General features: G+C 46.4%; 12 non-coding genes across 12 annotated transcripts; 6 read left to right on the top strand and 6 right to left on the bottom strand.

The window, feature by feature from the left end:
* Positions 1-432: 432 nt before the first annotated feature.
* On the bottom strand, positions 433-514 carry trnas-acu. The gene has a single exon. It is a non-coding gene; the product is annotated as a tRNA-Ser (tRNA).
* Positions 515-7,559: 7,045 nt separating this feature from the next.
* trnas-cga lies at positions 7,560-7,641 on the bottom strand. The gene has a single exon. It is a non-coding gene; the product is annotated as a tRNA-Ser (tRNA).
* A 6,119-nt stretch (positions 7,642-13,760) lies between these two features.
* Positions 13,761-13,852, top strand: trnar-ucu. Its single transcript is given in 2 exon segments — positions 13,761-13,797; positions 13,817-13,852. It is a non-coding gene; the product is annotated as a tRNA-Arg (tRNA).
* A 9,127-nt stretch (positions 13,853-22,979) lies between these two features.
* trnas-aga lies at positions 22,980-23,061 on the bottom strand. Its single transcript has one exon. It is a non-coding gene; the product is annotated as a tRNA-Ser (tRNA).
* A 1,377-nt stretch (positions 23,062-24,438) lies between these two features.
* Positions 24,439-24,520, bottom strand: trnas-aga. The gene has a single exon. It is a non-coding gene; the product is annotated as a tRNA-Ser (tRNA).
* A 4,714-nt stretch (positions 24,521-29,234) lies between these two features.
* Positions 29,235-29,316, bottom strand: trnas-aga. Its single transcript has one exon. It is a non-coding gene; the product is annotated as a tRNA-Ser (tRNA).
* Positions 29,317-35,585: 6,269 nt separating this feature from the next.
* Positions 35,586-35,669, top strand: trnal-cag. The gene has a single exon. It is a non-coding gene; the product is annotated as a tRNA-Leu (tRNA).
* Positions 35,670-42,783: 7,114 nt separating this feature from the next.
* trnap-agg lies at positions 42,784-42,874 on the top strand. The gene is given in 2 exon segments: positions 42,784-42,819; positions 42,839-42,874. It is a non-coding gene; the product is annotated as a tRNA-Pro (tRNA).
* A 5,047-nt stretch (positions 42,875-47,921) lies between these two features.
* trnak-cuu lies at positions 47,922-47,994 on the bottom strand. Its single transcript has one exon. It is a non-coding gene; the product is annotated as a tRNA-Lys (tRNA).
* A 1,058-nt stretch (positions 47,995-49,052) lies between these two features.
* trnar-ucg lies at positions 49,053-49,141 on the top strand. Its single transcript is given in 2 exon segments — positions 49,053-49,089; positions 49,106-49,141. It is a non-coding gene; the product is annotated as a tRNA-Arg (tRNA).
* A 7,353-nt stretch (positions 49,142-56,494) lies between these two features.
* On the top strand, positions 56,495-56,577 carry trnal-cag. Its single transcript has one exon. It is a non-coding gene; the product is annotated as a tRNA-Leu (tRNA).
* A 1,703-nt stretch (positions 56,578-58,280) lies between these two features.
* On the top strand, positions 58,281-58,363 carry trnal-uaa. The gene has a single exon. It is a non-coding gene; the product is annotated as a tRNA-Leu (tRNA).
* Positions 58,364-72,089: the final 13,726 nt, after the last annotated feature.

The raw sequence follows: 72,089 nt of genomic DNA, 5'->3' as shown, positions 1-72,089 counted from the left end.
AACAACCGACACGTTTTTGCCGAGGATGGGATTGGAATCCACGTGCGCAGAGCACAATGGATTATTGTGCATCTCCTGAACCACATGGTTCACCTCCTTTACTTTAATAGAACTTGAATGTCCGATCCGCTCACAGACAAGTAGCCGAAGAACAACTCCAGTGTGCAAACAGGAGGAGGTTCATCCAGGAGAGGTGTCTGAAGAGAATTTTGGGAGAAGTGAAACCGGTAACCAGGACTGTCCTGTGTGTAGCTGAAGATGAACTGGTGGCAATGAGCGGTTAGGCACCAAACACGTCTGCATCCGTTCGTCCCTCCTGGAACCCAACCCAATGCAATCTGTCCTGGCAACTTGGAATATTTATCACATCAGTGATTGCAGATCCATCTTGGAAAAATGAGCCACACTAGCGAGAACAATTGGATGAAAAATCGATGAGGGTGGGATTCGAACACATACGTGCAGAGCACAATAGATTAGTAGTCCATCGCCTTAACCACTCGGCCACCTCGTCCCACATTCTTACACATCAATACGGCTAATTGCGGTTAGCATCCATGAACTGATGGAAATTATCTGCCTCTTTCTATTCACCATGGTGCCAAAGTCTAGAAATGCAGTGATGGTGGTATAGTGGTGAGCATAGCTGCCTTCCAAGCAGTTGATCTGGGCTTGATTCCCGGCCATCGCAGTAACAGTTGTATTGGATGTTTTTGCGCGACATGGTGAGTTTCAAACTGTGTAAGGCTCACCAACAGCTTTTCACCTCACAATTTATGTGCAATTATCAATTTGAGATGTATCAGATGTCAAAAGGTATGGAGAAAGTACACCTGGAGTTGATTCTTCCTCTTGTAGGGTATTCTGAAACCAGAGGTCATGCTCTTAGAATATGAGATTGCGTATTTAAAAAAGATTTCAGGAAAAACTACTTCATCCAAAGGGTTGTGATTCTGTGGACTTCGCTTCCCCAGCGTGCGCTGAATGCAGGAAGAGTGAGTGAATTTAAGGAGGAGTTAGAGAATATTTTATTGGAAAGGAGTTGAAGGGATATGGAGAACGGACAGACCGGTGGAGCTGAGGCCAGGATGGGATCAGCATGGAAGGTGCGCAGAGCACAATGGATTATTATGCATCTCCTGAACCAAATGGTACAACTCCTTTATTTCAATAGAACTTTAATATACGATCTTCTCACAGACAAGTAGCCGAAGAACACCTCCAGTGTACAAACAGGAGGCGGTTCATTCAAGAGACGTGGCTGAAGAGAATTAAGGGAGAAGTGAAATCGGTAACCTTGACTGACCTGTGGGTAGCTGAAGAAGAACTCCGGAGGCTAAATAGCCTACACCCGCTCCTGCTCCTCGTATATTAAAGTTCTATTGAAGTAAAGGAGTTGTACCATTTTGGTTCAGGAGATGCATAATAATCCTGTCTTAGGTGCTCTGGATGATATCACAATCGACCTCTTCAGCTGTAACATTGTTCGGCAGCAGATGGGGAACATATCAGCCATGATAGAATGGCGGAGCAGACTGGATGGGTCTAATGGCTTAATTCTGCTCCTATATTTTCTGAACATATCTTTCCACGACATCGTGAGTTTCAGAAGGAGGGAAAGGAACGTTTTCTATCTCAGAATTTATTTTTAATTTAGGTATAAAGCAAAAGTTCCACATTGCCTGTCACCCGCTGCCCAGCGGCATTGTGGAACACAAGAATCGGTCACTAAAGGCCACACTGAGAAAAATGGTGCTGCAGCACAACATGGGCAGCACGGTAGAATAGTGGTTAGCATAAATGCTTCACAGTTCCAGGGTCCCAGGTTCGATTCCCGGCTGGGTCACTGTCTGTGTGGAGTCTGCACGTCCTCCCCCTGTGTGCGTGGGTTTCCTCCGGGTGCTCCGGTTTCCTCCCACAGTCCAAAGATGTGCGGGTTAGGTGGATTGGCCATGCTAAATTGCCTGTAGTGTCCAAATAAAAGTAAGGTTAAGGGGGGGGGGGGGTTGTTGGATTATGGGTATAGGGTGGATACGTGGGTTTGAGTGGGGTGATCATGGCTCGGCACAACATTGAGGGCCGAAGGGCCTGTTCTGTACTGTTCTATGTTCTATGACATGGGACGCAGCGCTCCAATTCGCACTGATGTTTGTTCGGAAGACAGTGTCTATTTCAACTGGTTATACCTACCAAACCTTCATGACAGGACGACCCATGAAGGGTACTGAGTATTTATTTGGACTTGATTTGGCCAGCCCTGCAGTCACCGCCCCGACACATGAGAAAGCAGTCCAGCACATGGGAGACTGTAAAATATTAAAGCAGAACAATTCGCTGCAGCTGCTGTTCGTCTAGGCGCTAAACAATAGCAGAGTAAGGCCTGCTTTGATAATGACAGTACACCCGACAGAGTACACAGTCAGACAGCAAATAATGAACACCAGCTCATTTCTCTCCCCTAAGTTTGCAGGACGCTATTCAAACTCGGACAATGTAAGCTAATCAGTTTATAACATCACGTATAGAACATAGAACGATACAGCGCAGTACAGGCCCTTCGGCCCTCGATGTTGCACCGACATGGAAAAAATCTAAAGGCCATCTAACCTACACTATGCCCTTATCATCCATATGCTTATCCAAAAAATTTTAAATGCCCTCAATGTTGGCGTGTTCACTACTGTTGAGAACGGAACGGAAAATCAGGATGGTTCCATGTAATTCAGCTTAAGGTTAATGGAACGCAGTGCAGCCACTCGCACCACCTCTCGTTCGCGTTTGCACACAATGAAGACCCGCCCACTGATAACCCAATCCCCCACTCCCCCAGCAGCAACACGTCCAGAGACACAACCTTGACCCGCGCCTAGAATCAAATTTCACCCTGAAGCTTGATTCTGCTGCTAGTGACAGCGACAAGGCAACTGAAGCCCCTGGGAAATCTGAACAATGGACACACAGACCAGGCCCCAGTCGCTACAGCCCCAGAGACACCGACAGAATATGTTTAGCCCCTTTGTGACCATTTAGTTGCCCACATCGGAAACAGACCCACCACCCGACGATAGCGACAACCCCCCTTACCCAGACTGCCAGACGGAAAATGAAAAACTGGCACCACGATAATTCCTGTCATCTGACACGGAATGGTGAAATGGGCCCAACATCTGCACACGCCGCGTTAGCACAAAAACTCTACACGCGAGTTTGGCACCCGGTAGATGGTGATGACTCCGAGTCTGACTCCCGCCATGGTAACCCCTTTCAAACCCTTTTTGGAATGGAATCTTGAGGTGTCCAGATGATTAGTGACAGGAACCGATTGGGATTTACGGTGTCCTATAATCTGATGGAACCTGCCCGCTTTTCTTCTTTAGTTTGTTTTTAAATATTGTACGTTCTTTCTTGTACGATTTTGTGTGTCAGACTCAGGAATAATTTCCTGATACAGTAGTAATTTCTGACGCACATGGCAGATAAGGAAACAAGTTTGATCGAGCCCATATATTTCCAAATTCTTACCGCTCTTGGAAGGTCACTCAGGCAGTGGAGTATATGGCGCTTATCCCCGCCCTGCCTGAGGACCCCCTATACATCTGGTCAGCCAAGCTGGGGTAGTGGAGTAACGGCACTGGTCACCATCCTGCCCGGGGATTCCACCCATTCTTACCCTGCCACGGATCATACACACCCCATTCGGAGAATTGTTTGCGAAACTCTTTGCTGTTCTTTTTCATTCCTGTGGTTTAAAGAATGCATTTTGCCACAACTTTGCCTCTTTCCGCCAACCCTTCGGGTGCTATCCCCCCACCTACTATTTACATGTCAGAATCACTTGGTTAGAAACGAGTTTGCAGAGGACGGAGAAATTGTCCACCCACTCAGCCCATCTAACACAGGCTGCGAGAGTGCTCGCACCGTGACAGAATTTTTCATTTCGGATGTCTTGTCTCCGCAAATTGTTGGTTTAAAAAAAATGAAGGAGGCTGATATGGTGACGATTCTAACAGGAAATTGACGTTAAGGAGAAACAGACAGACAAACGAGATGTTAAGCAACAAGATAATAACAGATATTATGCTTCCTCCCCGAGGAAGATACAAAGATACTTTCAGACGGAGAAAAGCCTGAACAAGATGAAGACCACCCTGATGATCAAGATCATGACCGTCGCTGAAACAGTACAGTTGCACATGTTACCTATCTCTACCTCCCTCACCACACAGGCCCCGAACACGAATACCCAAAACAACAACCCCAGCCCGGACACTACACAACACATAGACCCAGCCACCGATACCCCCACATGGTGTGAGAATCTCATTAAATGTTACTCCCTGTGATACACAGCAGAGGCTTTCCCAGTGGGAGTCATACTGTGCAGTGTCATCCAGACAATCAGATTGGGGAAATGGAGAAGGAGAGCCTCCCGCCCTCCAGTACACACCTTTGGAGCCCCTTTCCTCGGACTTCAGCAAACCCCACAAACTTTCTGAACCTTTTTCTTTAATAAATTCCGCGGTTGGGCGGCACGGTGGCACAGTGGTTAGCATTGCTGCCTACAGCACTGAGGACCCGGGTTTGAATCCTGGCCCTTGGTCACTGTCCATGAGGAGTTTGCACATTCTCCCCGTGTCTGCGTGGGTTTCACCCCCACAACCCAAAGATGTGCAGGACAGGATAGGTAGATTTGCTACGCTAAATTGCCCCTTAATTGGAAAAAATAATTGGGTACTCTAAATTTAAAAAAAAACACATTTTGTTTTAAATTCCGTGGTTGTTGTTTCATTATTAAAGCTTATTTTCTGTTCATGAATGTTCGCGATAAGAGAAAATGTGATGCTGCTATTGGGTTTTTGTATTGTAAGATAAGTTCTTTGATGGTTAAGAAGCAGCATGAGTGTAGTGTAGTTAGAGACAGTTAGAGGTCCCCTTTTTTGTTATTTACAAGGAGAATGGAAGACAGGATTGAATGTTAAATGGCCCCTTCGGAATTTTTAGTTATGTGTTGTATTATGGAAATTTGGGTAAATGCTTATGTCCCGTATCACAGAGTAGGGTAGAACCTGTCCTTGATTGAGGGTACCCGGCATTTCAGAGAACAGAAGACCCAGTATTGTGATCCGTCACGGTGCGCGTTGAGGATCAAGAGGACGGAGTGTAGCCATCTGGGAAGGTCTCTTACAACTAGGGACAGAGAAACTCCCAAAGCCTAGCGGGTAAAACGGAGAAGGCAAGACTCAGACAGCCTCAGAGCCTGAAATAGATTTGCAAAGAAGAATTCCAGACGGTATCGAAACTCCGACCAATTAGCATTTTGATGGGGCCGATTAACATTTGATGGCCCATCTTCATCAAAACAAAGGACTAGTACTCGAGCGAACGGTACAGTCCCAGACATTTCGGCGCCACTCCCTGTTCAGGGGAAGCGTAAACAACGGGATCACCCAATTAGTGGGGTCCGAAATTGGCCGCCCAAAAGAGCGCGAAAAACCCCAAGTATAAGAAGAAGAGTTCGCCATATGTTCGTCCTCTCTTGGACTTGGCGCCCCGGCCACGACCATTTCCAAGTGCAGCAACACCAGAAGCAATTCCAAGTTCAACGCTCGCTGCCAGACGGATGAGCCCAGCAGAGCAGCAGTTACTTCTCCAGACTCGATTGCTCCAGAATCGGACTGCGGCCACTGCTGCTCTCACCTAAGGCGGGTGCCTGAAGTTATGTGCAGGTTGTCTTAGTCGATAGGTGAGTTAACTAGCAGTGTTTGTGTTGCATGACTAATTGTGTGTAAATAAAGTAGATTGATCTTGAACTAACTAACTCGTGTTTGGCTCTTTGATCGACAGCCGGTTGTACCTTTTGGTGCTATCATTTGATACGTGACGACTCTGAATATTAGAACATAGATATCAAAAGAAAGGAGGGTAAACTCACTGATTGCCATAATTGGAACAGAGCCATAGAAAAAGACAGTTAAAGAAAAAGCAACACCTTTCATTCTGTTTTCAATCACGACAAAATACATTGATACACAAAGCAGCTCAACACAAACTGATTGAGAGATAACAGAAATAAACACACAATTATTCAGCACTATCACGCTGATACACACAAAATTCAATTGCAAACATCGCAATAGTAATCATGAATATTGTTTTATTTTGAGCATGATATAATCCAATACCTGCAACAGCTCCGTTGAAGATGCCATCGGAGTGCGTTCTTCTCCGGGAGGAACCCGAATGTTTTATATTCTTCTGGCATTTGTCGCATCCATTCTGCAATTTAGATTTGCGGAGATTTAAATAGGAACATGTGAATTCCATCGGCTAGAACGAAATAAACTGATATGTGTCTGTAAAATACAGGCTGGAAATGCAATGAATAGTAGATTCAGAGGCAGTCAGTAAAGATGTGCGATGCTACACTACAGCCTTACATTGCAGGACCAGTGGGAAATTGGAGTATTTTGCAGATGGTGAGAAACGATAGACCTTGGAGGAGCAAGGCGATTGGAGACACTGGGTACGGAATCATTCACCGTCAGTGGAATTATCTGATAACTAGTTTCTAGCTCTCAACTTCTAGGTTGTCATATCAGAGGAGACATTCATTCCTCCAGTTCGTTATCAGGGCAACTCTCTAGAATGAGTTGCTGCAATTAATGGAAACATAGATTGCCTGGAGGGCAGAGTGGGGCCATCACGTCTTCACGGACCCTCCGAACGAACATCATACCGAGGCCCTGTCCATTCCCTGCCCATAACTCCATGTCATGTCTGGAAAGTAAAGGCCAAGTATACATGGCCCATCCAACTATCCTGCAGATGGTTGGAGTGTGGGAGGCAGTCGGTGCAGTGCCGAGGTCCCACTGCCTGCTCTCCCCTCGTTCTATTCTTCCATTAGCCTATGATTTGAGCAATAAAGTGATATCCAGTCATTTTGCTCATTTGTCGGCGAGATCAGCGGCCACTAAGAACCGCAGAGAAAACTTGCCGTTCGACACATTTTCACGAAAGTTCGTTTGACATTTTTTTGTTTGACACCACCTCACAGCTTTCCGTGTTGGGCATAACTTACAACAAAGAAACTTACGCGCGAATTTCGAAATTGCACGAGTAAAGGAAGACACGTCGCCAGCAGGATTCGAACCTGCGCGGGGAAAACCCAATGGATTTCTGCTTCATCGCCTGAACCGGTATGTTCTGGAGCAGCGCTGGGTTCCCGGTCGTTAAACAGCGTTCGATTGCCTACCATAGTTGTGTCGATTTATTTGGAAATTTATGCGGGCTGGCCTGTTTCAAAATAAGAGAATAAAAAGATCCAAGAAATGACAGGCAAAAATAAATTTGAAGCTTTGTTATCATCGATTTTCACAATACTGCTGCCCGGTGAAGTTACTGAATGAAATTCAGAGCGAAAGCAGAATGAGGATCAGAGGAAGGTTCTTCTGTCATGACAGACATTTAATTAGAATACATTGAATGAACAAAAACTTCTAATTGACATCGTGCTCTGCAAGCAGTTTGCTCTCAACGGAGTAAAGATTTAGGATCACAGCCGCTGCGAGTAGGGTTCGAACCTACGCGGGGAAACCCCATCGGATTTCGAGTCCAACGCCTTAACCACTCGGCCATCGCAGCTGACAGCTCGTTTGGAGAAAGCATTGTAAAATCAAACGCTCCAGGTATTGCAGTAACGCGATGAAAAGTGTCCCAGTATTTATCTGAGAACGGGAGAATTCACGTGGAAAAAAGACCGTGAGATTTGGAGCAACGCCTTGAGCTGCACGTAAATCTCATCTTCCAAAACCCACTGTTCTACTTTGTGTCACAATATCAGTTGCAGTGGAAATATGCGATAAATTCATGTTTTTTGAACGGACTAGTACAGAACTTCCCAGTCTGAATCAAAATTAAAGTAATTATATCATAGAAGCATAGACCACAGGAAGGGACCTGCGCAGACCGAGTGGTCACGTGATGACTGGGTTGTCAGGAAGTTCCACCAGATTCTGTGTGAAGTGACCGCGGCAGGTCTGGAACCTGGACTCAACGTTAGATTCCCCGAAGTCAGACGCCCTTTCCATCCGCTGCAAAGAGGAAGCTGATGGTTGCACCATGTTAATAATCACTGTGAATATATTCATTTCAGTTCTGTTTTTGATGATACCCGGTTTTCCAGATCGCAGAAAATACACGGAAAGCTCCAGTTGCCGGACATGGACATTTTCGATGTCGGAAAAGTCCTTCACACTGAATGCCGTGAAGATTCATGGAGCATCATCCTCAAATTTAGCTGCTCACGGACATGTGTCACATCCTCTGCCTGCTCCGCGATCACATGCAGTCAGTGATCCTCACAAAGTGAATCAACACAAACCCCGCTCATTAAAAACTGCAGACAGACAAAGGGTGCGTCATTGCACCAATTCTCTTTTCCATATTCCTCTCTTATCTTCTTTATATTCCTCTCTTCAATATTGTACCTGTCATCCAGCAACTTCCCGACAGGCCTGGAGATAATCAAAGGAAGGACAGGAAATTGATCAAACTACAACCGTTTTCATTACAAAGTCAAACACTATCTTCAGACATTGAGCTCTAGGCTGCAGCCAAAGTTTGTATGGGTGTAAAATCAGAATCTCAGAATCAAGCAGATTCAGCATGGCTTTATGAAGGGGACGTCATGGACGACAAATTAATTAGAATTATTTGCGGCGGTACTGATCAGGATAAATAAAGGAGACCCAAAATGTTTAATACACTTGGATATCCAAAAACGCTCGTTTTTGATGTCGATAAGATGCCGCACATAAGTTAACTTAAGAAGATAAGAGCCCATGGTTTTCTGGCTGATATATTAGGACGTTCTCCTTGGATTTTATTTTGTTTATTGTCACGTGTACCAAGGTACAGTGAAATGTATTCTTCTGCAAGCAGCTCAACAGATCATTAAGTAAATGAAAATAAAGGGAAATAAAAGAAAATACATAATAGGGCAGCACAAGGTACACAATATAACTACTTTCACCGGCATCGGGTGAAGCAGGCAAGGGTGTAGTGTTAATGACGTCAGTCCATAAGTAGGTCGTTTAGGAGTCTGTTCGTGCGTGTACTCAAACTTCTGTTTCTCCTGCCCGATGGAAGAAGTTGGACCAGTGAGTAAGCCGGTTGTGAGGCGTCTTTGATTATGCTGCCCGCTTTCCCCAGAGAGCGGGAGGTGAAGTTGGTGTCAATGGAGGCAGGTTCGTGTGATGAAATGGGCGGTATTCACGACTCTCTGAAATTTCTTGCGGTCTTGGGCCGAGCAGTTGCCATACTAGGTTCTGATGCAGCCAGATAGAATGCTTTCTATGGTGCATCTGTAAAAGTTGGTAAGAGTTCATGTGGACATACCGAATTTCCTTAGTTTCCTGAGAACTGGATAATATCCCAAACTCATATCCTGCTATTGTCACATTGGTCCACCACCTTTTTCTCGTCACAAAACATCAGGAATATCAGACGAAGTCTTCTGACCTTTGATTCTCTCTTCAACCAACATCTTGTCCCTGATAAAATCCAGCTTGGGAAGAGGGGCTCGACATTCCGAGTTCCTCTGCAGACAGCCTCTTGCTGCTGATGAATCAAAAGAGGCCTAAAACCTGAAAGACGGCCTCTCTCACAGCCCTGTGAGCATGGCTCCGTTAGACCGCGCAGACAGTACCTGCAGAGTAGATAAAAAAGGAGAGAAGTGTGAGCAATTTCCGGTAAAAATTCTGTGATCAAAGAAAACAAAGAAAAGTTCAGCACAGGAACAGGCCCTTCGGCCCTCCAAGCCTGTGCCGACCATGCTGCCCGTCTAAACTAAAATCTTCTGCACTTCCTGGCTCCATATCTCTCTATTCCCATCCTATTCATGTATCTCGAAAACAAGGACTCCTACATCAGACTCCTATTTATTGACTACAGCTCCGCCTTCAACACCATAATCCCAGCCAAGCTCATATCAAAGCTCCAAAACCTAGGACTTGGCTCTCCACTCTGCAACTGGATCCTTGACTTTCTGAACAACAGACCCAAGTCAGTAAGAATGAACACCAACACCTCCTCCACAATAGTCCTCAATACCGGTGCCCCGCAAGGCTGTGTACTTAGCCCCCTACTCTACTCCCTGTACACACACGACTGCATGGCAAAACTTGATTCCAACTCCACCTACAGGTTTGCTGACGATACGACCATAGTGGGCCGGATCCCGAATAACGACGAGTCCGAATACAGGAGGGAGATAGAGAACCTAGTGGAGTGGTGTAACGACAACAATCTCTCCCTCAATGCCAGCAAAACTAAATAGCTGGTAATCGATTTCAGGAAGCAAACTACTATACACACCCCTGTCAGCATCAACGGAGCCGAGGTGGAGATGGTGAGCAGTTTCAAATTCCTCGGGGTGCACATCACCAAAAATCTATCCTGGTCCACTCACGTCGACGCTATCAGCAAGAAAATACAACAGCACCTATACTTCCTCAGGAAACTAAGGAAATTTGGCATGTCCACATTAACCCTTACCAACTTTTACAGATGCACTATAGAAAGCATCCTATCGGGCTGCATCACAGCCTGGTATGGCAACTGCTCGGCCCAGGACTGCAAGGAACTTCAGAGAGTCGTGAATACTGCCCAGTCTATCACACGAACCTGCCTCCCATCCATTGATTCCATCTACACCTCCCGCTGCCGGGGGAAAGCGGGTAGCATAATCAAGGATCCCTCCCACCCGGCTTACTCACTTTTCCAACTTCTTCCATCGGTAAGGGGATTCAGAAGTCTGAGAACACGCACGAACAGACTCAAAAACAGCTTCTTCCCCACTGTCACCAGACTCCTAAATTACCCTCTTATTGACTGACCTCATTGACACTACACCCTGTATGCTTCAACCGATGCCAATGCTTATGTAGTTACATTGTATATCTTGTGTTGCCCTATTATGTATTCTCATGTATTTTCTTGAAATTTATTTAATTCCCTTTTCTTCCATGTAATGAATGATCTGTTGAGTTGCTTGCAGAAAAATACTTTTCAGTGTAACTCGGTACACGTGACAATAAACTAATCCAATCCAATCCAATCCTCCAGCAGAGAGTTCCAGGCACCCACTGCGCTCTATGCAAAAAGCTTGCCTCGTACATCTCCTCTGAACCTTGTCCCTCGCACCTTAAACCTATGCCCCCTCGGAATTGACCCCTCTACCCTGGGAAGAGGCCTCTGACTATCCAAAAGCCTCTGATTATCCAAACGCCTCTGTATAAACAGAGGATTCAAAATACAACATTATTAAAAACACAGAACACAGGGCAGCACGGCGGCGCAGTGGTTAGCACTGCCGCCTCATGGCACAGTCGTCCCACTTTCGATCCCGGCCCTGGGTCCCTGTCCGTGTGGAGTTTGCACATTCTCCCCGTGCTTGTATCCGTCTCCTCCCCACATCCAAAGATGTGCAGGGTAGGCGGATTGGCCACGCTAAATTGCCCCTTAATTGGATAAATAAATTGGGTACTCAAAATTTATAATTAAAAAAACACTGAATAGATCCTCAGAGAGCAGGACTCAAATCAAAGGGGAAAATCCGGTCGATTTCTAGTCGAAAGATTTAACAACTGGATAACGTTAGCTGACATCAGTCATTGTATTAAAATCCCTGTAGATATTCCACAGGAAAGGGAAGGCGAATTTGCAAAAGACAGACATCCCCCTTTATGGAGGGTGTTCTCATTTTCACAGATGGTCAAAGGGAATAAGGCTCGGCTGAGATTTCAATCCAGATTTTTCTTTGGGGAACAGACACTTTCACGGACTGAACTACAGAGTGTGGGGATGTTCAGCGAATCACAGCGGAATGCTGGAAATACTGTACGGGACTGCAGAATCTGTGAAAAGAGAAATAGTTAACCATTGAGTTCCTGCCCTTTCACTGAAACGACCTGTTCATCTCTCCATAGAAGCTACCGGAACAGCTGAATAATTCCAGCATTTTTTATCTTTATTTCGGGTTTGCAGCATCCGCAGTATTTTGCTTTTGGGCAAAAGGACAATGAGTTGCCTTTCCTGCTCTGAGGGTTATTGCAGGTCTCTCTTGATGTGATTATCGCTGATTATCCATCTCTGGGTTTTTTATGAATCTCCGACTTTGCCGCTATTTGGGAGTGAGCGCGAGACATTCAGATGGATTGACATGATTTCCTTGTAAACCTTTTAAATCTCCGTCTTTTGCCGAATTTGGACAGGCTCCTCAATGAGGGAATCACACACATCACTCAGTGAAAGTCCTCCGGGAAACATTGAACGGTTTATCGTGAGCTGGTTCCATTTACTGCATTCAGAAGCAGCATTCCTGTCAGTGAGCAGGTCACACTCACTGCTGCCGCCTGCTGCCTGTGACCAGCAACAAAACCAATTGCAGAGACAGAGTCAGATCATCATCACGGAACAAATAGTAAGAATAATAACCGCTTATTGTCACAAGTAGACTTCATTGAAGTTACTGTGAAGTCGCCACATTCCGGCGCCTGTTCGGGGAGGCCGGTATGGAAATTGAACTCGCGCTGCTGGCGTGGTTCTGCATTACAAACCAGCTGTTTCGACCACTGTGCTAACCCAGTCCCTCAACACAAATACCGAGAGACAGGATCAGAGGGAAGGTTGTTTTTCTGCAGTGTGGACTTCACTACAGAACAATGAGAAAAGCAGGACATGAGAGTTGAATGTGGTAAAGAGACGTTTCTTCACACAAAAGGGAACGGAAATTAGGAACTCGGCGCCCAACAAGCCAGTGAAACTGAGAGTCAACAATATATTTTTGAATATTTAATTTATTTTAAACCAGCTCTGGTCTGATTGTTTCTGAAATCGTTTGAGGGAGCTGGAGTTATGATGCACTTGAGCCCTGAATCAATGTTAATGAAGAGCGGAACAGTCAGGAGGCGCTGAATGGCCAGCACAGTTTGTTCGTTCCTGTGAATACAACAGAATATCAAGAGAAACAGCTGTAAACACACATTGCATTTCATTCATTGACTCATAGAACCATACAGCACAGAAATTGCCCTTCGGCCCGTCACGTCTATACTGTTCAAAACAACCACCTAACCGTTCTCTTCCCATTTTCCAGCACTTGGCCCATAGCATTGTGTGCCCTGGGATGGCAAGTGCACATCTAAATATTTCTTAAATATTATGAGTCTCTGCTCCACCAGCCTTTCAGGCAGCGGGAAAGCAGGTTTTCACAATAAAGTATTTCACAACAAATAACTCTGCAATCAGAATCTGAAAAGGGAGAGATGACCCCTCGGTCATCTTGTCCTCTGTGTCCCTATTAATAATGCCGAGGATACCGTCTGCTTTATTAACATCTCTTCCAACCTGTCCTGCCTGCTTCAATGATTCATACACATGTCCATCCATTTCCCGCTGATCCTGGACAGACTTTTGGAATTATGTCCTTTATTTTATATTGCCTACTTGTGTTCTTCCTGCAGAAATGAATCACTTCCTTTCTTGTCTACAACATGTTCTTCCATTGCACCAACAAGTCTATGTCCTTTCAGAGCTCGACTCGAATTTCTGGAACTCTTTTCACAACCACAAAACATTTCACAGACAATAATGTACTCTTGAAATGTATTCTTTGAAATGTGCAAATTGCTGAACTTTCGAACTGCCTGTTCGACAACATCGGAAATTCCCATGTGGGGATGGGCGCTCACTGCGAGTGTGGCTCTGTGGCGCAACGGATAGCGCGTTGGACTTCTAGTCGCTGTCGTGATGAGGCATTCAAAGGTTGTGGGTTCGAGTCCCATCAGAGTCACATTTTGAATAATGTTAGACGAAATCAGAAAAAGGTTGATCAATGTTCTCAGATTTGGGAAACTGCCGCCCGGAACCTCCTTCCAGAAAAGGTGCCTCCCGTCACCCATCTGAACAACGTCACAGAAGAAAACACATCACCTTCACAGACCGACCATTCAGCAGGAAAGTAAAATATCTGAACTTTGCTGACCAGAGTCAGGCTGCTCCAACGTGTGTTCTGGTTTAAAGAAAAAATGAGGCAGTGAATAGTTGTCTGCATACCGCAGGGCAGCAATGTCGCAGCTCCTGGTTTGAGGAGCCGCAGCGGGAGCGCGCTGGGCCATAACTCAGAGGTCGAGGAATCGAGGCCATTCTCTGTATTTATATTCTCGTTCACAGAAAAGGTAAACATAATCACGCTTGCGCTGCGCCACTCTGCGCCCACGTTCCTGTTTGCTTTGCAGCAAATACCTATCAGAGTCTTGCTTGCAGTCTCATCCCGACATTAGTCCCGGGAATGAAGGAGACAGCATGACACATTGTAAAGGTCACAAACAGGGAACCACAGAGAACATGATGTAAAATCTCAGCATGTCCGGCAGCAACTGTGTGGAGAGAAAAGAGCTATCGTTTCGAGTCCAGGTGACCCGTTGTCAAAGCTGGGCTCGAAGCTCGTTCCAGTAGTACCCCACAGACGGACAAAATACATATACAACGTTTTCCAGTAACACCTGGAAACACCTTATTTCCTTATTGGGGGCCAGTAAGGAAATAAAGCGTTATCGAGTAATAAATCACAATAGAAACCGAGTTCTCACCTTCCCCTCATGTACGGATGTGAACAATCCAACCAGCCACATTTTTTACAACAAGAGAAGACGATTTTTCCCCGGAGTCCAGGAATCAATATTTATTCCTCAGCCAGAGTCACTGTGCAGATTACGCAGTCATTAACTGGGCTTTTGTCTGTGGGGTCTTGCTGTGCGATTTTTAGCAGGAATCGCATGTCCTGAAGCCACCGCTTCCCCACTGAATGGGAGGTATTGTATCTTCCTGGGGTTGAACATTTTGCTGGAGAAATGTATTCTCGTGGAGGAAAATTCAATGTCTGGAGTGTTATTCGAACCCACGATTCCAGAAAGGACTTCAACCGCAACGCAGCGCCTTAGGTCGCTCAGCCATCCTGACACGTTGGGGCGAAAACTACGCTCCGCGCACTAATCGATTTAAATTCTGTCTTTATCATCATTTGATTTGAAACTAGATGTGCCTTTACTATTTTTGAACCACAGCCAAAGTCATGTATCTGAGTGCCATCCTTCTCCAAGCCGCAGGGGCTAAAGGAGCTTTTTATTGCTGCGTTGATTAGTTTGCTGCAATCAACAAGAACCAATTGCCGCCCGACCTGATCCTCATAAGAATGTATTGAGAGTCTAAAATCTGAGCAACATGCGGTATCCAATTGGAGAGTTGCAACCTGGCGACTGGAATCTCTCTCCACAGATGCTTCCTTGTTCCTTTCACAGACAAGCAGCCGAAGAAACCCTCCAGTGTCCAAACTGGATGAAGTGGGCTGGTTTAGCACACTGGGCTAAATTGCTGTCTTTAAAAGCCAACCAAGCAGGCCAGCAGCACGGTTATATTCCCGTACCAGCCTCCCCGGACAGGCGCCGGAAGGTGGCGACTAGGGGCTTTTCAAAGTAACTTCATTGAAGCCTACTCGTGACACTAAGCGATTTGCATTTCATTTGATCCAGTACAAGTGGCGGTAGAGCATCCTGGGAGAAATGAACTGCGTCACCTCGACTGTACTGTGGCTAGGCTGAAGAAACAGGTGGCAAAGGGCGGATCAGACTGAAAGCAAAACTGATGCTAATAAGGAAAAAGGCAGATGTGCTGCTGGGTGATAGCGACTTGTTTGCTTTTGGTGTGATTGAGAACATGAATAGCAGAGGATGGTTCTGGGTAATGGGCCCAGCACGCTTCCGCTGCGCCACTCTGCTCCTGGTTCACTTTCCGGGGTCGGACTTGAGGCAAAGTTGAAGAAATCAGTAACAGGTTGATCAATATTCCCAGAGAGGTGAAACTGCCGCTCCGAACTTCCTTCTGTGAAGGTGATTCCAGTCACTCCCCACTTTCCCATCAGAACAACGTCACAGAAGAAATAACATCGCCTTCACAGAACAACCATTCAGCACGGAAGTAAAATATCTGAACTATGCAGACCAGAATCAGTCTGCTCAAACGTGTGTTCTTGCTGAAAGAACAAATGAGAAAGTGAAAAGTTGTCTGGCTACCGCAGGGCAGTAATGTCGCAGCTCCTGGTTTAAGGAGCAGAGTGCCGCAGCGGAAGCGTGCTGGGCCGTTACACCGAGGTCGAGGAATCGAGGCTCTTCTCGGCTATTTACATTCTCCCTCACACCAAAAGCAAACATAACGCTTTGCATTGTGGCAAATACCTATCAGAATCTTTCTTGCAGTCTCATCCCGACATTAGTCCCTGGAATGAAGGAGACAACATGACACATCAAAACATTTTAAAGATCACAAATAGAGAACCATTGAGAAAATGCTATAAAGTCTCAGCAGGTGTGACAGCATATGTAGGGAGAGAAAAGAGCTAAGGTTTCGCGTCCAGGTGACCCTTTGCCATAGCTGGACAAGGAATCTTATCCAGTAGTACCCCACAGAGGGGCAATATGGATACATAAAGATATCCAGGAATATCTCACAGGGGGCCAATAAGGAAATAAAGCTATGTCGAGCAACAAATCACAACAGAAACCGAGTTCCAAACTTACACTCTCGGACGGATGTGAACAATCCAACCAGCCAGATTATTTACAACAAGTCCTCAATACCGGTACCCAACATGGCCGCGTACTTAGCCCCCTACTCTACTCCATGTACACACACGACTGCGTGGCAAAACTTGGTTCCAACTCCATCTACATGTTTGCTGACGATACGACCATAGTGGGCCGGATCTCGAATAACGACGAGTCAGAAAAGAGGAGGGAGATAGATAACCTAGTGGAGTGGTGTAACGATAACAATCTCTCCCTCAATGCCAGCAAAACTAAAGAGCTTTTCATCGACTTCAGGAAGCAAAGTACTGTACGCACCCCTGCAGCATCAACGGGGCCAATGTGGAGATGGTTAGCAGTTTCAAATTCCTAGGGGTGCACATCACCAAAAATCTGTCCTGGTGCACTCACGTCGGTGCTATCACCAACAAAGCACAACAGCGCCTATACTTCCTCAGGTAACTAAGGAAATTCGGAATGACCACATTAACCCTTACCAACTTTTACAGATGCAATGTAGAAAGCATCCTATTGGGCTGCATTGCAGACTGGTATGGCAACTGCTCGGCCCAGGACCGCAAGGAACTTCAGAGAGTCGTGAATACCGCCCAGTCCATCACACTAACCTGCCTCCCATCCATGGACTCTATCTACACCCCCCACTGCTGGAGGGAAGCGTGCAGCATAATCAAGGATCCCTCCCACCCGGCTATCTCACTTTTCCAACTTCTTCCATCGGGCAGGAGATACAGAACTCTGAGAACACGCACGAACAGACTCAAAAACAGGTTCTTCCCCACAGTCAGTAGACTCCTAAATGACCCTCTTATTGACTGACCTCATTAACACTGGCTTCATCCGATGCCAATGCATATGTAGTTACATTGTTTATCTCGTGCTCCCCTATTATGTATTTTCTTGAATTTTGTGTAATTCCCTTTTCTTCCATGTACTGAATGATCTGTTGAGCTGCTTGCAGAAAAATACTTTTCACTGTACCTCGGTACACGTGACAATATCCCCATAACCCAGAAACCCCACACACCACTAAGGGCAATTTATCATGGCCATTCCACCTAACCTGCACATCTTTGTACTGATTGAGAAAACCGGAGCACCCGGAGGAAACCCACACACTGAAAGGATGTGCAGACTCCGTTCAGACAGCGACCGAAGCCGGAATCGAACCTGGGAACTTGGAGCTGTGAAGCATTTGTGCTATCGACAATGCTACCGTGCTGCCCCAGAGTTCCTGAAGCAGATTAGCGAGTCATTAACTGGGCCATTGTCTGTGGGGTTTTGATGTGCGTATTTAAGCAGGAATCTCATGTCCTGAGACCAACGCTTTGCCATTGAGAGGGAGATATTGGATCTTCCTCAGGTTGAAAATATTGCTGGAGAAATTTAACCTCGTGGAGCAAGAACTAATATCAGGAGTGGAATTCGAATCCACGTCTCCAGACGAGACTGCAACCTGAACGCAGCGCCTTTGTCCGCTAGGCCATCCTGATGCGTTGTAGTTGAAGTTAATATCCGTGCAGAAATCGACTTTAATTCTATCTTCATCGTCATTTCATTTCAAACAAGATACGCGTTTCCTACTTTTGAACTCCAGCCGCAGTCGTGTATCTGAGTGCCGTCCTTGTCCAAGCCGCTGGGGGTTATGGAGCTTCTCATTGCTGCATTGAGCAGTTTGCTCCAATCAACAAGGACCGAATTCCCGCTCGACCTTTTCCTCACACGAAGATATTGAGAGTCTAAGATATGAGCGACGTTAAGGTTCCAATTGGAGATTTGCATTCTGGCGACTAGAATCTCTCTCCAAATTTTCTCCCGCTGTTGCTTTCACAGACAAATAGCCGAAGAACCCCTCCAGTGTCCAAACAGGAGAACATTCATCCAGTAGAAGCGGCAGAAGCGTGTTCCGGGACAAGTCAACTTAGTCACCCCCACTGTCCTATGGGGAGCTGATGAACAGGTGTCAAAGTGCAGATGAGACTGAAAGAAAAACTTTGATACTAATAATGAAAAAGGCAGATGTGCTGATGGGTGATAGCGGCGTGTTTGGTTTTGGTGTGAGTGTTAAAATAAATAGCAGAGGGTGCTACTGGGTTAAGCGCCCAGAACGCTTCCGCTTCCGCTGCGCCACTCTGCTCGTGGTTGACTGTATTCGGCGTCGGACTTGAGGCAAAGTTTGAAGAAATCAGCAACAGATTGATCAATGTTCCCAGAGAGGTGAAACTGCCGCCCCAAACGTCCTTCTCTGAAGGTGATGCCAGTCACTTCACGAAGCGTGGTACATTGGCGAGACTATGCAGATGCTGCAACAACCAATGAACGGGTATCGCGCGACAATCACAAGGCAGGAATGTTCCCTTCCAGTCTGGGAACTTCAGCTGTCAGGGGCATTCAGCCTCTGATCTCCGGGTGAGTATTCTCCAAAGTGGCCTTCAGGACGCGCGACAACGCAGAATCGCCCAGCAGAAACTGATACCTAAGTTCCGCACACATGAGTGATGCCTCACCCCGGACCTGGGATTCAAGTCGCATTGCATTCATCCCCCACTATCAGGCCTGGGCTTGCAACATCCTACCAACTGTCCTGGCTTGAGAGAATTCACATCTCTTTAACCAGGGGTTACACCCATCTCTGGATCTGTAAAGATTTAATCACCTGCTAATGTTCGCATTCTAAGCATTGTCTGACATCTTTGAATTTGTCTATATATATGTTTCTGGAACATACCTCTTCATTCACCTGAGGAAGGAGCAGTGCTCCGAAAGCTAGTGTTTGAAACAAACATGTTGGAATTTAACCTGGTGTTGTAAGACGTCTCATTGTATGAGGCCAGAAGGCAAAAGGGCAGAAGGAGTTCAGACCAACGTGTTTTCTCCGCCATTTAATAACACAGACTAGAATTTACATTGCATAATGAGGACATCCGGCCTATCGAGTCTGCACCGTCCCTTGGAAAACCCACACAGCTGCTGTATTCCCATTACCCTGCAACCCCACCCAACCTGCACGTCTTCGGACTGTGGCATTAAACCCACGAAGTGACAAGGACAACGTGCAGGCGGTGACCCAAACCGGGAATCGAATCTAGGACCCTGTACCTGCGAAGCGATAGTGCTAACCAACGTGCTGCCAATGAGAACGACTGAGCTAGGTGTGAAAACCTCAACTCCACTTTGCTCCCTTATCATCCTAACCCTTGATTCCCTTACTGACTAAAAATCAGTCTTTCGCAGCATTGAACGTACTTAACAACACAGCCTGAACAGCCCGCTGCAGTAAAGAATTCTACTGAATATTGTTGATTTCGAGCATGATGTAATCCAATACCTGCAACAACTACGTTGAAAATGTGCGTTCTTCTCCGAGATTATCATGAAGAGTTTGCATTCTTCTATCATTTGTCGCATCCATTCTGCAATTTAGATTTGTGGAGATATGAAAAAAGAATATGTGAATTCCATCGGTTAGAAATAAATAAATTGACATGTGCATGCAGAATACAGACTGGGAATACAGTGCAGAGTGGATGCAGAGGCAGTCAGTAAAGATGTGCGCACAGCCCGTGGAGGAGCAACGGGATTGGAGACCCTTGGGACGGAGTCATTCGCTATCAGTGGAAATATCCGATAACTAGTTTATAGCTCTCCACTTCGAGGCTGTCATATCAGAGGAGACATCCACACCTCCAGCTCAATATCGGGGGAAATCTCTCTAACGTGCTGCGTAAATTAATGGTAACATAGATTCCCTACCGGGCAGAATGAGGGCATTCAATCCATCAAGTCTGCACCGAACCTCCGAAGGAGCACCACACCTGTCCTATGCATGGCCGACCCCATAACTCTAACTAATGTTTGGAAAATAAGGGGCAATTAAACATGGCCCATCCACCCAACCTGCAGATGGTTGGACTGTGGGAGGAATCCGTTGCAGTACCGAGGCCCCACTGCCGGATCGCTTCCCATTCTATTGATCCATTAGCCTCTGATTTGAGCACCAAAGTAATATCCAGGCATGTAACACATTACTTGGCTGCTGGGCACAACTCCAGGCACAGGTTTTCTGTCATCTTTTCACAGCTTTCCTGTGAGCTTTTCAGAGACAACTCCACTGTTCACTTTCTGACTCACATCTTGCGGCAGTTTCGTCAAACCAGCCCCTCCACCCGCCCACCAGGGTCTCAGGTAATTTAAGTGTTTCTCTGGAATTCGCAAGAAGAGGATCACAGTGTCTGTGAGGGCATATATGGGTTTAATCCACACTCACATACAGACTGATAATGAGGGAATGACACACAAACACAATGTGCTGTTCAGGTGAATTTTCTTGACTTGAGGTTTACATGAGAAACATCTTGCACTAAATCATTCTGTGAGTCTTTCTGGTGGATGAACTGATGATGCTCGGAGTTCTCAGGGTTTACTCATTGATCCTTATAACAGTTGATACAGTTTTAATTTTGACTTGTTCTCGTGCAGAGGATGGTAATACATGTCCGTGAGCAGCCACATTTGTGATTGATGCTCCAAAAACCTTCACGGCTCACGGAGTGAAGAATATTATCTTCATGGGAAATGACCAAGTTCGGCAGGTGGAGCTCTCTCTTGTATTTTCTGGGATCTGGGTGACAGCGGATCATGAAAACTGAAAAAGAGTTGCCGCCGTTGGCCGCGCGGCCGAATCGATAAGGTTTCTGACTTCGATGATATCAGTAGGTTGCAAATTCGCGTCTTGCTTTATACCGAAATCCAGTGGATCTTGCTGAAGTTTTCCCTCGTCAGCTCAATATTCCGCCTTTCCTTCCAAACATTGCACGGCTTTTCTCAGAATGTATTTCCTTGTTATTTAGTTCTATAATTCTCTTTCCTCTTCGTACTTTGTTTGCCTCCGAACAAATTCACAATATATGTTTAATCCGGATAAAGTATTGATGCTCCCAACTAGAACAAAATGCTTTGTCTCAATCGATTCAATAAAATCCTGTGGAGGGAATTCCTTTCTCCTCAGGAATGAGCTGAATGAGCTGAATTACCTGTTTGTTTGTTCACGGGGATGAAAGCTTGTCACCGCTTGGCTTCATTCTTGCTTTTTGATTGTGATTTTACATGCAGATGTTATTTTTTAAATAGTTTCAAATCTTTCTCTCGTGGCAGCGGCCTGTGGAGCAAATGGCTGTGGCCCCAGCAGACTATTCAATCCCTGACTAACTGATTGGTAAATGTTTCACATACATATTTCTCGCTACGATTTTCGAGATTGCCAAACATGATTGTATTTTTCATCTGTTCTTTGGTTTGTCAAGTTAAACACGTGTCTGCTGAGTTTTATCTTCTTCACCGGAATGCAAATATTTTCTTGTTTTTAAAAAATTACTTCTGGGGTCCACTTTCTCCGCCCCCATTTCAGAAACAAACAATCCAAACTTCTGGCTGCCATGGGAACCCGCTAAGGTTAGTAACGTAACAACATGTAATTTTATTGACTTGTCAGAGACACCACAGTAAATACGCCTCTCCTTCCCGAAATGCACCCAACTGTACGCAATGTGGTGGTCAGACTCAAGTGAGTCATGCGGTGAAGTTCCTGTGCCGTTTTGCCCACTCCTGACAACATGTAGATCCGCTGATTTCTTAAAACCTGGCGACCAATGACTTGTGAGAAACAACAATGGGGGGCACAGCAGCACAGTGGTTAGCACTGTTGCTTCACAGCGCTAGGGTCCCGAGTTTCATTCCCCGCTGGGTCACTGTGAGGAGTCTGCACGTTCTCCCCGTGTCTGCGTGGGTTTCCGCCGTGTGCTCAGGATCCCTCCCACAATCCCCGAAAGTCGTGCTATTATATGAATTGGACATTCAGAAATCTCCCTCATTGAACCCGAACAGGCGCCGGAGTGTGGCGACTCGGATTATTCCCACTAACTTTGTTACAGTGTTAATGTTATCCTACTTGTGACATCAAGAAAAAGTATTATTATCTATTCCCTAGTTCAGCAGCTATTCAAGGCTTATTCTCTGTCCGCTATCTGCGGAGCATTTCAGCGATGCCAACACTTGAGAAGAATCGGGTGCAATACCGAGGTCACACTGCCGGCTGCCTTTCTATTCTATTCACCCATTAGTTTCCGATTTCACCAATAAGGTGTCATCCAGGCATTTTGCTCATTTGTCGGCGGGATCAGCGGCCGTGAAGAACCGGAGTGAGGCATTGCTGTCAGACATTTTACCATGAACATTTTTTTCAACAGGTTTCACAGCACTTCGTGTCAAGCACAACGCATAACAAAAAAAACTTGCGGGAATTTGGACGAGAAAAGAACGATACGTAGTCAGCAGGGTTCGAACCTGCGCGGGGAAACCCCAATGGATTTCTAGTCCATCGCCTTAACCACTCGGCCATGACTACATGCGCCACCACTGTAAAATTACACTTACTGCTGATAAAATAATCCTCAAAAATGTACTGCCGCAATTTTGAGTTCTTGTGCTGCATATTAAAGTGTGTCAGCATTCTGATGTTTATCTGACTCGGCATTAACATTGAATCGTATTTAATCGGGCAGGGTTTTACTCAGCCTTTCCTTCTGCTTTTCAATCAGGTCAAAATACATTTATACACAAAGGAGATCAATGCAAATAGATTGCGAGATGGCAGAGATAAACCCTGCCCGATTAAATACGATTCAATGTTAATGCCGAGTCAGATAAACATCAGAATGCTGCCACACTTTAATATTCAACACTATCACGCAAATACGCACAAAATTCAATTGCAAACATCGCAATAGGAATCATAAATGTTGTTTTATTTAGAGCATGATATAATCCAATACCTGCAATAGTCATGTTGAAGATGCCATCGGAGTGCCTTCTTCTGCGGAAGGAACACGAAGAGTTTATATTGTTCTATCGTTAGCCCGCATCCATTCTGCAATATAGATTTGACGAGCTATAAAGAAAGAATATGAGAATTGCAACCGGTAGAATGAAATAAACTGATATGTGCATGTAGAATACCGTCTGAGAATGCGATAAACAGTAGATACAGAGGCAGTCAGGAAAGATGGACGGAGTTACACAAAAACCTTACGTTGCAAACACCTGTGGTAAATTGGTGTATTTTGCAGAAGGTGGGAAACGATGGACGGTGGAGGAGCAAGGCGATTGGAGATACTCGATACGGAGTCATTCACCGTCAGTGGAAATATCCGATAACTAGTTGCTAGTTCTCATCATATGGCTGTCATATCAGAGGAGACATCAATTCCTCCAGCTCAATGTCTGGACAAATTCCTCCAATGCGCTGCTGGAATTAATGGAAACATAGATTCCCTTCCGTGAAGAATGAGGGCATTCAGTCCATCATGTCTGCATTGACCCTCCGAAGGAGCCCCATATCTGGGCCCTATCCATGCCCGACCCCATATCTCTAGCTAATGCTTGGAAATTAAGGGTAAAGTAAACATGGTCAAACCACCTAACCTGCAGATGGTTGGACTGTGCGAAGAATCGTGTGCAATACCGAAGTCCCCCTGCCGGCTGGCGTCCTATTCGATTAATCCATTAGTTTCCGATTTCACCAATAAGGTGACATCCAGGCATTTTGCTCATTTGGAGACCGTGCTCATTTGCTCAGCTGCCGTGAAGAACCGGAGGGAGGCATTGCTGTCAGACATTTTTTCCATGAACATTTTTTCAACAGGTTTCACAGCAATTCGTGGAATGCACAACTCAAACAAAGAAACTTGCGTGAATTTGGAATTTGCACGAGAAAAGAAAGACACGTAATCAGCAGGATTCGAACCTGGGCGGGGAAACCCCAATGGATTTCTAGTCCATCGCCTTAACCACTCGGCCATGACTACATGTGCTGCTTTATGCAAAATGACACTTACTGCTGGTAAAACAATCCTCAAAAAAGTACTGCCTCAATTTTGAGTTCTGGTGCTGCATTTTAAAGTGGGTCAGCGTTCTGATGGATATATGACTCGGCATTAACATTGAATTGTATTTAATCGGGCAGGGGTTTACTCAGCCTTTCCTGCTGTCTTTCAATCACGTCAAAATACTTTTATTCACAAAGGAGATCAATGCAAATAGATTGCGAGATGACATAGGTAATCACACAATTATTCAGCACTATCACGCAAATACGCACAACATTAAATTGCAAACATCGCAATAGGAATCATAAATGTTGTTTTATTTAGAGCATAATATCATCCAATACCTGCAACAGTTATGTTGTAGATGCCATCGGAGTGCCTTCTTCTGTCGGAAGAACACGAAGAGTTTATATTGTTCTATCATTTGCCCGCATCCTTTCTGCAATATAGATTTGACGAGCTATAAAGAAAGAACATGAGAATTGCAACGGGTAGAATGAAATAAACTGATATGTGTATGTAGAATACAGTCTGATAATGCGATAAACAGTAGATGCAGAGGCAGTCAGGAAAGATGTACGGAGTTTCACAAAAGCCTTACGTTGCAACCACAAGTGGGGAAATTGGTGTATTTTTCAGATGGTGAGAAACGATGGACCATAGAGGAGCAAGGCAATTGGAGATGCTCGATACGGAGTCATACACCGTCAGTGGAAATATCCGACAACTAGTTTCTAGTTCCCATCAGCCCGGCTGTCATATCAGAGCAGACATTCATTCCTCCAGCTCAATGTCTGGACAAATTCCTCCAATGCGCTGCTGGAATTAATGGAGACATAGATTCCATGCAGGGATGGTGCAGGAGGGAGGGTTTCAGATTGCTGGACAATTGGGGCTCATTCTGGGGTAGGTGGGACCTCTACAAACGGGATGGTTTACACCTGGACCAGAGGGATACTAATATCATGGGCGGGGGGGGGGGGGGGGGGGGGGGGGGTAGGGGGGTTGCCGATGCTCTTCGGGAGGGTTTAAACTAGTTCAGCAGGGAATTGGGAACCTGAATTGTAGCTCCAGTATACAAGAAGCTGAGAGTACTGAGGTCATGAGTAATGTTTCAAAGTTGCAAGAGTGTACCGGCAGGAAGGAAGGTGTTTTAAATTGTGTCTACTTCAATGCCAGGAGCATCCGGAATAAGGTGGGTGAGCTTGGTTAATACCTGGGTCTCCGATGTTGTGGCCATTTCGGAGACATGGATAGAGCAGGGACTGGAATGGTTGTTGCCGGTACCGGGGTTTAGATATTTCAGTAAGCTCAGGGAAGGTGATAAGAGAGGGGAGGGGTGGCATTGTTAGTCAAGGACAGTATTACGGTGGCTGAGAGGACATTTGATGAGGACTCGAATACTGAGGTAGTATGGGGTGAGTTAAGAAACATGAAAGGAGAGGTCACCCTGTTAGGGCTTTTCTATAGGCCTCCGAAAAGTTCCAGAGATGTAGAGGAAAGGATTGCAAAGATGATTGTGGATAGGAGCGGAAGTAACAGGGTATTTGTTATGGGGACTTTAACTTTCCAAATATTGACTGGAAACACAATAGTTCGAGGACTTTATATGGGTCCGCTTTTGTCCAATCTGTGCAGGAGGGTTCCTGCTGCAGTACGTAGATAGCGCAAAGAGAGGCGATGCCGTATTGGATTTGGTACTGGGTAATGAACCAGGGCAGATGTTAGATTTGGAGGTAGGTGAGCACTTTGGTGATAGTGACCATAATTCGATTACGTTTACCTTAGCGATGGAAAGAGATAGGTATATACCGCAGGGCAAGAGTTATAGCTGGGGGAAAGGCAATTATGATGCGATGAGGCAAGACTTAGGATGCATTGGCTGGAAAGGAAAACTGCAGGGGGTGGGCACAATAGAAATGTGGAGCATGTTCAAGGAACAGCTAATGCGTGTCCTTGATAAGTATGTACCTGTTTGGCAGAGAGGAAGTGGTCGAGCGAGGGAACCATGGTTTACTAAAGTGGTTGAAACACTTGTCAAGAGGCAGAAGGAGGCTTATGTAAAGATGAGAGGTGATGGTTCAGTTAGGGCGCTTGAGAGTTACAAGTTAGCTAGGAAGGCTCTAAAGAGAGAGCTAAGAAGAGCCAGGCGAGGACATAAGACGTCATTGGCAGGTAGGATCAAGGTTAACACTAAAGCTTTCTCTAGATATGTCAGGAATAATAGAATGACTAAGGTAAGAGTAGGGCCAGTCAAGGGCTGGAGTAGGAAGTTGTGCGTGGAGTCCGAGGAGATAGGATAGGTGCTAAATGAGTATTTGTCGTCTGTATCCACACAGGAAAAAAAAACAAAGTTGTCGAGGAGAATACTGAGATACAGGCTACTAGACTAGAAGGGCTTGAGATTCATAAGGAGGAGGTGTTAGCGAATCTGGAAAATGTGAAAATAGATAAGTCCCCTGGGCCGGATAGGATTTATCCTAGAATTCTCTGGGAAGCTAGGGAGGAGATTGCTGAGCCTTTGGCTTTGATATTTAAGTCACCTTTGTCGACAGCAATAGTGCCAGAAGACGGGAAGATAGCAAATGTGTTCCCCCTGTTCAAGAAGGGGAGTAGAGATAACCCCGGTAACTATAGACTAGGGAGCCTTACTTCTTTTGTGGGAAAAGTCTTGGTAAGGTTTATAAGAGATAGGATGCATAATCATCTGGAAAGCAATAATTTGATTAGAGATAGTCAACATGGTTTTGTGAAGGGTAGGTCGTGCCTCACAAACTTCATTGAGTCCTTCGAGAAGGTGACCAAACAGGTGGATGAGGGTAAAGCAGTTGATGTGGTGTATATGGATTTCAGTAAAGCGTTTGAAAATGTTCCCCATGGTAGGCTATTGCAGAAAACACGGAGGCATGGGATTCAGGGTGATTTAGCAGTTTGGATCAGAAATTGGCTAGCTGGAAGAAGACAAAGGGTGGTGGTTGATGGGAAATGTTCAGACTGGTGTCCAGATACTAGTGGTGTACCACAAGGTTCTGTTTTGGGGCCGCTGCTGTTTGTCATTCTTATAAATGACCTGGAGGAGAGTGTAGAAGGATGGGTGAGTAAATTTGCAGATGACACTAAAGTCGCTGGAGTTGTGGACAGTGCAGAAGGATGTTACAAGTTACAGAGGGACATAGATAAGCTGCAGAGCTGGGCTGACAGGTGGCAAATGGAGTTTAATGCAGCAAAGTGTGAGGTGATTCATTGTGGGAGGAATAACATGAAGACAGAGTACTGGGCTAATGGTAAGATTCGTGGTAGTGTGGACGAGCACAGACATCTCGGTGTCAATGTCCATAGATCCCTGAAAGTTGCCACCCAGGTTGCGAGAGTTGTTAAGAAGGCGTACGGTGTGTTAGCTTTTATTGGTAGAGGAATTGAGTTTCGGAGCCATGAGGTCATGTTGCAGTTGTAAAAAACTTTTGCGCGGCTGCATTTGGAGTATTGCATGCACTTCTGGTCGCCACATTATAGGAAGGATGTGGAAGCATTAGAAAGGGTACAGCGGAGATTTACAAGGATGTTGCATAGTATTGAGGGAAGATCGTATGAGGAAAGGCAAAAGGACTTGACGCGGTTTTCATTAGAGAGAAGAAGGTAAAGAGGTGACTTAATTGATTCATACAAGATGATCAGAGGATTAGATAGGGTGGACATTGACAGCCTTTTTCCTCGGATGGTGATGTCCAGCACGAGGGGACATCGCTTTAAATTGAGGGGAGATATACATAGGACAGATGCCAGAGGTAGGTTCTTTACTCAGAGAGTAGTAAGGGAATGTCCTATCTGCAACAGTAGTGGACTCGCCAACACTAAACACATTCAAATGGTCAATGAAATGAAATGGAAATCGCTTATTGTCATGAGTCAGCTTCAATGAAGTTACTGAAAAAATCCCCCAATCGCCACATTCGGGCACCTTTCCTGGGAGGCTGGTACGGGAATCGAACCATGCTGCTGGCCTGCTTGGTAAGCCAAGTATTTAGCTGAGTGAGCTAAACCAGTGCCTAAATCGCTTATTGTCACGAGTCGGCTTCAATGCAGTTGCCGTGAAAAGCCCCTAGACGACACATTCGGGCGTCTGTCCGGGGAGGTTGGTACGGGAATTGAACCGTGCTGCTGGCTTGCCTTGGACTGCATTCAAAGCCAGAGATTTAGCTCAGTGCGCTAAACAGCAACTTAGATAGGCATTGGACGATAAGAGAATAGTGCAAAGGGTCTTTAGAGGGGTTTCATAGGACGGCGCAACATCGAGGGCCGAAGGGCCTGTACTTCTCTGTCATGTTCTATGTTCTCTGTTCTATATCTCTAGCTAATGCTTGGAAATTAAGGGTAAAGTAAACATGGTCAAACCACCTAACCTGCAGATGGTTGGACTGTGCGAAGAATCGGGTGCAATACCGAGGTCCCCCTGCCGGCTGTCCTCCTCTTCTATTCATCCATGAGTTTCCCATTTCACCAATAAGGTGACATCCAGGCATTTTGCTCATTTGGAGATGGGATCAGCGGCCGTGAAGAACCGGAGGGAGGATTTTCTGTCAGATATTTTGCCATGAACATTTTTTTTAACAGGTTTCACAGCACTTCGTGTCAGGCACAACTCATCACAAAGAAACTTGCGTGAATTTGGAATTTGCACGAGAATAGAAAAACACGTAGCCAGCAGGATTCGAACCTGCGCGGGGAAACCCCAATGGATTTCTAGTCCATCGCCATAACCACTCGGCCATGACTACATGTGCCGTGCTATGCAAAATGACACTTACTGCTGATAAAACAATCCTCAAAAATGTACTGCCGTATTTTGGGTTATTGTGCTGCATGTTAAATTATTTCAGCATTCTGATGCTTATCTGACTCGGCATTAACATTGAATCGTATTTAATCGGGCAGGGTTTTACTCAACGTTTCATTATGTTTTACAATCACGTCAAAATACATTTATACACAAGGGAGGTCAATGCAAATAGATTGCGAGATAAACACACAATTATTCAGCACTATCAAGCTGATACGCACAGAATTCAATTGCAAACATCGCAATAGGAATCATAAATGTTGTATTATTTAGTGCGTGATATAATCCAATACCTGCAACAGTTATGTTGAAAATGCGATCGGAGTGCCTTCTGCTGCGGGAGGAGCACGAACAGTTTATCTTGTTCTATCATTTGCTCGCATCCTTTCTGAAATATAGATTTGACGAGTTATAAAGAAAGACAATTAGAATGTTTGGGGCTTAACCGCTCCTTGACACCTGTTCTTCGGCTACCCACAGTGCAGTCGAGGTGACTCAGTTGACCTCTTCCAGAATCCTCCTCTGCCTCCTCAACTGAATGAATTTTCCCCGGTGTGTCCGATGTTCGGCTACTTGTCTGTGAAAGCAACACCGGAAGCAGCGGGGGAGAGAGATTTCAATCGCCAGGATGCAACTCTCCAATTGGATACTTCACGTTGCTCAGATCTTACACTCTCGTTTCGAGAATCAGAGAATGGTGACAGTTCGGGGTGAGTCCATTCCACCCATCGTGTCCATGTCAGTCATGTCAGAGCTGGCATGTAGTCCCGTGATTAAAACAGAAAATGCTGGAAAATCTCAACAGGCTGGCAGCAGCTGTGGAGAGGGAAACAGAGAATGGGAAGCAGGGTCATCCTGGGGTTTGGGACTGGAACTGTTTTTCTCTTTCCACAGATGTTGCCAGAACAGCCGAGTTATCCAACCTTTTCTATTGTTCTTTCAGGATTTTATAAGAATCTTCATTGCGGCATTGCCCTTCTGTTCGACGCTTTTATTTACGAAGACTGGTCCCGTATGTCTATTGTTCTGTTCGCAGTGGTGGCCAACAAAACAGAAAGAACCAAATTGACCCAATGATCCAGAAAACAAAAGCGAGGGACAAAAAAGAGTTTCTTTTGATGTTACTTGAACAACCAAACCAAATTCAACAGGAATTAAGGAGCCCATTGAGTTGATAAACGCACCGCCTTCGATGGCTCGGCCACCCTGAGGTGTTGCCGCTAAAAAAAACATGCTCCGTGCACAAATCGTTTTCAATACGGTCTTCATTTTCATTTCTTTTCAAACAAGATATGCTTTTCCTACTTTTGAACCCCAGCCAGAGTCCTGTATCTGAGTACCATCCTTGTCCAAGCCGCTGGGGGTTAAGGAGCTATTCATTGTTGCATTGAACAGTTTCCCTCAATCAACAAGGACCGAATTTTCGCTCTACCTGATCCTCACACGAAGATATTGAGAGTCTACGATCTGAGCGACGTGAAGTATCCAATTGGAGAGTTGTATCCTGGCGACTGGAATCTCTCTGCACAGCTGCTTCCGGTGCTGCTTTCACAGACAAGTAGCCGAAGAACCCCTCAAGTGTCGAAACAGGTAACGTTATCCAGTAATACCCCACAGAGGAGCAATATAGATAATACTGAAATCCAGTAATACCTCACAGGGGGCCAATAAGGAAATAAAGCTTTCTCTATTTACAACAAGGGAAGACGAATTTTACGCGGAGACTTGGGATCAATATTAATTCCTCAACCAGAGTCACTGAAGCAGATTATCGAGTCTTTAACTGACCCTTTGGGGTCTTGCTGTGCGTATTTGAGCAGAAATCTCATGTCCTGGGAACAAATATTTTCCTTTGGAAGGGGGATATTGAATCTTCCTGAGGTTGACAATCTAGGCGGAGAAATTTAACCTCGTGGAAGAAAACTCAACATCAGGAGTGGTATTTAGAACCTACGCCTCCAGAGAAGACTGCGACCTGAACACAGCGCCTTAGACCGCTCAGCCATCCTGACGCGTTGTCGTCGGAGTTAAGATTCGTGAACAAATCGACTTAAATTCTATCTTCATCTCATTTCATTTCAAACAAGACATGCTTTTCCTACTTTTGAACCCCAGCTCGAGTCCTGTACCTGATGCCATCCTTGTCCAAGCCGCTAGGGGTTACGGAGCTTCTCATTGCTGCATTGATCATTTTGCTCCAATCAACAAGGACCAAATTCCCGCTCTTTCTGATCCTCACAGGAAGATATTGAGAGTCTAAGATCTGAGCGACGTGAAGTATCCAATTGCAGAGTTACATTCTGGCGACTGGAATATCTTTCCACAGCTGCTTCCGGTGCTGCTTTCACAGACAAGAAGCCGAAGAAGCCCTCCAGTGTACAAACAGGAGAACGCTCATCAATTAAAGGCGGCAAAAGAGTGTTTGAGAGAAGTCAACTTAGTCAAGACAACTTTACTGTGGGTAGCTGAAGAACAGGTGTCAAAGGGGTGGATGAGACTGAAAACAAAACTTTGATACCAATAAAATACAATTTGCGGGCAGCACGGTAGCACTGTGGATAGCACAATCGCTTCACAGCTCCAGGGTCCCATGTTCGATTCCGCCTTGGGTCACTGTCTGTGCGTAGTCTGCACATTCTCCCCGTGTGAGCGTGGTTTTCCTCCCACAGTCCAAAGATGTGCAAGTTAGGTGGATTGGATATGGTAAATTGACCTTAGTGTTGGGTGGGGTTACTGGGTTATGGGGATAGGGTCGAGGTGTTAACATTGGGTGCGGCGTTTTTTCCAGGAGCCGCGTTCAGATCCCAGTCTCCTCTGGAGCCGTGGGTTCGAATCCTACTCCCGATATTGAGTTTTGTTCCACGAGGTTAGATTTCTCCGGCTAGATTTTCAACCTCAGGAAGATCCAAAATCTACCTTTCAAAGGCAAAGCTTTGTTCTCAGGGCATGTGATTGCTGCTTAAATACGCACAGCAAGACCCGACAGGCGAAAACCCAGTTAATGACATGATATTCTCCTTCAGTGACTCTGGTTGAGGAATTAATATTGATCCCAGGACTTCGGGTGAAATTCGACTTCTCTTGTTGTAAATCGTCTGGCTGGTTGGATTGTTCACATCCGTCCGAGAGGGGATGTTGGGAACTAGGTTTCTATTGTGATTTATTGTTCGATAATTATTTATTTCCTTATTATGAACCATTCACGGACATCAGTATGTATCTACATTGCTCCTCTGTGGGGTACGACTGGATAACGTTTACAATCCAAATTTGACAAAGGGTCACCTTGACTCGAAACGTTAATTGTTTTCTCTCCCTACACATGCTGTCAGACCTGCTGAGACTTTAAAACATTTTATCTGTGGTTCCCTATTTGTGAGCTTTACAATGTTGAAATGTGTAATACTGTCTCTTTCATTCCTGGGACGAATGTCGGGATGAGCCTGCAAGAAAGCTTCTGATCGGTATTTGCTGCAAAGCAAACAGGAACGTGAGTTATGATTACTTTTGATGAGAGGGAGAATGTAAATAGACGAGAATAGCCCCGTTTCCTCGACCTCGGTGTAACGGCCCAGCACGCTTCCGCTGCGGCACTCTGCTCCCTTAACCAGGAGCTGCGACATCACTGCCCTGCGGTAGCCAGACAACTATTCACTTTCTCATTTGTTCTTTCAGCAAGAACACATGTTTGAGCAGACTGATTCTGGTCAGCATAGTTCAGATATTTTATTTTCGTGCTGAATGGTTGTTCTGTGAAGGTGATGTGATTTCTACTGTGACGTTGCTCTGATGGGAAAGTGGGGAGTGACTGGAATCACCTTCATAGAAGGAAGTTCGGGGCGGCAGTTTCACATCTCTGGCACCATTGATCAACCTGTTACTGATTTCTTCAAACTTTGCCTCAAGTCCGACCCGGGGAAAATTAATCGCGAGCAGAGTGGCGCAGCGGAAGCTGGGCCCATAACCCAGACGTCGGTGGATCGAAACCATCCTCTGCTACTTATTTTCTCATTCACACCAAAATCAAACAAGTTGCTGTCGCCCAAGAGCACATTAGCCTTTTCCTTTATTATTATCAAACTTTTGCTATCTGGCTGATCCACTCTTTGAGACTTCTTGAGCTACCCACAGTACAGTCCAGATGACTCAGTTGACTTCTCCCAGAACACTCTTCTGCCGCCTCTACTGGATTAACGTCCTCCTGTTTGGACACTGGAGGGGTTCTTCGGCTACTTGTCTGTGAATGCAGCAAGAAAGCAGCTGTGGAGAGACAATCCAGTCGCCAGGTTGCAACGCTCCAATTGGATACCGCATATTGCTCGGATCATAGACTCTCAATACCTTCTTGTGTGGACGAGGTCGGGCGGTAATTCGGTCCTTGTTCATTGGAGCAAACTGATCAATGCAGCAACAAAACGCTCCTTAAGCCCCTGCTGCTTGGATAAGGATGGCACTCAGATACAGGACTCTTTCTGTGGTTCACAAATAATAAAAGCACATGTAGTTTCTAATCAAATGACGATGAAGATAGAATTAAAGTCGAGTTTTGGGCGGAGCGTACCTTCCTCCGCGCAATGTCTGGGTGGTTGAGCATTCTAAGACGCTGCGTTGAGATCGCAGTCATTTCTGGAAGCGTGGGTTCGATACCACTCCAGACATCGACTTTCCCTCCACGAGATTACAGTTCTCCAGCAAAATGTTCAATCCCAGAAAGATCCAATACCACCCATTCAATGCGGAAGCGGTGGCTTCAGGACATGAGATTACTGCTACATTTCGCACAGCAAAAACCAACAGGTAAAACTAGTTAATTACTGCGTAATCGGCACAGTGACTCTGGCTGAGGAATAAATATTGATTCCTGAAGTCGGAGGAAAAATCGTCTTCTCTTGTTGTAAAAAGTGTGGCTGGTTGGATTGTTCACAACCGTACATGAGGGGAAGGTGGGAGCAGGGTTTCTATTGTGATTTATTACTCGACAATGCTTTATTTCCTTATTGGCCCCCTGTGAGGTATTACTGGAAAACGTTGTCTATCTATTTTGTCCGTGTGCGGGGTCCTACTGGAACGCGCTTCAGTCCCGCTTAGACAACGGGTCACCTGGACTCGAAACGATAGCTCTTTTTTCTCCACAGTTGCTGCCAGACATGTTGATATTTACATCATGTTCTCTGTGGTTCCCTGTTTGTGACCATTACAATATGTCATGCTGTCTCCTTCATTCCTGGTACAAATGTCGGGATGAGACTTCAATAAATATTCTGATAGGTATTTGCTGCAAAGTAAACAGGGACGTGCGTTATGTTTACTTGAGGTGTGAGGGAGAATGTAAATAGCAGAGAATAGCCCCGTTTCCTCGACCTCGGGCTAATGGCCTAGCACGCTTCCGCTGCGGCACTCTGTTCCTGAAACCAGGAGTTACCACATCACTGCCCTGCGGTAGCCAGACAACTATTCACTTCTTCATTTGTTTTTTCAACAAGAGCACACGTTTGAGCACACTGATTCTGGTCAGCATAGTTCAGATATTTTACTTTCGTGCTGAATGATTGTTCTGTAAAGGCGATGTTATTTCTTCTGTGACGTTGTTCTGATGGGAAAGTGGGGAGTGACTGGAATCACCTTCATAGAAGGAAGTTCGGAGTGGCAGCTTCATCTCACATTGATCAACCTGTTACTGATTTCTTCAAACTTTGCCTCAAGTACGACTACGGAGGGCATCAATCACAAGCAGAGTGGCGCAGCGGAAGCGTGCTGTGCACATAACCAGGAACTAACTAAGTTGACTTCTCCCAAACTCTCTTCTGCCGCCTCCACTGGATGAATGTTCTCCTGTTTGGGTATTGGTGGGGTTCTTCGGCTGCTTGTCTGTGAAAGCAGCACCGGAAGCAGCTGTAAAGAGAGATTCCAGTCGCCAGAATACAACTCTCCAATTGGATACTTCACGTCGCTCAGATCTTAGACTCTCAATATCTTCCTGTTAGGATCAGAAAGCGCGGGAATTTGGTCCTTGTTGATTGGAGCAACGTGATCAATGCAGCAATGAGAAGCTCCTTACGCACAGCAGCTTGGACAAGGATGGCACTCAGATGCAGGACTCTGGCTGGGGTTCAAAAGTAGGAAAAGCATCTCTTGTTGGAAGTGAAATGACGATGAGGATAGAATTTAAGTCGATTTGTGCACGGATCTTAGTTTCAACGACAGCGCGTCAGGATGGCCGAGCGGTCTAAGGGGCTGCGTTCAGGTCGCAGTCTCCTCTGGAGACGTGGGTTCGAAATCCCACTCCTGATATTGAGTCTTCTTCCACGAGGTTATATTTCTCCGGCTAGATTTTCATCCTCAGGAAGATCCAAAATCTCCCTTTCAAAGGCAAAGCTTTGTTCTCAGGACGTGAGATTTCTGCTCAAATACGCACACAAAGACACCAAAGCCCAGCTAATGACTCGATAATCTGCTTCAGTGACTCTGGTTGAAGAATTAATATTGGACCCAGGACTCCGAGTAATATTCGTCTTCTCTTGTTGTCAATAGTCTGGCTGGTTGGATTGTTCACATCCGTCCTAGATGGGAAGTTGGGAACTCGGTTTCTATTGTCATTTGTTGCTCGATAAAGCTTTATTTCCTTCTTGTCCCCTCTGAAGTATTACTGGATATCAGTATATATCTATATTGCTCCTCTGTGGGGTATTAATGGATAACGTTTCGAGTCAGGCTTTGACAAAGGGTCACCTGAACTCGGGACGTTCGCTCTTTTCTCTCCCTACAGATGCTGTCAGACCTGCTGACATTTTAAAGCATTTTCTCTGTGGTTCTCTATTTGTGAGCTGTACGATGTTGTCATGTGTCATGCTGTCTCATTCATTCCCGGGACCAATGTCAGGATGAGACTGCAAGAAATATTCTGATAGGTATTTGCTGCAAAGCAAACAGGAATGTGCGTCATGTTTACTTTTGGTGTGAGGGAGAATGTAAAGAGCAGAGAATAGCCTCGATTCCTCGACCTCGGGGTAATGGCCCAGCACGCTTCCGCTGCGGCACTCTGTTCCTGAAACCAGGAGCTACAACATCACTGCCCTGCGGTAGACAGGAAACTATTCACTTCCTCATTTGTTCTTTCAGCAAGAACACACGTTTGAGCAGACTGATTCTGGTCAGCATAGTTCAGATATGTTACTGTCGTACTGAATGGTTGTTCTGTGAAGGTGATGTGATTTCTTCTTTGACATTGTTCTGATGGAAAAGTTAGGAGTGACTGGAATCACCTTCACAGAAGGAAGTTCGGGGCGGCACATTCAGCTCCCTGTGAACATTGAGCGACCTATTACTGATTTCTTCAAAATTTGCCTGACGTCCGGCCACACGGAGAGTTAACCAGCAACAGAGTGGCGCAGCGGAAGCGTGCTGGGTCCATAACCCAGAGGTGGATGTAACGAAACCATCCTCTGCTATTTATTTTCTCACTCCCACCAAAAGCAAACAAGTCGCTTTTGCCCAGCAGAACATCCGCCTTCTTCTTTATTGATATCAAAGTTTTGCTTTCAGTCTGATCCCCCCTTTGACACCTGTTCTTCAGCTACCCACAGTACAGTTGAGGTGACTAAGTTGACTTCTCCCAATCACTCTTTTGCCGCCTCCACTGGATGAGCGTTCTCCTGTTTGGACACTGGAGCAGGTTTTCGGCTACTTGTCTGTGAAAGCAGCACCGGAAGCAGCTGTGGAGAGATTCCAGTCGCCAGAATGTAACTCTCCAATTGGATACTTCACGCCGCTCAGAACTTAGACTCTCAATAACTTCGTGTGAGGAGCAGATGGAGCGGAAATTCGATCCTTGTTGATTGGAGCAAACCAGGAGTTACGACGTCACTGTCCTGCGGTAGCCAGACAACTATTCACTTCTTCATTTGTTCTTTCAGCAAGAACACACGTTTGAACAGACTGATTCTGGTCAGCATAGTTCAGATATTTTACTTTCGTGCTGAATGGCTGTTCTGTGCAGGTGAAGTGATTTCGTCTGTGACGTTGTTCTGATGGAAAAGTTGGGAGTAACTGGAATCATCTTCACAGAAGGAAGTTCGGGGCGGCAGTTTCACCTCTCTGGGAATATTGATCGACCTGTTACTGCTTTCTTCAAAATTTGCCTCACGTCCGGTCCCGCAAAGATTCAACTACGAGAAGAGTGGCGCAGCGGAAGCGTGCTGGGCCCATAACCTAGGAATCGATGGATCCAAACCATCTTTTACTATTTATTTTCTCACTCACACCAAAAGCAAACAATTCGCTTTTACCCAGCAGAACATCTGCCTTCTTCTTTATTAGTATCAAAGTTTGACTTTCAGTCCGATCCGCCCTTTGACACCTGTTCTTCAGCTACCCACAGTACAGTCGATGTGACGAAGTTGACTTCTCGCAGAACTCTCTTTTGCCGCCTCTACTGGTAAAACGTTCTCCTGTTTGGACACTGGAGGGGTTCTTTGGCTACTTGTCTGTCAAAGCAGCACCGGAAGCAGCTGTGGAGAGAGATTCCAGTCGCCAGAATGTAACTCTCCAATTGCATACTTCACGTCGCTCAGATCTCAAACTCTCAATATCTTCTGGTGAGGAACAGGTGGAGCGGGAATTCGGTCCTTGTTGATTGAGGGAAATTGATCAATGCAGCAATGAAAAGCTCCTTAACCCCCAGCGGCTTTGACAACGCTGGCACTCAGATACAGGACTCTGGCTGGGGTTCAAAAATAGGAAAAGCATACCTTGTTTGAAATGAAATGACGATGAATTTAGACGTGGAGATGCCGGCGTTGGACTGGGGTGAGCACAGTAAAAAGTCTTACAACACCAGGTTAAAGCCCAACAGGTTTGTTTCAAACATGAGCTTTCGGAGCGCAGCTCCTTCCTCAGGTGAATGGCGAGGTATGTTCCAGAAACATTTATATAGACAAAGTCAGAGATGCTGGACAATGCTTGGAATGCGAGCATTTTCAGGTAATCAAATCATTACAGATCCAGGGAGAGGGATAATCACAGGTTAAAGACGTGTGAATTGTCTCAAGCCAGACCGGTTGGTGGGATTTTTCAAGTCCAGGACAGATGGTGGGGGGTGGATGTAATGCAACATGAATCCAAGATCCCTGTTGAGGCCGCACTCATGCGTGCGGAACTTAGCTATAAGTTTTTGCTCGGCAATTCTGCGTTGTCGCATTTCCTGAAGACCGCCTTGGAGAATGCTTACCCGGAGATCAGAGGCTGAATGACCTTGACTGCTGAAGTGTTCCCTGACTGGAAGGGAACATTCCTGCCTGGTGATTGTCGCACGATGCCCGTTCATTCGTTGTCGCAGTGTCTGCATGGTCTCGCCAATGTACCACGCTTCAGGACATCCTTTCCTGCAGCGTTAGAGGGAGACTACATTGGTCGAGTCGCACAAATATGTGCCGCGTACCTGGTGGGTGGTGTTACCATGTGTAATGGTGGTATCCAAGTCGATGATCTGGCATGTCTTGCAGAGATTGCCCTGGCTGGGTTGTGTGGTGTCGTGGACGCTTTTCTGAAGGCTGGGTAATTTGCTGCAAACAATGGTTTATTTGAGGTTGCGCGGTTGTTTGAAGTCCAGTAGTGGGGGTTTGGGGATGACCTTGGCAAGATGTTCATCTTCATTGATGATGTGTTTAAGGCTGCGAAGAAGATGTCGTAGTTTCTCCGCCCCAGGAAAGTACTGGATGACGAAAGGTACTCTGTCAGTGGTGTCCCGCGTTTGTCTTCTGAGGACGTCGGTACGGTTTTTTGCTGTGGCACGTTGGCACTGTCGATCGATGAGTCGAGCGCCATATCCCGTTCGTACGAGAGCATCTTTCAGTATCTGTAGGTGTCTGTTACGCTCCTCCTCGTCTGAGCAGATCCTGTCTCTACGGAGTGCTTGCCCATAGGGGATGGCTTCTTTAATGTGTTTCGGGTGAAAGCTGGAGATGTGGAGCATCGTGAGGTTGTCTGTGGGCTTGCGGTAAAGTGAAGTGCTAAGGTGACCGTCCTTGATGGAAATGAATGTGTCCAAGAATGTAACAGAATTTGGAGGATAGTCCATGGTGAGTCTGATGGTGGGATGGAATTTATTAATCTCATCGTGTAGTTGTTTCAGTGATTCTTCGCTGTGGGTCCAAAGGAACAAAATGTCATCGATGTGTCTGGTGTATTAACATCGGTTGCAGGTCCTGAGTGGTGAGGAAGTCTTGTTCAAACGTGTGCATGAAGATGTTGCAATGAGGAATTAATAATCACCCAGGACTCCGGATAAATGTCCTCTTCTCTTCTTGGAAATAGTCTGGCTGGTTGGATTGGCGAGGTTTAGAATGATTTAGAACAGTGCAGCACAGAACAGGCCCTTCGGCCCTCGATGTTGTGCCGAGCAATGATCACCCTACTCAAACTCACGTATCCACCCTATACCCGTAACCCAACAACCCTGGAGCTGTGAAGCATTGATGCTAACCACTATGCTACCGTGCTGCCCCTAAGGTGACGAAGTTGAATTCACCCAGAATCCTTTTCCGTCTCCTGTCCTGGATGAATTTCCTCCTGTTTGGACACGGGAGGAGTTATTTGTCTACTTGTCTGTGAAAGCAGCACCAGAAGCAGCTGTGGAGAGAGTTTCCAGTCGACAGGATGCATCAATTGGATCCATCACGCCGCTCAGATCTCAGACTCTCAATACCTTCGTATGAGGAACAGGTCGGCGTCAGTTACGTCTTTGTTAAATTGAGCAAACAGGAAAAGCACATCTAGTTTGAAATGAAATGGCGATGAAGAAAGAATTTAAATGGATTTGTGCCCGTATCATATCCTTTGCCGTAACGCGTCAGGATGGCCGAGCGGTCGAAAGCGCAGCGTTAAGGTCGCAGCTTCCTCTGGACGCGTGGGTTCAAATCCCATTTGTGTAATTCACTTTTCCTCAACGAGGTTAAGTTTCTCCAGCAAAATACTCAACTCCAGGGAGATCCAACACCTCTCATTCAATGGGGAATCAGAGGTTTCAGGCCATGAGATTCCAGCTGGAATCCGCACAGCAAGATCCCACAGGCAGAAGCCCAGTTCAAGTCTGAATGGCCTGTTCAGTGACTCTGGTTGAGGAATTAATATTGATCCCAGGACACCGGGTAAAATGTATCTTCTTTTGGTGTAAATAGCCTGGCTGGTTGGATTGTCGAGGTGACTCAGTTGACCTCTCCCAGAATCCTCTGCTGTCCCCTGTCCTGCAGGAACGTCCTCCTGTTTGCACACAAGAGGGGTTATTCGGCTACTAGTCTGTGAAAGCAGCACCAGAAGCAGTTGTGGAGAGATATTCCAGTCACCACGATGCAACTGTCTAATTGGATCCATCACGCCGCTCAGGTCTTAGTCTCTCAATACCTTCGTGTGAGGAACAGGTAGGCGGCTGTTCGGTCTTTGATGATTGGAGCAATCTGATCAATGTAGCAATGAAAAGCTCCTTAATCCCCAGAGGCTTAGAGAAGGTTGGCACTCTGATACAGGACTCTAGCTGGGGTTCAAAAATAGGAAAGGCACATTTAGTTTCAAATGAAAGGACAATGAAGATATAATTTGTTGCACCTGATGATCGTGAGTGATGTACGGTGGACATTGTGAACTTACTGGCCAGAAACTTCCGAACTCTATTTTTGTTTTAGTGGACAGCTACAATCCACGTGTTTATTCTCGTGCACAGCAATGAATAAAAGTGAATCAGTGCTGAGCAGATTCTAACATCCCAGACCTCCAGTTTGTTCCTATTGAGAACCCCGTCCTCGATGGAAGCTTTTTCTCTAAGAATTGGACCACCGCCGCCTGGGAATACGGCAGCAATACCTCCAAGATCTGATCTGTAACAAAATCACAGACTAATGCAATGTCCCCTTGTGACAGACCCTTCTACTGAAGGGTACAGGTGCTCCCTATCCGCCCTGTCTATACTTATCATAATCTAGTACGCCTCGATCAGATCACCCCTCAGTCATCTCTGTTCCTGCAAGAGAGAAAAAAAAAACAAGCCTATTAAACGTCTCTTTATATCTTAAGTGTTCCATCCCCAGCAAAATCCGGCTGAATCATATCTGCACCCCATTCAGTTCAGTCACATATTTCCTGTCATGTGGTGACCAGAATTGCACACGGTACTCCAGCTGTGGCCTCACCAACATTCTATACAACTCCAACATGACCTGTCTGCTTTTGTTATCCATGCCCCGATTGATAAAGAAAAATATCTCAGATGCCTTTTCCAGCACCCTATTAACCTGCCCTTCTGCCTGCAGAGATCTATGGACAAACAGTCCAAGGTCCCTTTGTTCCTCTGGACTTCCCAGTTTCAGGCCATTCACATGAATCCAATAATAATATAATATTCTTTATTGTCACAAAGAGGCTTATCTTAACACTGCAATGAAGTTACTGCAAAAATCCCCGACCAAAGGCATCATATCTTATTTTTCAGCGTTAAATTCCATCAGCCACTTTTCTGCCCATTTGACCATCCAGTCCATATCTTCCTGTATCTCAAGACCCTCAACCTCACTGTAAGCTTGACACTCAGTGAAAGGATTTCATCCTCCTCTCGGAATCTGATCACCACCTCAACCCTAACATTCAGCTTGTGTGGGCAGACAAGACAACTTCCTTCCCGCAGCCCCCCAGCACAGACTGGATAATATCCCAAACTCGTCTCCTGCTATTGTCACATTGCACCCCCACCTTGTTTCTCTTCACAAAACTTCAGGAATTTCTGACCAAACCTTCAGACCGTTGATTTGCTCTTCAACCAACACCTTGTCCCTGATTAATTCCATCTTGGGAAGAGGGGTTCGACATTCCGAGGTACTCTGCAGACATCTGGTTGCTGGGGATGGACCAAAGGAGACCGACAACCTGAAAGAAAGCCTCTCTCACAGCCCTGTGAGCATGGCTCCATTAGTCGGTACAGTCAGTACCTGCAGAATAGATAACAATGGAGAGAAGTGTGAGCAATTTCAGCGTCACAATTCTCTGGACGTAGAGGATTCAAAATAAAATATTTTTGAAAACACTGAACAGATTCTCTGGGAGCAGCACTCAAGTCAAAGGGGAAAATCCAATGGATTTCTAGTGGAAAGATTTAACAACTGGACGATGACAGCTGAAATCAGTCCTCGCGTTCCAATCTCTGTCGATATTCCAGTGAATTGAAACCTGCAAAAGGCATACTTTTCGACTAGAAATCCAACACATTTCCCACTGTTATGGAAGTTGTCAATCGCACAGATGGTCAAACGGAATATGGCTGGGATGAGATTTTAATCCATATTTTTCTTTGGGGAACAGACACTTTCACGCACTAAATTACAGAGTGTGACGATGTTCAGCTAATCACAAAGCGCAGCAGTTCGGCTCGTTGGTCTAGGGGTATGATTCTCGCGTAGGGACTTTCATTTGCGGTAAAATGCGAGAGGTCCCGGGTTCAAATCCCGGACGAGCCCAGTTTTTGGGGTTGGGGTGGATCTTTCCAGGATCCGGGGATCTTTCCAAGTGCCGGTGCAGACTTGATGGGCCGAATGACATCCTTCTGCCCTGTAAATTCTATAATTGTATGAACACTGGTAATACTTTAGGTATCTGTGAAAAGAGAAATAATTAACATTTCACATCCTGACCTTTCATTGCAATGACCTGTTTCTCTCCCCACAGAAGCTGCCGGATCAGCTGAATATTTCCAGCATTTTCTGTCTTTGTTTCAGATTTGCAGCATCCGCAGTATTTTGTTTTTGGGTCAAAGGACAATGAGTTGCCTTTCCTGCTCTGAGGGTTATTGCAGATCTCTCTGGCTGTGGCTGTCGCTGATTCGGCCAAACATTTAAAATCTAACATTAATTGCCCTTGAGAATGGGGGGGGGGGGGGGGGGGGCGGGGGGGGGTGTGATTCTGGAACCGCTGCAAGTCCATATGGTGTATGTACACACACAGTGCTGTTGGGGAGGTGTTCCAGGTTTGGATGGTGCCTCGCGGAGGAAAAGTCAATGTCAGGAGTGGAATTCGAACCCTGACCTCCAGAGGAAACTGCGCCCTGATCGCGGCTGTCCTGACATATTCGAAAGATGAGGTGCGATTAGGACGAAATCGGGTACTCTTTCCGAGGGTCGGTACCGACTCGATGGGCCGAATGGCCACCGTCTACACTGAAGGCATTCTATTATTATTTGAACAGGGTGAAAATGGCAGCATCAGGACACAAGGACAAGCTAAGGTCGCAGACCAGAGTAAGTGGCCTATGTAATGACACATAGAACATGAAAAATAATTAGATAAATACATTTGTTGTGGACTGGTGCCTTCTGCTGGCTGAACGGGAGCCGTGTGACACGGACACTTTCATTCAGGAGCATTTTAAATTGGAGTGAAATAACTTACGCAAAGTAAGTATTTGTTACGAAACAGTTTATCAAGTTAATCTAAAGAACCAAAAGGACAGAAATCTAACGGGTGAGCGATGGTGGTATAGTGGTGAGCATAGCTGCCTTCCAAGCAGTTGATCGGGGTTCAATTTCCAGCCATCGCAAAAACAAATTGGAAATTTCTGCCCCACTTCCTCAGTAAGATAAACAACTTCTCGCTCAGAATTTATGCGCAGGTCCGGCGGGGAATGAAATAAGAATTTACCAATTTTTTAACGGGGTTTCAGTATGTACAGTGTTCGACTATTTACCGCCCCCACCCCCACCCCACCCACCCACCGTCAAACAAAAGTTAAAAATCGCAGCATTTTTACTTCGCGCTCACGAAGTGGACCAAACAGAAACACACAGACAGAGGAGGATGGGATTTGAAGCCACGTGAACAGAGCACAATGGGTTATTGTGCATCACCTTAACCACGTGGTACAGCTGCTTTACTGCATGGCCCTTAAATATCCCTCAATCTGACTTCTTTGAGTTTTTTTCGCCGTTGGGTGTAAATAAAACATGAATCTATGATGGGAAAACACTAACTACTCAACAGTTGGGCTTGTGGCGCAACGGTAGCGCATCTGACTCCAGATCAGGAGGTTGCGTGTTCAAATCACGACAGTAAGTTTTCTGCAGCTGGTTTCAGGAATTTATCTATGTATGGGAATGTTCCCGAAGTGACTCCGTTCAAAACCACAATGCTGGTAATTTTTTTCGGATATTTCAGATTTAACCTCTCAGGTTTTTTTTGAGCAGTTCCATCAAACATTATCAAACATCAAACATCAGTAAGAATGAACACCAACACCTCCTCCACATTAGTCCTCAATACCGGTGCCGCGCTAGGCTGCGTACTTAGCCCCCTACTCTACTCCCTGTACACAGACGACTGCATGGCAAAACTTGGTTCCAACTCTATCTACAAGTTTGCTGATGATACGACCATAGTGGGCCGGATTTCTAATAACGACGAGTCCGAATACAGGAGGGAGATAGAGAACGTAGTGGAGTGGTGTAGCGGCAACAATCTCTCCCTCAATGCCAGCAAAACTCAAGAGCTGGTCATCGACTTCAGAAAGCAAAGTACTGAACACACCCCTGTCAGCATCAACGGGGCCAAGAGGGAGATGGTTAGCAGTTTCAAATTCCTAACGGTGCACATCACCAAAAATCTGTCCTGATCCACTCACGTCGACGCTATCACCAAGAAAGCACAGCAGCGCCTATACTTCCTCAGGAAACTAAGGAAATTCGGCATGTCCACATTAACCCTTACCAACTTTTACAGATGCACTATAGAAAGCATCCTATCGGGCTGCAGCACAGCCTGGTATGGCAACTGCTCGGCCCAGGACCGCAAGGAACTTCAGAGAGTCGTGAATACCACCCAGTCCATCACACAAACCTGCCTCCCATCCATGGACTCCATCTACACCTCCCGCTGCTTGGGGGAATGCGGGCAGCATAATCAAAGATCACTCCCACCCGGCTTACTCACTTTTCCAACTTCTTCCATCGGGCAGGAGATACAGAAGTCTGAGAAGTCTGAGAACACGGACGAAGAGACGCAAAAACAGCTTCTTCCCCACTGTCACCAAACTCCTAAATGACCCTCTTATTGACTGACCTTAATAACACTACACCCTGTATGCTTATGTAGTCACATTGCATATCTTGTGTAGCCCAATTATGTATTCTCATGTGATTTCTTGTATTTTCTTGAATTTTGTTTCATTCCCTTTTCGTCCATATACTGAATGATCTGTTGAGCTGCTTGCAGAAAAATACTTTTCACTGTACCTCGGGACACGTGACAATAAACAAATCCATTCCAATCCAATCCATTAGGAAACTCGCCAGCTCAGTTGGTGGAGCATAAAACTCTAGATCCCAGGGCCGTGCGTTCGAGCACCAAGTTGGGCGTTTCCATATTACTATCTCAGACTATTGAACCAAATGTTTGGGCAGCACGGTAGCACAGTGGTTAGCACAGCCTCTTCACGTCTCCAAGGCCCCAGTTTCGATTACCGTTTACGTCACGTTAAAAAGATCTCGCCGCTCGTGGTTAAGACCAGAAGTGGTGGGCAGTTAAAAACAAGGATGTCGCCCTTTTCGGACGGAGATGAGGAAATTTCTCACTCTCAGTGAGCTGTGCGACTTTGGAACTCTGCCTCAGGAATCGGCGGAAGCGGATCATTGATTACCTTCAAGGCAGAGATGGGGAAATTCTTGTTCAGCAAATAAATCAAAGGTTTATCGGGGTTACGTGCAAACACTGCATTCAGCCAGTTACCTGGGTGCACAAGCGGGCGGTTTTGTATTTGATATATCAGTTCCACACAATGGTGAAACGGTCTTAAAATGTCGTTCTCATTTCTTCACGTGTTCTCCACTGATATATTCGCCGCAATATCTTCTCTGGACACAAATCACGGCAGCACAAGTGGTTCACAGCGCCAGGGTTCCAGGTTCAATTCACTGTCTGTGCGGAGTCTGCACCTTCTGCCCGTGTCTGCGTGGGTTTCCTCCGGGTGCTCCGGTTTTCTCCACACAGTGCGAAGACGTGGATTAGGTGGATTGGCCATGCTAAATTGCCCTTAGTTACCATACGGGACCAGTCTTTATAAATAGAAACCTCATTTCGGCCCTAGGTCACTGCCCGTGTGGAGTTTGCATATTCTTCCCATGTCTGCGTGCGTTTCACCCCCACAACCCAAAGATGTGCATTGGCCACGCTAAATTGGCCCTTAATTGGAAAAGTAGTGTATTCTAAATTTATACAAAAATAAGTAAATAGAAACGCCGAGCACAAAGCCACCGTTCTGTACCTGTTCTCTCTGCTGTGTAACTGTTCTCTCTGCTGAGTAACTGAGCTTTCTGATGTGTAACTGCTCTCTCTGCTGTGTAACTGTTCTCTCTGCTGTGTAACTGTGCTCTCTGCTGCGTAACTGTTCTCTCTGCTGTGTCACTGTTTTCTCTGCTGTGTAACTGTTCTCTCCAGCGCCGGCTTTTGGGTTGCTGGCGCCCCGGGCAAGCTGAACTTCGGCGCCCTTGGGGGGGCGGGGCCGAGGAGGGGGGCGGGCTGAGGAGGGGGGCGGGGCTGAGGAGGGGGGCGGAGCCGAGGAGGGGGGCGGGGCCGAGGCCGAGGAGGGGGCGGACCCGAGGGGGGGCGGGCCCGCGGGGGGGGCGGACCCGAGGGGGGCGGGGGGCGGACACGCGGGGGGGGCGGGGCGGGATGCGGACCCGAGGGCGGGGCGGCGGACCCGAGGGCGGGGCGGCGGACCCGATGGCGGGGCGGGGGGGCGGAACCGAGGGGGGCGGGGGGTACCGAGCGGGGGGGCGGACCCGAGGGCGGGGCGGGGGGTGCTGTCCCGAGGGGGGCGGACCCGAAGGGGGCGGGGGGGACCGAGCGGGGTGGCGGACCGAGCTGGGGGGCCGCCCTGGGGGCGGGCGGCCACCGTGCATGCGCTGGTTGGCACCGGCCCAACTGCGCATGCGCGGGACCCGAGTCTCTGGCGCCCCCGAGTACATGGCGCCCCGGGCGACAGCCCGAGTTGCCGGTGCCTTGAGCCGGCCCTGGTTCTCTCTGCTGTGTAATTGTTCTCTCTGCTGTGTCACTGTTCTCTCTGCTGAGTAACTGAGCTTTCTGCTGTGTAACTGTTCTCTCTGCTGTGTAACTGTTTTCTCTGCTGTGTAACTGAGCTCTCTGCTGTGTACCAGTTCCCGCTGCTGTGTAACAGTTCCCGCTGCTGTGTAACTGTTCTCTCTGCTGAGTAACTGAGCTCTCTGCTGTGTAACTGTTCTCTCTGTCGTGGAACCGTGACTCTGCAGGTGACAGTTCTTCACTGTGGTTGTCTCAAATCATCCCCTGTTGTGGAAATGTGTTCCCGGTTGTGGAAATATAATCCGCCTGAAGCAGAACTTTTCTCCGCCATTACTGAGGCGAAATTCCAATCCCAGATTTATCAAATCTTCTCACGAAAGATTAGTTGAGGCGGCTGGATTCCTCGTCCAGAGACAGATCCTTTGTATTCCTGTTATCAAAACAGTTTGTTCACCTGAACATTCTCAGATAAGAGTGAGCCGCCCAACGTGGGGCTCGAACCCACGACACTGGGATTAAGAGTCCCATGCTCTACCGACTGAGCTAGCCGGGCTGCTTCCAAAAGCATCTTTAACCCTCCTCCTGAGGAGCTTAGAAATGCTAAGCAGCGAACTTTGTGTCACACAGTTTCCTAAAATTCCGATTCATTCTTCGGTCGCTGGGAGCAGGGGTCGAACCTACTGGGGAAAGTCCAACACCTTAACCGTTTGATCATCGCAGCTCTGTTCAGTCGGTCATTCATTAATAATGTGGTCGATATAAAACATTATAAAACCAGCCTGGAATCACTCCAGGAGGTTCTTGCGATGAACGGTGCCCCGGTGTTTATGTGAGGAGCGGTTGAATCGGCCATAAAAATGACCATTGGATTTGGCGAGAAGCCTTGAGAGACTCGAAATTCCCGGCTCCCCAAACGCACAATTCCACTGATTCAGTTGTTTGCAGAAGAAAATCAGTTACATTGGAAATATCCTAGAAGTTCATTTTTGCTTCACATGGAACAGCACCGAACTTCCCAGTCTGGATTACAGATTAAAGCAATTCAAACAGAGAAACTGACAACACAGAAGGAGACCTGTGCAGACCGAATGGTCACGTAATTACGTGATGACGCATCCACAATGATCAGCTGTTCTCCCCGGATCGCGCTCAGAGCACAAGCCTGGAGCAGCTGCTCAAACATTAAATACATTATTTTTTGTTACAAGTCCTTGGTCGCCAGTCTTTGAGAGATCAGAATTTCTCCATGGTGTCAGGAGTGGGCAGTATGTCACAAGGGCTTCACCGCCTCAGCCCGCTACTGTCATAGAATCATATAATCCATACAGTGCAAAAGAAGACCATTCGGCACAACGAACATATACTGACCCTCCCAAGGCTCACGCACCTGCCCTGCACTGGAATATTGGGTCCGATGGAGAAACTCAGCCCCCCACTTCCAACCCCTGAAATCCGCCCCCCCCTCATGAATGGGGTGAAGGATCGGAGGGTCAGTGCAGACTCGATGGGGTGAATGGCCTCCTTCTGAATTGTACTGGTTTCTATGGAAATAGATATGATCACAGTATTTATTCACATGGGATAAACATTAGCTCGTATATGACAGGCGGTGGCCACGTGGCCTAATGGGTAAGGCGTCTGACTTCGGTGAATATGATGATAACATCAGAAGATTGCAGGTTCGAGTCCTGTTGTGGTTGTGTTACACATAAATCCGGTGGAACTTGCTATCTCCTCGGTTCAAAGTTTCCATCCAAACAGTGCAGGGCTTTCTTTGGATTATAATTTCTTGTAACATTGTTCATTCAATTCGCTCTCATCCTAGTATTTTGTTTAGCCTCTGATGAATCCGCAGCATCTGTTTAACTTGGATAAAGTATAGAATAAAATATTATGTATCAATCGGTTCAATACAATTCTGTGGAGGAAATTCTAATATCGCCAGGAAGACAGACAGCCATAAAGCCATGGGTATTTGCAGCATGGAAACAGCCCTTCGGCCCAGCTTGTTAATGCCGCCCAGTTTCTATCACTAAGCTAGTCCCACTTGCCCGCATTTGGCCCATATCCATCGATACCCAACCTGCCCATGTAACTGTCTAACTGGTTTTTAAAAGACAAAATGAACCCGCCTCTACCAATGCCTCTGGCAGCCCGTTCCAGATGCTCCTCATTACCTTCTTTATGCTCCTCATTATGTCATAGACCTCTATGACATCCCCGCTCAGCCTCTTACGCTCCAGGAAAAACATTCCCAGCATATCCAGCCTCCACTTTTCACTCAGACCATCATGTCCTGGTAGCATCCTTGTAAATCACTTCTGCACTCTTTCTAGTTTAACAATATCCTTCCGAAAATAGGGTGACAAGAACTGAACACAAAATTTCATGTGTGCTCTTCTCAATGTCTTGTACAACTTCAACAAGACGTCCAAACTCTTGTATTCAATATTCTGACCTTGAAACCTAGCATGCTGAATGCCTTCTTCACCACCCTGTCCACCTGCGACACCACCTTCAAGGAGCTGTGAACCTGTACCCCTAGATCTGTTTGTTCTGTAATTCTCCCCAACTCCCTTCCATTACCTGAGTAGGTCAATCCCTGATTTGATCGACCAAAATGCATCACCGTACATTGATCCAAATTAAACTCCATCTGCCATTCCTCGGCCCACTGGCCCAAGAAGTTTAATAATGAGCTGAATCAACTGTTATTTTTGTTCAGTGGGATGAAAGATTATGTCACTGGATTGGGAATCTGGAGGTCTGAACTAATCTTTGGGACACGGAATAAATCCCACCATTCAAATTCACTGATGTAATAGATTTTCAGGGGGGTTGACAGGATGGATGCTGAGATTTTGTTTCCCGTGTGGGAGAATCGAGGACCAGATGGAATAATCTCAGAGTAAAGTGCCGGCAGCCTAGTTGAACCAAAAATGATGAGAACTTTTTTTCTCAGAGTATAGTGTACCTGTGAAAATGTCGTTTCGAAGCGAATGGAACGTCGAGGCTGGGTCAGTTAGTATGTTCGAGATTTAATCAATAAAGAAATCAATGGTTATGGGGATGAGGCAGGAAAATGGGTTTGAGGATTATATCAGGTCAGTCATAACCTCATTGAATGGTGAAGCAGACAGGATGGGCCGAATGGCCTACTTCTGCTCCTACATTTTACAGTGTAATGAGATCATCTGGTGGACTTTTTTTCACGGCTGGACGGCCGGTTCTGGAAATACATAATCTGCCATCAGTGCCCCAGATGAAGCTGGTGTCTGTTTGGAGCTTCTGAAGACGCATGTTTTCATGGTGCCAAACTGCTGCCTAAAGCTGGTGTCGTGATTTAAATCGATTATCAGACAGAGGATTAGGAATATCGGTAAAGAGAATGGTGCAAGACAATTCACTCCTCAGGCCTATTGATCTCCGAATCTAAACTTCATCCTCGTTCCGGAAACACTAAACGAATCATCAGGTCACCCTCAATAAGTGGCCCAACGCGGAGACGGAGGAAATGGATCAACGAGGAAGATGGATTCAGACTCCCAGATGCAAAGCACAATGGATTAGCAGCGCATCACCTTCACCTCTCGGCCAACTCGCCATGTAACCTGACTTCACCAAACCACCTCATGGACTTTAACATCCGCGATAACTAACGGAAGAAGTTTGTCTTTGTGTATTGGTCCAGATGTTCAGCCAGATGTGAAATATTGGAAATATAGTTTCTATCAGCAAATTACATTTCCATCACGTCGGCTGAGTGATTGTTCTCAATGGACTGTTGGGAAACACTTCAACACCATGTCCAAAATGTTTCTACACATTGTAAATAAAACACAGCGGAAAGACTGAACGATACAAACATTTGACCACATCATGATGGACATCACTCAGACGCCTTAAACACCCCGTCAATGTCGGAGTGATGACGATTCTAATTTGTTATCCAGCGAATACCTGCAGGACATTCGGCATCTTGACTCTGCACCGAACTACCGAAAGAAACAGGAGACACCCCAAGGAAACGTACGCAGACACCGTGTGAACGCGCAGGCGCCGCACAGACAGCACACTGGAGCTGTGAAGCAACTGTGCTAACCACTGTGCTACCGTGCTATCCCATTTGATTGCAAGTACAAAGCCACAGCCACTAACTGAACTGCGTTTAACAAGACAGTCATTGACAATTTGTTTGATAGGGGCTGTTTAGCACACTGGGCTAAATCGCTGGTATTGAAAGCAGACCAAGAAAAGCCAGCCGCACGATTCGATTCCCATAACAGCCTCGCCGGAATGGGGCGACTAGGGGCTTTTCACAGTGTCTTCAGTTGAAGCCGACTCGTAACAATAAGCGATATAATTTCTTTCAGCATTATAAACCCAACCTGAAATCACTCCAGAAAGTCAGTGCTTTCGTGCAATGACCGGAGTCCCAGTCTGTCTGTGAGAAGGGATAGAATCTCCGTATAAAAAGGCCATTGGATTTGGAGGCCAATCCTTGAACTACTGGAAAACCTCAGCTCCCTAAACGCACTGTTCGTCTGATTAATTTATTTGTGCAACAATATCAGTTACATTGGAAACATCCTGGAACTTCATATTTTATTGAAAACATTGCGGACAGTTGCTGAAGAAGTTGTGTATTTACTGCGGCGCATTAACCAAACAATCACAAAGTGTGCCAGCTTGCACCTGACTAAATGTAACCAGCTCCGATGCCTTTAAATTCCAGATTCACGAAATCAGTGAATTTAAATTTCACCATCTGCCGTCCTGGGATTTATTCTCTGTCCCAAAGATTATTTCTGTCCCCTGGATTCCCAATCCAGTGACATAACCTTTCACCCCGTGAACAAAAAACAGTTCATTCAGCAAATCATTGAACATCATCCTGAGGAGATTAGAATTCCCTCCACAGGATTGGATTGAACCGATTGACACAAAACATTTTGTTCTAATTGGAGCATCGATTGTTTGTCCAGATCAAACAGATATTGTGGACAGTTTAGCATCAAAAGAAAGCACCAAGATGAGAGCTAATTGAACGAACAGAATAGCAAGAAAGTAATGTCTGAGAAAAGCACGGCCATGTTTGGAAGGAAAGGGAGAATGTAAATAGCAGAGAATAGCCCCGTTTCCTCGACCTCGGGCTAATGGCCCAGCACGCTTCCGCTCCTTAAACCAGCAAACCTTCTTCTTTATTAGTGTCACACTTTTGCTTTCAGTCTGATCCGCTCTTTGACACCTGTTCTTCAGCTACCCACAGAACATTCGAGGTGACTAAGTTGAAAGGGAGATCCAAAATCTCCCATTCAAAGGAAAAGATGTGTTCCCAGGTCATGAGATTTCTGCTTAAATACGCACAGCAAGACCCGGCAGGCAAAAGCCCAGTTATTGACTCGATATTCTCACTGTCTGCGCAGAGTCTGCACGTCCTCCCCGTGTGTGCGTGGGTTTCCTCCGGGTGCTCCACTTTCCTCCCACAGTCCAGAGATGTGCGGGTTAGGTGGATTGGCCATGCTAGATTGCCCGTAGTGTCCTAAAAAGTAAGGTTAAGGGGGGGGGGGGTTTATTGGGTTACGGGTATAGGGTGGATACGTGGGTTTGAGTAGGGTGATCATGGCTCGGCACAACATCGAGGGCCGAAGGGCCTGTTCTGTGCTGTACTGTTTTATGTTCCATATGTTCAGTGACTCTGGTTGACGAATTAATATTGATCCCAGGACTCCGGGTGAAATTCGACTTCTCTTGTTGTAAATAGTCTGTCTGGTTGGATTGTTCACATCCCTCCGAGAGGGAAAGTTGGGAACTCGGTTTCTATTGTGATTTATTGTTCGATAATGCTTTATTTCCTTATTGTGAGCCATTCATGGACATCAGTACGTATATATATTGCTCCTCTCTGGGGTACTACTGGATAACGTTTATAATCCAAATTTAACAAAGTGTCACCTGGACTCGAAACGTTAGTTGTTTTCTCTCCCTACACATGCTGTCAGACCTGCTGAGATTTTAAAGCATTTTCTCTGTGGGTCCCTATTTGTGAGCTTTACAATGTTGTTATGTGTCATGCTGTCTCCTTCATTCGCGGGACTAATGTCAGGATGAGACTGCAGGAAAGATTCTGATAGGTATTTGCTGCAAAGCAAACAGGAACGTGCGTTATGATTACTTTTGATGAGAGCGAGAATGTAAATAGCCGAGAATAGCCCCGTTTCCTCGACCTCGGTGTAACGGCCCAGCACGCTTCCGCTGCGGCACTCTGCTCCCTTAACCAGGAGCTGCGACATTACTGCCCTTCGGTAGCCAGACAACTATTCACTTTCTCATTTGTTCTTTCAGCAAGAACACACGTTTGAGCAGACTGATTCTGGTCAGCATAGTTCAGATATTTTACTTTCGTGCTGAATGGTTGTTCTGTGAAGGTGATGTTATTTCTTCTGTGACGTTGCTCTGATGGGAAAGTGGGGAGTGACTGGAATCACCTTCATCGAAGGAAGTTCGGAGCGGCAGTTTCACCTCTCTGGGAACATTGATCAATCTGTTACTGATTTCTTCAAAATTTTCCTCAAATCAGAACCGCGAGCAGAGCGGCGCAGAGGGAAGCGTGCTGGGCCCGTAACCCAGAAGTCGGTGGATCGAAACCATCCTCTGCTATTTATTTTCTCATTCACACCAAAAGCAAACAAGTCGCTATCACCGAGGAGCACGTCAGCCTTTTTCTTTATTATAATCAAACTTTAGCTTTCTGTCTGATCCGCTCTTTAACACCGTTTCTTCAGCTAGCCACAGTACAGTCGAGGTGACTCAGTTGACTTGTCCCAGAACACTCTTCTGCCGCCTGTACTGGATTAACGTCCTTCTGTTTGGACAATGGAGGGGTTCTTCGGCTACTTGTCTGTGAAAGCAGCAAGGAAGCAGCTGTGGAGAGACAATCCAATCGCCAGGTTGCAACGCTCCAATTGGATACCGCATGTTGCTCGGATCTTAGACTCTCAATACCTTCTTGTGAGGATGAGTTCGGGCGGCAATTCGGTCCTTGTTGATTGGAGCAAACTGATCAATGCAGCAACAAAAAGCTCCTTAAGCCCCTGCGGCTTGGATAAGGATGGCACTCAGATACAGGACTCTTTCTGTGGTTCAAAAATAATAAAAGCATATCTAGTTTCTAATCAAATGACGATTAAGATAGAATTAAAGTCGGGCTTTGCGCGGAACGTACCTTCCTCCGCGCAGTGTCAGGGTGGGTGAGCATTCGAAGACGCTGCGTTGAGGTCGCAGTCATTTCTGGAAGCGTGGGTTCGATACCTCTCCAGACATTGGCTTTTCGTCCTCGATATTACAGTTCTCCAGCAAAATGTTAAATCCCAGGAAGATCCAATACCATCCATTCAATGGTGAAGCGGTGGCTTCAGGACATGAGATTACTGCTAAATTTCGCACAGCAAGAACCAACAGATAAAAGCCTAGTTAATTACTGCGTAATCGGCACAGTGACTCTGGTTGAGGAATAAATATTGATTCCTGGACTCCGGGGAAAAATCGTCTTCTCTTGTTGTAAAAAGTTTGGCTGGTTGGATTGTTCACATCCGTACATGAGGGGAAGATGTGAGCTGGGTTTCTGTTGTGATGTATTACTCCATAATGCTTTATTTCCTTATTGGCCCCCTGTGAGTTATTACTGGAAAACGTTGTCTATCTATTTTGTCCGTTTGCGGAGTCCAACTGGAACGCGCTTCAATCCAGCTTAGACAACGGGTCACCTGGACTCGAAACGATAGCTCTTTTTTCTCCACAGTTGCTGCCAGACATGTTGATATTTTACATCATGTTCTCTGTGGTTCCCTGTTTGTGACCTTTACAATGTTTCATGCTGTCTCCTTCATTCCTGGTACAAATGTCGGGATGAGACTGCAATAAATATTCTGATAGGTATTTGCTCCAAAGAAAACAGGGACGTGCGTTATGTTTACTTGAGGTGTGAGGGAGAATGTAAATAGCCGAGAATAGCCCCGTTTCCTCGACCTCGGTGTAACGGCCCAGCACGCTTCCGCTGCGGCACTCTGATACCTTAACCAGGATCTGCGACATTACTGCCCTGCGGTAGCCAGACAGCTATTCGCTTCTTCATTTGTTTTTTCAGCAAGAACACACGTTTGAGCACACTGATTCCGGTCAGCATAGTTCAGATATTTTACTTTCGTGCTGAATGATTGTTCTGTGAAGGCGATGTTATTTCTTCTGTGACGTTGTTCTGATGGGAAAGTTGGGAGTCACTGGAATCACCTTCATAGAAGGAAGTTCGGGGCGGCAGTTTCACCTCTCTGGGAACATTGATCAACCTGTTACTGATTTCTTCAAACGTTGCCTCAAGTACGACTACGGAGGGCATCAACCACGAGCAGAGTGGCGCAGCGCAAGCGTGCTGGGCCAATAACCAAGAAGTCGATGGATCACAAACATCCTCTGCTATTTATTTTCTCACTCACACCAAAAGCAAACACGTCGCGATCACCCAGCAGAACATCCGCCTTCTTCTTTATTAGCATCAAACTTTTGCTTTCAGTCTGATCCGCTCTTTGTCACCTGTTCTTCAGCTACCCACAGTACAGTCGAGGTGACTAAGTTGACTTCTCCCAAACATTCTTCTGCCGCCTCCACTGGATGAATGTTCTCCTGTTTGGGTATTGGTGGGGTTCTTCGGCTGCTTGTCTGTGAAAGCAGCACCAGAAGCAGCTGTGGAGAGAGATTCCAGTCGCCAGAATGTAACTCTCCAATTGGATACTTCAGGTCGCTCAGATCTTCGACTCTCAATATCTTCCTGTGAGGATCAGAAAGAGCGGGAATTTGGTCCTTGTTGATTGGAGCAAAGTGATCAATGCAGCAATGAGAAGCTTCTTACCCCCAGCGGCTTGGACAAGGATGGCATCAGATACAGGACTCTGGCTGGGGTTCAGAATTAGGAAAAGCATATCTTGTTGGAAATTAAATGACGATGAGGATAGAATTTAAGTCGATTTGTGCACGGATCTTAGCTTAAATGTCAGCGCATCAGGATGGCCGAGCGGTCTGAGGCGCTGCGTTCAGGTCGCAGTCTCCTCTGGAGACGTGGGTTCGAATCCCACTCCTGATATTGAGTTTTCATCCACGAGGTTAGATTTCTCCGGCTAGATTTTCAACCTCAAAATCTCCCTTTCAAAGGCAAAGCTTTGTTCTCAGGACATGAGATTACTGCTTTATTACGCACAGCCAGACCCGGCAGGCGAAAGCCCATTTAATGACTCGATATTCTCCTTCAGTCTCTCTGGTTGAGGAATTAATATTGATCCCAGGACTCCGGGTGAAATTAGACTTCTCTTGTTGTAAATAGTCTGGCTGGTTGGATTGTTCACATCCGCCCGAGAGGGGAAGTTGGGAATTCGGTTTCTATTGTGATTTATTGTTCGATAATGCTTTATTTCCTTATTGTGAGCTATTCGCGGACATCAGTATGTATCTATATTGCTCCTCTGTGGGGTACTTCTGGATAACGTTTACAATCCAGATTTGACAACGGGTCACCTGGACTCGAAACGTTACTTGTTTTCTCTCCCCACACATGCTGTCAGACCTGCTGAGACTTTAAAGCATTTTCTCTGTGGGTCCCTATTTGTGAGCTTTACAATGTTTTCATGTGTCACGCTGTCTGATTCGTTCCCGGGACTAATGTCAGGATGAAACTGCAAGAAATATTCTGATAGGTATTTGCTGCAAAGCAAACAGGAGCGTGCGTTATGTTTACTTTTTGTGTGGGTGAGAATGTAAATAGCCTAGGATTGCCTCGATTTCTCAACCTCGGTGTAACGGCCCAGCACGCTTCCGCTGCGGCACTCTGTTCCTTAAACCAAGAGCGACGACATTACCGCCCTTCGGTAGCCAGACAACTGTTCACTTCTTAATTTGTTGTTTCAACAAGAACACACGTTTGAGCACACTGGTTCTGGTCAGCACAGTTCAGATATTTTCCTTTCGTGCTGAATGGTTGTTCTGTTAAGGTGATGTGATTTCTTCTGTGACATTGTTCTGATGGGAAAGTGGGGAGTGACTGGAATCACCTTCACAGAAGGAAGTTCGGAGCGGCAGTTTCACCTCTCTGGGAACATTGATCTAACTTTAATGATTTCTTCAATTTTCCTGACGTCCGGCCCCACTGAGCGTCAACCAGGAGCAGAATGGTGCAGCGGAAGCGTGCTGGGCCCATAACCCAGAGGTGGATGGATCGAAACCATCCTCTGCTATTCATTTTCTCACTCCCACCAAAAGCCAACACGTCGCTTTTACCCAGCAGAACATCCGCCTTCTTCTTTATTGGTATCAAAGTTTTGCTTTCAGTCTGATCCCCCCTTTGACACCTGTTCTTCAGCTACCCACAGTAAAGTTGAGGTGACTAAGTTGACTTCTCCCAAACACTCTTATGCCGCCTCCACTTGATGAGCGTTCTCTTGTTTGTACACTGGAGGGGTTCTTCGGCTGCTTGTCTGTGAAAGCAGCACCGGAAGCAGCTGTGGAAAGATATTCCAGTCGCCAGAATGTAACACTCGCTCAGATCTTAGACTCTCAATAACTTCGTGTGAGGAACAGATAGAGCGGAAATTCGGTCCTTGTTGATTGGAGCAAACTGATCAATGCAGCAATGGGAAGCTCCGGAACCCCTAGCGGCTTGGAGAGTGCTGGCATCAGATACAGGACTCTGGCTGGGGTTCAAAAGTAGGAAAAGCATGTCTTGTTTGAAATGAAATGAGGTGAAGAACGAATTTAAGTCGACTTGTGCACAGATCATAGCTCCGCCGACAACGCGTCAGGATGGCCGAGCGGTCTAAGGCGCTGTGTTTAAGTCGCAGTCTCCTCTGGAGGCGTGGGTTCGAATCCCACTCCTGATGTTGAGTTTTCTTCCACGACGTTAAATTTCTCCAGCTAGATTATCAAACCTCAGGAAGATTCAATATCTCCCTTCCAAAGGAAAAGATTTGTTCCCAGGACATTAGATTTTTGCTCAAATACGCACAGCAAGACCCCAAAGGGTCAGTTATAGACTCGATAATCTGCTTCAGTGACTCTGGTTGAGGAATTAATATTGATCCCAGGACTGCGCGTAAAATTCTTCTCCCTTTGTTGTAAATAGAGAAAGCTTTATTTCCTTATTGGCCCCCTGTGAGGTATTACTGGATTCCAGTATTATCTATATTGCTCCTCTGTGGGGTATTACTGGATAACGTTACCTATTTGGACACTGGAGGGGTTCTTCGGCTGCTTGTCTGTGAATGCAGCACCGGAAGCAGCTGTGGAGAGAGATTCCATTCGCCAGGATGCAACTCTCCAATTGGATACTTCACGTCGCTCAGATATTAGACTCTCAATATCTTCGTGTGAGGAACAGGTCGAGCGGAAATACAGTCCTTGTTGATTGAGGGAAACTGATCAATCAGAAGCTCCTTAACCCGCAACCCCTTGGACAAGGATGGCACTCAGATACAGGACTCTGGCTTGGGTTCAAAAATAAGGAAAGCATATCTTGTTGGAATGGTAATGACGATGAAGTTGGAATTTGAAGCGATTTGTGCACGGAGCATATCAATTTTCAGGACGCGTCATGATAGCCGAGCGGTCGAAGGCGCTGCATTAAAAGCGCAGTCTATTGTCCAGCCGTTGGTTCGGATCCCACTTCTGACATTAACGTTTCCTCCATGATGATGCGTTTCTCCAGCAACACATTCAATTCTAGGAAGATCCAATAGCTCCGATTCAACGGGGAAGCTGTGGCTTCAGGACATGAGATTCTTGCTTAAGTTTGCACAGGAAACCCCACGGGTAGGAAGCTAGTTCATGAATTCATGATCTGCTCAGTGAGCCTGGTTGAGTTATTAATATTGATCCCAGCAAGCCGGCTACGATTCCTCTTCTCTTGCTGTAAATTTCCTGTCTAATTGGATTGTCAAGGTGGCTCAGTTGGCCTCTCCCAGAAACATCGACTGCCGCCTTTTCTGGATGAACTTCCCTCTGTTTGGACACGGAAGGGGTTCTTTGGCTGCTTGCCTGTGAAAGCAGCACCGGAAGCAGCTGTGGAGAGAGATTCCAGTCGCCAGGATGCAACTGTCTAATTGGATCGTTCTCGGCGCTCAGATCTTCGACTCTCAACACCTTCGTGTGAGGAACAGGTCGGCGGCATTTGGGTCTTTGTTAATTGGAGCAAACGCATCAATTCAGCAATGAGAAGCTCCTTAACACCCAGCCCCTTGGACAAGGATGGCACTCAGATACAGGACTCTGGCTGGGGATTCAAAAATAGAAAAAGCACGTCCAGTTTAAAATGAAATGACGATGAGGATAGAAGTTAAACCGATTTGTGCACGGAGCATATCTTTTGCCGCAACATGTCAGGATGGCCGAGACGTCGAATGCGGTGCGTTTATAAACTCAATGGGCTGCATAATTCCTGTTGAATTTGGTTTGGTTGTGAAAGTAACATCAAAAGAAACACTTTTTTGTCCCTCGCTTTTCTTTTCGGGATCATTGGATCAATTCGGTTCTTTCTGGTTTGTTGGCCTCCACTGCGAACAGAACAATAGACATACGGGACCAGTCTTTATAAATAAAAGCGTCGAGCAGATGGGCAATGCCGCACTGAGATTCTTCATAAAATCCTGAAAGAGCAATAGAAAACGTTGGATAACTCGGCAGGTCTGGAAACATCTGTGGAGAGAGAAAAACAGTTCCAGTTCCAAACCCAGTATGACCCTGCTTCCCATTCTCTGTTTCCCTCTCCACAGCTGCTGCCAGCCTGTTGAGATTTTCCAGCATTTTCTGTTTTTATCACGGGGCCACACGCCAGCACTAGCCGACTGACATGGACACGATGGGCGGAATGGACTCACCCCGAACTGTCACCATTCTCTGACTCTCGAAACGAAAGTGTAAGATCTGTGCAACGTGAAGTATCCAATTGGAGAGTTGCATCCTGGCGATTGAAATCTCTCTCCCCCGCTGCTTCCGGTGTTGCTTTCACAGACAAGTAGCCGAACAGCGGACAAACAGGAGGAAATTCATTCAGTTGAGGAGGCAGAGGAGGATTCTGGAAGAGGTCAACTGAGTCACCTCGACTGCACTGTGGGTAGCCGAAGAACAGGTGTCAAGGAGCGGTTAAGCCCCAAACATTCTCATTGTCTTTCTTTATAACTCGTCAAATCTATATTGCAGTGTAGCCATCTAAGATGGACACTGGACTACAAAATGGAGAACTGCTAAGGCTGCAGGGAAAAACAGTCTTAGTGAGGACAAGCAGTTTGCAGAAGACTAATTTGCACTTTGCACGTACAGAAACCAGTTTTTGGCCAAGTACAGAGTTTCAGCCAAAGGTGCAAATGGAAACAGATCTGCATAGTAATGAGGTGATCCAGATCCAGACCCTGGACAATAGAAACATTTAAGTATCAATGGATACTTTTTCATAGACGCCCAGACAGAATGGCGCCACAGTAACCAACACAAAGAACCATAGGGACCGCCCCACCCATCGAGGAACCACCCTCAGATTGGGGGGTTTGGAAGATATCGATTGGGAAAGGCCCAATCGATACCTGGCAGGTAAAGGAACCGCCCCAAGGGGGCACGGACTTCTAGGAGCTATAAGAATAGGTTATAGGACCTATAAGAATAAGAACATGGTTCGGTCTGTTGTTGCTCCGGCTGACTGTTTCGTTGCTCCGGCTCTGCTCTGCTTTGCTGCTACATCGCATCCTGACTCCAGTTCCATCACCAGCCGTTGAGCCATCAGCCATCGAACTGTAAGTGCCAATACAACGATCGCTACGTGATCCAGACCTTGCTAGATACTGACAACTTTAAGAATCTGAGAGTTGCAGACCAAGAACGGAACAAAGGTCTTGTCCCCTGACCTTGCCTGTTCCTGTCTAGATAAGTATTTTAGTTGTTTAGTATTAGAAGTCAGTTAGTTTCTTTAGCGTATGCATGTGCATTTATTATATTTGTTATAATAAATATCAATCGTTTGGACTTACTAATCGGTGTACAGATTTATTACTTTGAACCTGACCTTTATATACTTGTGACGGTGTCTCAATACGGCACCTGGCGACTCCGAGCATAATTACACATACAGAGTTATAGTAGTGTTAAGCACACGGCCTTTAAACGGAGGCGTATTAATCACACTCCAGTAAAACGAGCAACATTTAGTGGCGACATCCTGACGGGATGCGGTTACAAGTGGCACCCCCACTCCGTCGAGGACCCAGAAATTTGAACTAGAAATCTGAGTAAAGAAAAAGAAAAAAATCACAAGTAATCAAGGTGTTCAAACGAATAAACGTAATTCGGAAGTGTGTTTTGTGCATGCGTACTAACAGGGTTGTAAGGTAAACCTGAGAGCTTTTTGTTGCGACGAACTGTCAGGAGTTTTGTGAGCGGAACATAGCGAATGCCTTACCCGTCTTGTAAAACATTACCTCAACACCCCCTGTCCTAAATTAAGAGAGAAAGAGAAAATGGCCATGCAGGCAATGGAACGCCTCATGAACCCAGAACGGTTTGTGGTCGCAGCGACCAGCAGTAGCCGAGTAGGTCAGTGTCCCGTGTGGGAGCTGGAACTCCGCAAGTATCTGCAAGGAAAGGGATGGCCCCTTTGGAAAGAGGTCTGTATGAATGAGGAGACAGGTCCCGGAAGTATAGGACATACTTGGTGGGAGAACCTCTCTCAAATTCATAAGAAAAATCCGTGTAAAGCACGCAAGCTGATGGCAATCGTGTCCTGTTTGGCACAGTTGCGAGGCACTGAGGAGGTCGTTCAGACGCTCCGAGCAGAATTAGCAGAGAGAAATAGGATGAGCAAAGTGGATGTCAGGGACATCGAGAAAGAAAACATGGAACTTAGAGGGAAGCTGGCAGAGAAGGGTAGCGAGATGGATGATGCCAAGAGGGCACATCAGTCATGTCTAGCCCATCTGAGCAGTTCCCAGACCCAGTATGAAAAGGCCTATCAGGACGTGCAACGTGCCGTCCTGATAAGAGAAGAATCAGAAAAGCAGGTAGAGGCATTGCAGAGGCAATGCTCTGACCTAAAGGGAGCTTTAAGAGCACTCCATGCTGCCACCACAGAACAAAGACAGAGTACAGTGGATCATGCCAAGTGCAGGAAGCAGATTGCGGAGCTGCAATCTCTGCTTTCAGTGCAGAATGGGTTCCAAAGTACTTTTGGAACACAGCTAGATGAGGAGAATGCCCCAGACTGGCAGGAATTAAGTGAGACAGCGCAGCGCTATGTTCAAGGAACATGTGCGCCAGCAGCGCAGCAGAAAAGAAAAGCACCCCAACCCCCCACAGATCAAATAACTACCGTACCCATGAATCCAGTCACCACCCAAAGGAAAGCGACCACAGAAGGCGCACCCGATATCACCTACACCACCCCCTTAATTGTAACCCAACTCAGGGACGCGTGTGAGAAAATCACTCCGTTTCTCCCCACCGCAGACCCCCACCAATTTTTCGCGAAAGTGAAACAGCAGGCAACCATGTACGGCCTGGACGAGAGAGAGCAGGTTAAGCTCACGGTTCTGAGCTTAGACCAGTCTGTAGTAGCAGCCCTCCCCGACCCACAGAACGTTGGAGGAGGCACACTAGAGGAAATGCACACCTCCATTTTAGATGCCATAGGGTATAACCGAGGTGACCCAGTCGAAGGACTAAACAAGTGCAGACAAAAGAAATCAGAGCATCCCACAGCATTTGCATGAAGGCTGTGGATCCATTTTAACGCAGTTTTCGGCGATTTAAATAGAGCGCATTTGAGCCGTGACAACATGGTTAAATGTACGCGCACCATAATTTCCCATGCCACAGATGCAGGACAGAGTGCTTGCAATAGCTATGACCCCTCAGAAGAGGCCCATAACGAGAAATGGGTCCTGAAAAGATTGTCCCGCGCCTGAGAGCAATCAGTTCAGGACAAAGGCAAAGTAAAGTCCGCAGAGGAAGGTCAGGCTGCAGCGGACATTCAGGCAGTGAGAGCGCACCAAAGCCGCGCATGGGTAAATTAAGGGAAGAACAGCCCTCCACAGAAGTCGCTCGAATGCTACAACTGTGGCCAATTAGGACATTGGGCTAAGGAATGCAATGCACCCCAAAGATCACAGAGAGGCCAGCAGACAGGCACTCTGAATAGAAATGAAGCAAAGCCGATCCATAGTACAGGGATACAGTCAGGACAGACCAATGTGGACGGGACGGACTGACGGTGTTCGGGCTCCCCCACTTGGATCTGTGACACTCTTTGGGATCAATCCGGAAGACCGGTAGTCACAGCTAAGGTTAGAGGGAAGCCCATAGAGTTACTTTGGGACACAGGAGGGTCCCGCACCACAATTAATTCCACCACCACGGCACACGCAGACACGTGGCCGACCACCTCCACCATCACACTTAGCGGTTTTACAGGTCACTCGCAGCAGGGACACATTACAGCACCCGCAGCAATCCAGCTAGGGAACATCTCTCCCAAACACCCCGTCGTTTTAGTAAATCTTCCCCGTTCAGCAGAACACATATTGGGTATAGACTTTATGAATGCCCATAGCCTGTCGTTCGACCCAGTAAACCAGTGTGTCTGGCGAATGGCAAGGTCAGACAGAGCACCCGCTACTCTCACAGTCGGAGAGTACGCAAGTCGGATTAGCGCAGTAGGCGAATATTCTTTCGACCTGACTACACTAAACACGGACAGACAAGTGAGAGCAGTTTTAAACAAACACAGGACAGCATTTGCCAGTCACCGGCACGACTGCGGCAGAATGACTGGACAAGTTCACGTTACCGGACCTGACCCCCGACCACAGAAACAATACAGATTTCCCCTAGAAGCAGAGGGAGAAATAGAGAAAGTAATAGGTAGCTTATTGGAGCAAGGTGTACTTAGGACAGTAGCCTCGACCAATAATGCTCCTATTTGGCCAGTGAGAAAGCCCGACGGATCATGGCGCCTGACCATTGATTATCGGGAGCTCAACAAAGTAACCCCAGCAGTAGCCCCCACGGTAGCAACAAGTCCCGAGACCATGCTCAAACAGGGACTCAACTCCAAATATTTCACGGTATTGGACATTAGCAATAGCTTCTGGTCAATCCCATTGGCAAAAGCGTGCCAGTACAAATTTGCCTTCACATTTAAAGCACAGCAGTATACGTGGACATGCCTCCCACAAAGATTCCACAATTCCCCCTCCATTTTCCACCGACAGCTGGCGAATGGTTTAGAAAATTTTCCCGCCCCGAATGTCTGGTACAGTATGTGGACGACCTATTACTGCAGACAGACACAAAGGCAGAGCACATTACGCTTCTGGCCGAGCTCCTGGAACTTTCAACCTCGATTGGATGTAAAGTTATCCCCAGAAAGGCCCAGATATTGGAAAATAAAATGATGTATTTGGGTACAGTCATCACGCACGGCAAACGCGAGATCGAATTCAAAAGGATTGATTTGATTGTCAAATTGCCCCTGCCCCAGAATGTTTCAGCCCTCCGGTCGTTCTTAGGACTGGTTGGGTACTGTCGGAACCATATCGATGGATTTGTGACAAAGGCAGCCCCACTCTCAGACCTCCTTAAGAAAGGAGCCCCATGGGAATGGCTTCCGCAGCATACAGAGGCTGTGGAGGAGTTAAAGAAAGCCCTTAGCGCAGCACCCGCGCTACAAGTCCCAGCCCAGCTCTCCCCCTATGCAATAGAGGTAGCGAGCACAGATCTGACCCTCTCGGCCGTGTTACTTCAGGAACGGCACGAGCAGCTACGACCCGTGGCTTATGCCTCAAGACTTTTAGACCCAGTAGAACAAGGATTCTCAGCCTGCGAGAGGCACCTCCTAGCAGTTTTCTGGGCAGTTCAGTACTTTTCCTACATTACCGGACTCAACCCCATCACCATTTTGACCGAGCACAGCCCCACACAGTTACTCCTAGACGGTCGACTGAAGGGCGGTTCAGTTAGCCAGATTAGGGCAGCTAGGTGGACACTACTTTTACAAGGACGGGACATTACGGTTAAACGGACCCGGACACACACATATTTAGCCGACAACCTCCAATATCCAGGACAGCCCCATGAATGCGAAATTGTAACACCCCTACACAACACAGGACCCTTCATAGCAAAGACACCCCCCAGGAAGATAGGGAACCCAAGACAACGCCCCCAACACACAGACACGTGTGGCCCACTGAAGATATACGTGGACGGTTCATCCACAGTTTTAGATGGTGAGCGTATCACTGGATGCGGCATCTATGTCGAGGACGTGCAGTGTCGGGTACTCGAAGAAATAGCTTTAAAATTGCCAGGTCACTTAGGCGCGCAGGCAGCAGAGCTCGCGGCCATAGCTTACATAGTGGACCACCCCGATTCTTTCCCCAGCCCGGCAGACATATATTCGGACAGTCTATATGTCTGCAACAGCTTAACGGACTTTCTACCCCGTGGAGGACACGAGGTTTTGTCTCCGCAGACGGGAAACCCCTTCCATCAGCCCCTTTACTCCGCCACATTCTAGACAAAGCGAAGGATAGAACCTTTGGCATTATCAAAGTGAGAAGCCACCATAGGTCATCCCCCCTTGGAAATGTAAAAGCCGACGCACTGGCTAAAGCAGGTTCCAGGCGAGGACACTTTTGGACACCCCCAGCTAGCGCACCAGCTAGCGCCCCTGTGAGTGCCGTTCAAGTCTCACAGACAGACATTAAGTATTTAGCCGAGGCACAGAAGCAAGATGGAGATCTCAGGGAGATTTTTAAAGGGACTTTTGTGCCCCAGTATGATAAGTTCCGAAACGCTCTGACCACACATGAGGGTGTGACCATCAAGGACCAGCTTTATGTGGTCCCGCAGCAGGACAGAAATCAAATGATTGCCTTGTTCCATGACGGTCATGGACACCAAGGGATCGACCCGACCACGAGGCACCTCAGGCAACTCTGTTGGTGGCCTAATTTAAGGACCGATGTAACCCACTACATTGAGAATTGCCTTATTTGCGCCCAGAATAACCCGGAGAGGTATTCCAATAAGGCACAGCTTCGGCATACTCGACCAGTTAATGGCCCCTGGACAAACCTCCAGATCGACTTTATAGGACCATTGCCCCCTTGTAGGAATGGCTATAAATACATGCTGGTTGTAATTGATACCTTTACCAAATGGGTAGAGGCATTCCCCTCACGAACGAATACAGCTAAGACCGCTGCAAAGATCCTGACCCACCACATCTTCACGAGATGGGGTCTACCCAGAAGTATAGATTCGGACCAGGGATATCACTTCACTGGACGTGTCATGAAGAACGTCCTGACCATATTCGGCATTAAACAAAATTTTCACATTGCGTATCACCCACAGTCCAGCGGGATTGTAGAGCGCATGAATCGGACCCTAAAATCGACCCTTAAAAAAATGGTGCAGGAAAACAATTCAACATGGGATTCAGTATTCCCATTTGCACCAATGTTTATCCGCAACACGGTTTCAACATCAACAGGATTCATCCCACACACACTCATGACCGGACGCCCTATGAAAGGTACAGAATTCCTTTTAGGACTGGACATGACTAGCCCCGAAGTGACGGCCCTCACACATGAGAAAGCTGTTAAAGACCTAGTTGAGACTGTGAGGTCTGCACAGATCGCAGCCGCAGTTCAACTGGGAAAACGACGCAAACAAAGCACAGCTTGCTTTAATAAGACCGTTCACCCCACAGAATTCCAGTTAGGGCAACAGGTAATGCTATCTGTGTATAACCCCAGCAGTTTTTTGGCACCAAATTTTCAGGCCCGTATTCAATTTCGGACAAAATTATCCCCTCAGTTTACAGGATAAAATACCCCAATGGAAAGACTGCGTGGTTCCATATTAACCAACTGAAGGCATATGGAACACAGTCTAACCACGCGCACCATGTCCTGCTAGACGAATCAGAACATCTCGCCCCGCCCACTAGAGACACGTTTCCACCATCCCCCTCACAGACCAGTTCATCATCGGACTCGCCCACGACTCCGCCCACTGACCACAACAGACCACGCCCCGAAACGCCCACAAGCTGCCACAGCAGAGACAGCGATACTGACACTGACTTTGAGGACAGCCACAGCACACAACCCTACAGCCCACACTGTAGCGACTACGACCCCGACTCCAGTGACCCCATGGAGGTCACCTACGTTAAATACCCAGACCCACCACCCGACCCCGACCACTCCGACAATGCCCCTTCTAGTTTAGACCCCACACTATGGCACAGGGACAATTCATACAGACTTGTCCATAACGATGAAAGTGACCCCCGGTCACATAATTCCAAAATTGCATGCCTGATCCACACAAGAGTGTGGGATCTGGGAGAGCAGGACGACACGGTGTCTGACTCCCGATACGGCAACCCCTTTGTGACCCTGTTCACAGAGGCAGAGGAAAAGTGAGGTGTCCAGATGATGTAAAATAGGAACCGCTTGAGGGAAGCGATATCCTTTCTGATGGAACCTGCACGTATGTTTTGTTTATTAGTTTATGTTTGTTTGCTTGTTGATATATTAAGGGTTTGATTGCAGATCTTTTCAGCTGAAAAGATTGTGACCACCTCACATTACGGCTGAAATGTCTGGAGCACAGCTCAACTTTCACAAGGAGCATCTTGGCTCCTCCCTTGTTTTTAAGGTGCCCCTCTATTCGTTGAATAGAGGCTGCAATTCCATGGTTAACACATTCTTGCCCGTTCATCTCAGGTTACTCAGGCAGTGGAGAAACGGCACTGAGGACTCGCCCTGTCTGAGAACCCCACTTTGGTCAGCCAAGCTCGGGTACGGCACAGCACGCCTTACCCGGGGATCCCATCCAAATCTTATCCGTAGCGGCTCATACGCAACCCATTCAACCTTTTTGTTTCAAAACTTTGTTTCATTTTTCGTTAGGCAGCCCTTAGGCCGCCATCCCACATGCTATTTACATCCAGGAACATTCGGATGGTAAATTTGCAAAGCCTGCGAGACGGCTCGCAGGAGGAACTTTGTTAGGTGTATATCTGCTCCTAAATTCGCATTTGAAAAAAAAAATGAAGGGTGTCACAGGGTGTGACTTGGCCAGTAATTTAAGGGTCAATTGGAATGAGAGGACAGATACACTAACAAGTACAGATATTAAACTGTGTATTGACAGATACTGTGCTTGATCCCATAGCTTTCGAAGAGTCGAAAGAGGGTTCACGGCAAGTATCGGCCATACAGAAGGAAGAGTACAAAGAGAACGAAGAGAAGACCATGTTGGAAGCCTACTTACTACTATTAAATGTTGTATTTGTATATGTGGAAGCAAGTCACGTTTCCCCCACAACCCCCGCCGTTAATGTTTCCCTCACACCAACTTCCCCGTGCTCAGCACTGATCAGCGAAGTTCAGACAAGGTGCACAAAATTCATGATAGGTACTCAATGTCGTACGTGATTGAATCACTGTTGGTGATTGCAATTCTCTGCGTCATTGTAGAGACCCTCAGGTTGAGGAAATGGAAAAGGAGAGCCTCCCGTTCCTGCCCCTCAACCATTTACGGAGTTCAATCCCCTATTTTCGGTTTTCACCAATCCCCCCAACCCCTTGATGAATAAAGCAATATGTTAATAAAGAAGACACTCATGTATTATATTGTTCTGAACTCGACTGCCGAGTCAGGAAGTGATATGTAATGTGGTGTGAATGGATAAGGTTTTTTAGACTGTAATGAAATGTTTAAAATAAGATAAGGATAGCAGTTGTGATAGGTAGAGGTTCCCGGTTATTGGTAATGCATGTCCCCTTTGACATAGCGCCAAGTAGAAATGTAAGATGGACACTGGGCTACAAAATGGAGAACTGCTAAGGCTGCAGGGAAAAACAGTCATAGTGAGGACAAGCAGTTTGCAGAAGACTAATTTGCATTCTGCACGTACAGAAACCAGTTTTTGGCCAGGTGCAGAGTTTCAGCCAAAGGTGCAAATGGAAACAGATCTGCATAGTAATGAGGTGATCCAGATCCAGACCCCGCACAATAGAAACATTTAAGTATCAATGGATACTTTTGCGTAGACGCCCAGACAGAATGGCGCCACAGTAACCAACACAAAGAACCATAGGGACCGCCCCACCCATCGAGGAACGACCCTCAGATTGGGGGATTTGGAAGATATCGATTGGGAAAGGCCCAATCGATACCTGGCAGGTAAAGGAACCGCCCCAAGGGGGCACGGACTTCTAGGACCTATAAGAACCCCGCACATGGTTCGGTCTGTTGTTGCTCCGGCTGACTGTTTTGTTGCTCCGGCACTGCTCTGCTTTGCTGCTACATCGCATCCTGACTCCAGTTCCATCACCAGCCGTTGAGCCATCAGCCATCGAACTGTAAGTGTCAATATAACGATCGCTACGTGATCCAGACCTTGCTAGATCCTGACAACTTTAAGAATCTGAGAGTTGCAGACCAAGAACGGGACAAAGGCCTTGTCCCCTGACCTTGCGTGTTCCTGTCTAGATAAGTATTTTAGTTGTTTAGTGTTAGAAGTAAGTTAGTCTCTTTAGCGTATGCATGTGTATTTATTATATTTGTTATAATAAATATCAATCGTTTGGAATTACTAATCGGTGTACAGATTTATTACTTTGAACCTGACCTTGATATACTTGTGACGGTGTCTCAATACGGCATCTGGCGACTCCGAGCATAATTACACATACAGAGACTATGCGTGAGACTTTAGATCTTCAATTTATTCTCGAAACATCTCCAACTAGCTCTTCGCCGTCCAACTGAAAGAGAAGGAATGCAATATGATTCAATAAACTATTGAACTCGATGTTGGGTTTGGCAATCTGTGGTGTGCTGAGTTACAGATGAGGTCATTTTCCTCATTAATTCCTTACATTAATCTACTTTGGAACACTGTAACTGACCAAGGACAGAAAGGTCATAGGTTTTCTTTTACACTTGGACTGTGCTCTGTCCATCAGCAACTGTGCGAAAGAATCCGATAGAAGTCAGATTGAGGGATATTAAAGTGCCATGGAGTAAAGAAGCTGTACCATGTGGTTAAGGCGATGCACAATAATCCATTGTGCTCTGTACACGTGGCTCCAAATCCCATCCTCGTCTGTAAAGCGTCTGTTGCGTCTCTGTTTGGTCCCCTTCATGAGGGTGAGGTGAAAATGTTGTGATGTTTAGCTTTTGTCTGAGGGCTTGAGGGGCGGGGGGGGGGGGGGGTGAACAGTCGAACAGTGTGCATATTGAAACCACATTAGAAATGATGAGAAAGTTACTTATTCCACTCCCCGCCCTAATTGCGCATAGATTTTAAGTTAGAAACATTTTTCTCTTCCTCCGTTTGAACCTCACGAAGTCGCGCAAACATTTCCGATCTAATGATTATTGCGATGGGCAGGAATCGAACCGGGGTGTACGCTTTTGAAGGCAGTTGTGCTCACCACGATACCACCATCGTTCACTGATGGCGTCCAAGTCCTTTTGGTGCTTTACATTAGTTTGATAACTGTTTCCTAAGATATTCTTACGATGTTTTTGTTACTTCACTCCAACTCAAAATCCTTCTGAATAAAAGTGTACGTGTCGCAGTGCCCCGGTTCAGCCAGGAGATGGCAGCAGTCCATAATAAATGTATTTATGCCATTTATTTCTGATGTTTTATGTGTCATTCCATCGGACTCTTTTTCTGACCCGAGACCTTCCCTTGTCCTTGTGCCGTGATGTTGCCGTTTTGATCCTGTTTAATGATGTGGAGAAGCCGTCATTCGACTGGGTAGGCACAGTAAGAAGTCTTACAACACCAGATTAACGTCCAACAGGTATGTTTACAATCACTGGCTTTCTCAGCGTTACTCTTCACTCACCCTCTGGGTGCTCCGGTTCCTTCCCACAGGTGTGCAGGTGGATTGGGAATGCCAAATTCCCATTCGAATCCAGAGTCGGGTTACAGAGTGGCCGGGGACTGGGAATGGGGAGAAAACTCTTTCAGAGGGTCGGTGCAGACTCGATGGGCCGAAGAGTAGTGATTCTGCGCTGCTGTTCCTTCACAATGTTGCAGGAATCTTTATCATTTTTGATTGTTGTCTTATATTCCATTTTAGTGCGAACGTGAAAGTTAAATAGCTAACTGAACGTGATAAATGGTTTTTCTTTACAGCAACCAGTAAAACGTGTATCAAACTGTCCAATAAAACTCAGTTGCAAGTCGGATTCATTCTCCAGTGAGCAGTTTCTCTGGGACGTTGAGCAAGCATATTGATTCACAGTGGCTGCGAGCAGGGCTCGAACCAGCGCCTTAACCACTCGGCCATCGCAGCTGCGGCTTACTTCCCATTCATTAATCATTTGAATGATACAAAACATTATCAAACCAGTCTGGAAACACTCGAGGAAGTGATTGTATTCGTGCCATCCCGGTGTCCCAGTCCGTATGTGAGAAGAAATAGAGTCTACGTGAAAAAAGACCATTGGATTTTGAGCCAAACCTTGAGCGACTCGGAAATCTGAAATCCCTGAACTCACTGTTTCACTGATTTAATTGTT

This window comes from Scyliorhinus canicula, chromosome 31 (assembly GCF_902713615.1).
Source record: "Scyliorhinus canicula chromosome 31, sScyCan1.1, whole genome shotgun sequence".
Classification (NCBI taxonomy): domain Eukaryota; kingdom Metazoa; phylum Chordata; class Chondrichthyes; order Carcharhiniformes; family Scyliorhinidae; genus Scyliorhinus; species Scyliorhinus canicula.
The sequence above is the reverse complement of the archived record's forward strand: the minus strand, read 5'-3'. Positions and strand labels throughout refer to the sequence as shown.